The sequence below is a fragment of the Pteropus vampyrus genome, unplaced genomic scaffold (assembly GCF_000151845.1).
Source record: "Pteropus vampyrus isolate Shadow unplaced genomic scaffold, Pvam_2.0 Scaffold416, whole genome shotgun sequence".
NCBI lineage: Eukaryota > Metazoa > Chordata > Mammalia > Chiroptera > Pteropodidae > Pteropus > Pteropus vampyrus.
This window is the reverse complement of record NW_011889197.1, coordinates 825,486-897,574: the sequence shown is the minus strand read 5'-3', so window position 1 is coordinate 897,574 and position 72,089 is coordinate 825,486. Positions and strand designations below refer to the sequence as shown.

At 42.7% G+C, this 72,089-nt stretch overlaps 2 protein-coding genes and 1 pseudogene across 3 annotated transcripts in view; 1 reads left to right on the top strand and 2 right to left on the bottom strand.

Moving 5' to 3' along the window:
* Positions 1-20,324, top strand: part of FLI1 (Fli-1 proto-oncogene, ETS transcription factor) — a 63,462-nt gene extending 43,138 nt beyond the window's left edge. Inside the window, exons 6-9 of the mRNA XM_011380929.2 lie at positions 13,390-13,455; positions 15,097-15,156; positions 17,067-17,114; positions 18,323-20,324. Coding sequence (XP_011379231.2) covers positions 13,390-13,455; positions 15,097-15,156; positions 17,067-17,114; positions 18,323-18,852 — 704 coding nt within the window. The 3' untranslated portion in view covers positions 18,853-20,324. The remainder of the gene's footprint in view (positions 1-13,389; positions 13,456-15,096; positions 15,157-17,066; positions 17,115-18,322) is intronic.
* On the bottom strand, positions 2,424-2,542 carry LOC111731982 (annotated as a pseudogene).
* A 23,975-nt stretch (positions 20,325-44,299) lies between the features above and the next one.
* Positions 44,300-71,253, bottom strand: KCNJ1 (potassium voltage-gated channel subfamily J member 1). Of its 2 annotated transcripts, none has more exons than XM_011380928.1 (2): positions 71,052-71,253; positions 44,300-45,973 (listed from the first exon to the last, which is right to left on the bottom strand). In XM_011380928.1, the coding sequence occupies exon 2, from the start codon at positions 45,950-45,952 to the stop codon at positions 44,834-44,836; it is 1,119 nt and encodes a 372-aa protein (XP_011379230.1). In that variant the 5' UTR covers positions 45,953-45,973; positions 71,052-71,253; the 3' UTR covers positions 44,300-44,833. The 2 variants fall into 2 exon arrangements, with proteins under 2 accessions (XP_011379230.1, XP_023379571.1); XM_023523803.1 differs by lacking the exon at positions 71,052-71,253 and adding an exon at positions 48,495-48,575 and having other exon boundaries at positions 44,306-45,973.
* Between the last annotated feature and the right edge of the window lie 836 nt (positions 71,254-72,089).

The following is a 72,089-nucleotide window of genomic DNA, read 5'->3' as shown; positions in this document are numbered from 1 at the left end:
TTATTTTTTATCAACTCAAACTCCCATGGGCGGCCCTTCAGATCTGGGTCTTCTTGCTATAGGTGTCAATGAGAAAAGAGGCCAAGGACAGAACCAAGTGACAGAAAAGTGGTATTGCAGGGGAAATTGAACTTCTGCTCACTTCAACCTTCCTTCCCTTACCTTTCTTCTCTCCCTCCCCCATAAGGATACGTGCTAAGATTTACTAAGTTTTCACCACATGCCAAGAACTTTTCTATTCTCTTCACACTTATACTTCATAACAGTCTTATTTAGTTGGTACTATTATCATTCCCTTTTCACATATGAGAAAACTAGGGCACAGATAGCTTAAGCCCAAATCACAAAGTTAGTACGAAGCAGAACAGAGTCCATTTCTGCAGTCCCCTCCCCGCCCAAACAGCGACGAAGGTCCACAGTTGCCTCTTTCTATTCCATCCACTGCTCCGTGGAAAAGTCCATTTCTTCCGTAAAGCTGACATCATCCAGTTGTTAAGATGATATGATTAGATTCTTTCCATGGTCCAAAATATCAGGAACCTGACTCAATATACTCAGTTCTTGCATTTCACAAAGCAATTTGGTGATTTCACAGATGTCCTTTTCATTATTATGTTTTATGATTTGTTTAATATTACTTATCTTTTTGATATTACACTTAAGAGAGTAAAGGAAAAGATTTAGAAAAGGAACTGATATACTGAGTAACACTATCAGTAAAGATTGCAAAACTTAATTTTTAAAATGAGGGGAGGTGGATATTTGGTCAGTAAATCTAGTCGTGAAATTTCCCTCAAATTACAACAGGTGAGCAGTCCCTTGCCTCTATAAGCTTTATTGACTCATGCTTCTCAAGGAGGAGAAAGAAAGGTATCAGAATCACCTGGGACCATTTTAAAGACACATGTCAGCATGTTCCAGCCACCTCCATCTATTCTCAATTCATAGGCGCCATTGGTAGCTGAAGGAGCTGAGGAAGAAGTTGGAACTTATCATCTTTGTCCTTAGAATAAGCTCTTTCCATTGCTTCTGAGATCTTCTCTCCCCACACCACCCCCACTACTGAGAGCCAGGGCTTTACTTGAATATTTAATGAAGAAGAAACATCCCTTCGTTACTCTGCATTGGTACCCTTTCTGCCACCATAGTGTTGGCCCTTTCTTGTCCCTGTGCCAGAAGGCATCCAGGCCCCTGGTCCTATACTTGGCTGCTTAGAAGTTCTCACGTGGGCCTTCCTGTCCTCCTTGGGCATGTCTTTTGTCTTTATGTTTATTAAAGCTGTTCTTAGATGCTCCCTGGAGAAATCAAGAATCTATCTGATAGGCACCAACTTGCTCTGCAGCTGTAATGTTGGTGACAGTGAATGCATGAGCCCGGCTACATTTTAATAAGGGAGAATGACTTTAAGTAAACCTCAGACAGGAAGGGGAAAAGGTGCAGAGCTGTGAGAAAGGTATTTGGGAGCAACTTGACCTTTAGAGCACCCATGCAGTCAGATTCAGCCATACAAAGGCTCTTCCCGCCACTGCTAGGGAGGGGCCTCCCATGACCATGAGTGCTCAGTGGGGTGGAGCTCCAACAGTTACACAGTTACACCAATGTCTCAGTGGCATTTTACACTTACTAACTGAGACATTTGGATTATGCATTTCCAATTCATCTCCAGATTCTTGACTGTTACTATTTTAGGCCTCCCATCTCTACCAAGTTTCACTTTGACTCAGACATTTCATCCCATTCCAAAGAGCAAAGCTAAGATTCAAAATGAAATTGGCCTTGGTTGATGTAACTCCATTTCCATTGCCATGTGTCTTCAGTTTTTATAGAAACTAGAAGTGACTCCTGTTGGCTGTTTTGAGGAGTGGAGGTCCCAAAGTACTTTGGAAAGAAAAGGCTAGGTCCATAAGTGCTCCAGATGGCCCACTGGTGGCCACTTCAACAAAAAATATTACAAATACATTCATTTTGTGGAATGAACTGATTGAGAAATTCTACTGGGAGGTTGTTTGGGGGCAGTAGTAGCTGGAAAGTATTTAAAAGAAGCTTATTTAGTTTTATGCTCATAAACCAAATGCTACCTATTCATCTACCTCTCTGTATGAAGAAAAAAGAGCAAAGCTTCTCTCCTGCCAGACAGAGTTGTAGGGGTTTGGAGCATCTTCTAGTGAAAAGTAAAGGCATAGATAGTATCGTTTGCTATTTTAATATAGTTATTCTTTTACAAATGTAACAGTTTACTCTCATTAACGAAGCCCCTATCTAAGCTCATGAAGAATTTCTTCTTTGGGGGGAGAGATAAAGTTTTTGAGGATCTGTAAGCTGAGGGTCAATAAAAAGTTGGGGTTTTTTTTTGCCAGGCAATCCTTGGTTGACCTCACAGATTGCAAGGACCTTATCAGCTTACAATTACTTTTTTTTTTTTATACCTGCAGCACCTGGTCTTCCTAGGTGGTCTCCCATCCAAGTACTAACCAGGCCCTACCCTGCTTAGCTTCCAAGATCAGATGAGATCAGGCTTGTTCAGGGTGGCATGGCCTTAGACAATAAAAAGTTTAACATGCCTCTTTGATAGAGTTCAATTTCTTGTGTCAGGTACACTCTAAAGAGAAAGTGGTAATTAAGTGGGATTATTACATTATCTAAATTCAACACAGGCTTCAAAGCCCAATTCAAATTCCACTCCCTTCAGGATATTTTTCACTTATTCCCAACACTACAATCTCTTCTCTAAACCTTACCACACTCACAAGGTATCCACAGACCTAATTACCTAATTACTACAAGATTACCTTATAGTCTTTAATTGCGAATTTTTTCCTGTATCCTATTCCCAGGCTTATAGATATTCAGTAAGTACCATTGACAATTGATAGAGTCATTGAGGAAGGAAAATCTAGTCTTTCACAATCAAATATCCACTCAATCCTTTTGCTCCACTAAAGAAAGAACCAGAGGAAATTAGCTTTGGTCAAAACAAGAAAGATTAACTTCTCCTCTCCAATAAATTAAAATCTGGAAGAGTATAGCAGCTATAATTCTATAGGATACTTTGGAGTCTATGAAGCATTTTTACATGCACGATCTCAATAATTCTCAACAGAACTCTGTAAGGATTAAACAAGCCGTTTGCTTTTCCAAACTCTTAAATTTTAGAGGAATTATTTTCCCCCAAGTATCTCCCTTTTATTAGATAGATTAACTGAGATTCAGAGACATTAAGTCACTTGCCCAAATTCACACAGCTCATAGCTGGCAGAGATGGGAAGCAAACCAAAGATTTCTAAATCCCAATTCAGTATTCTTTCTATTGCAATGAGCTCTCTTTGCTGTTTGGAACTGATTAAAGAGAAATAATGGAATTCTTTCCCGTGAAAATCTTTGAGAGCCTTTAATAACACCACAAACAACCTTATGCTTGATAAGATTTAGGTACTACTCTTCCAAAGAGATGAAAATCATTCTTGGTATTATTTTGAAAAATATTTAAGCTTAAAATGTCTTTGGCCTGCCTGTAAAATAATTATCAGTCCTGCCCAATATCCTAGAGGAGTTTAGAGAAAGGAAGTTTTTATGCTATGACTCATACTTTCAATATCTATTAAAATTCTTATATGTCTATATATGATTTCTTTTGGGCTTCAGGCCTCCAGTCCTGTGCTAATTTGCATGTCTGGTTTAGATAATGTCTGAGGTAGCTTCCAGTCTGAAAAAGAAGCCTCTGATTCTATTATATAAGTGAGACCACATTCCACCTACCAAGACTTAATAGTTCTTTTTCTTTCACTACTGTGCTCTTGTTGTGTAGATTCAGGACTCAGGTTGGAAGAATTTCATGCTCACCGACCAGGCCACAGAGATGGCCTATTCCTTCAGGACGAACTCACCTGTTCACTCTTCCCACACTGACCCCAGAGAATTGCCCTTTCCTGAAAACCACTTCAGATCCAGATCAAAAGGCAAATCATAGGAAGGGTTTGCATTTTATGTTTCTTGATTTAAATGGCAATTCTAAGTCAGTGTGAGTCTAAGACCACAGATTTGGCAATTAGCCTGATTTTACACATGCGAAAATTGGTGAACTCTTTAATAGACTAGGCTCAGCTCATCTGCTACATTCCCTCACCCGTACATCAAAAAGACACTGTTAAGTTTTTTAGCTGATTTTGTTGTCTTCCAACACAAGGTAATTCTCATTTTAGATAAAGAACTAAATAAAAAGGAATTCACTTACCAGAAGATCATTGAGATCAGTGTAGAGTGATCCAGTCACTTTTCATAAGAAAATCATAGCGTTATAGAGAGCTCTATTTTCATAACATTGGAAAAATCAAGTCTTTGCTCAAATTATTTTCAGTGAGGCCATCCCCAACCCAGTACTGCTTACTCCCCTTCCCGTGTTTTATTTTTCTCCAAAGCATTCATCACCTTGTAATCTACAATGTAGTTTACTGTTTGTTTGAATGTAAGTTCCACTGAGCAAAGATGTTTGTCTAGACATCACTGTACAGTAGTCTCTCCTTATCCACAGAGCATACATCTGAGACCCCAGTGGACACCTGCAACCCCCAAAAGTAATGAACCCTATTTATACTACATTTCTTTCTTATACACACATACATACATGAATACCTATGATAAAGTTTAATTTATGAATTAAGAACAGTAAGAGATTAACAGCAGTAATAAAAAAATAGAACAATTATAACAATATGCTGTAATAAAAGTTATATAAATATGGTCCCTTTCTCTCTCAATATCTTATTTTAACCAATGGCATGGTGTCACTCCTTTCAAGGGATCCCTTGCTGAAGTTTTCATATAGGCTCAGTGCTTTCTGGAGCAACACGTTGTTGTCAGTCAGAACATGTTTTCTGTTCCCGTCTTCCACCCAGAATCTGATGCTTCTTCCATCTTAACTATGCACTTATCACACACTGTGACTATAACTTTTGTAGTTTGAGATGGGACAGCAAATCTAGCAAGAATTTCATCTTCCTTTTTCACAATTTCATGGATTGAGTATTTGTTCTTAATGTAGATCTTAGTGACCCCACCACACAATTTTTCTCTTTCTTATTAAATTGAGAACTTTCACCTTTTCACTTAAAGGAAGCACTTTATAGCTTCTCATTGGCATATTTCAAATTTCCAGCATCACTGCTCCTGCGGTCTGGGGCCGTTACCAAGTAAGATAAGGATGACTTCAACGCAAGTGGTGCGATACCAGGACAGTTGATCTGATAACTCAGAGGGCGACTAAGTGACTGAGGGGCAGGGGGCATCTGCAGCGTCGAGATGCTGGACACAGGGATGAGTCATGTCCTGGCCTGGACAGAGCAGGACAATGCGAGATTTCATCATGCTACGCAGAATGGCACACAATTTAAAATTTATGAATTGTTTTTTTTCCATTTGATATTTTTGGACTGTGGTTAACTGTGGGCAACTGAAACTGCAGAAAGTGAAACCATGGATAAGGGGGCAGCACTGTATTTGTAGCACAGAAAACCGTGTCTGGCACAATAGTAGATATTTAACACAATTTTGTTAAGTGAATGAATGTGTTGCGGGATATGAGATATTGATTAGGTCCAGCAAGTTGGGGGAGAGGAAGAACCCCGGGGTAGGAGAGGGAAACAAAAGTGATAAAGACACAGTCCCTCTCTGCCAAAAGATCATCACCAAGCAAGGGTGATGAGTACACAAAGAAACACATGGGAAGACTAAACAGGACAAGAGCAATAAACAGGAGACTCTCACAAGTGGCCTTTGACCTGCAGAACTTTGGAAGAAAATGATGCAAAAGCTTAATTGTGCACAAGATTGGGACACAAGATTGCATCTTCTATTGCCAGAAACACAGAGCAGTGACCTCACTTTGAAATGTCAGTGGAAGAGGTTCAGACCAGGGCTCACAGCAGAGCGGAGAGGGTTGAACACAGACCACCTCTCATTTATCCTCAAGTCCTGTCACCTAACTGAATTGCTAGGTTTTCTTTTCCCTACCCGGCAGATCTGACCCAAAAGTATGCAATTTAGTTGTGTCTACATGGCCCAACATGGAGGGGAGTTTTGGCAAACATCCAGTTAATCTAGTCAGTATGAATCGCTTTTCCACATAAGGCTGGCTCAGAAATCCCACTTTGAGGCTTTATCAAAATAAAGAGGTCATTTAGACTTCTATGTCACTTAGACACTGAGCGCATAGGAGAAACAAAATAAAAGAGAGGTCCGGGCTCGGCAGGAAGCTTTGCATGACTGTGGCGGGGCTGTGCCTGGCGAATGTGCCACTTGCCTCTCCAAACTTTTCAGACTTAATAACCATCCATTTTTTCAAGCATTTTTCTCATATGTCTTTTTTCCCTTTGCACTTATATTATCTTAAACAGTACCTCCATTATACTCCACACAGCAGGGCCAGTACTGAGCCGAGGCGCTGTTGGATTCCAGGACAAGATCCTTGAGCAAAGGAAATCTGATCCAGGATGTTTTTTTCTATGAGTTCCAAGTTTGAAGCAAGTCTTCCCTAGATATTTCCCCCCTCCTGAGGTCTCAATGGAAGCCTGGATCCTCTGTTGCCCTTTGGAAAATAAGACGCCGCTGAGGCGAAGGCTGGGCTGCCCCCACAGAACAGGTTGAAATGAGGTGAAGACCCAGTTCTGAGCTCCAGGGCTAGCTGGGCAGGGACTTGGGGGAGCTGACAGTCGGGGGAACAAGAAGGGTTCTGGATAACCCTTACGCCTAACGTACCAGCGGACAGTCCGTAGCCCCCACCCCTCACTATCTTTTAGGACAGTGTTCCTCAAACTGGGGTTCAGAATAATCCATTTCTTCTTTTAAAAGAGAGCCACCCTGTATTTCAATTTGAGAATCACTGATCTGGCACAGGAGTGGAATTATCCTCTCTCCCGTATGGCTTCTCTTCCTTCCCAAGGCCTTCCTTAATGAGCTTTTTAACCTCAGTTCATCAAGATAAAATTTTTAGAGGTATGAGCAAGATTAGAAGACTACATGTATATTGTGTATATTTTTAAATTGCCATTTATGAAATGCTTGTTTAATCCTCATGGCAACCCTATAAAGCATTTGTAATTAATCCATTTTAGAGAAGCAGAACCTGAGGTTCAAAATATAGAGTAACCTTTTGACCAAGATCACTCAGCAGAGTAAATGGCAGAGCTGGGATCTGAATCCAGGGCAACCGGATTCCAAATACCATGTTATAACCCCCAAAGTAACCTCAAGGCCCACGAAGGAACCCTACACCTTGCATAACTGTTCATCAGTATGTGCCAGGTGCACTGTTTTTGAAGTGGGAAGCCAGGCCAGCAGGTCAGATATCTGGTGAGGTCTCTGGCAAAGGTTAGGGTGGAGACAGTGGCAAACAAGAAGCTGGTTCTGAGTTGTAGGTTGGGAAGTTTCTAGAAGCAGAGCAGCCTTTCACAGGTGGGGCGCAGTGTCAAAGGCAGCATGGAAGTGAGCCCAGAGGAGAGCAGCCTGAGTTGGATTGGTGGCCTGTAGGCTCCTCCTCAAAGACTGAGCCAGTAGAAGCCAGGACCACAGAGAGAAAAGGGATTTGAGGGGATCATGTAGCCCAATCCTCTGCCAACAACAAGGGTGCTGCGCCACACGTAGTCCTTCCTTGTGAGAGTCTGAGTGACGTCTCTCCCTCCTACTGGGCTTGGCTCTTTCTTAGGAAGTTCGGGGCTCTGGGTTTCAAAGTCCCTTTATTAGAGCTTTTCTCCCATGTCATCCTCGCTCTTTCAAGAAGTGGTCTGGAGCTAAGAGAAACTGCTGCTCTGAGCACGAGCAGCCTTGCCCACTCCTAAGCTGAAAGGTCTGCGTTTAGAAGCTGAGTTTTCCAACGATAAACAGGATTAGATGCTGCCAGCCTACTCAGCAGCAACCAGAAATTCGATGAGAAGTTTCAGGGAAAATACATCTTTTTCCATCAAGTAATTGAGAGTGTGGCCCTATGTCATAGCGAATGAAGAGAAAGGCTCTTGTGTGCTGGTGTCACTGCATCGTTGGCCTCTGGGTGAGGTCATGACAAAGCGGAGAGCTACGTGTTGCCTGGGACACTAGGCCTTCAGACAGGGAACTGTACGCGTCAGAGCAGAAAGAAATGTCTTGCCTGAGACATCTGGCCATATTTCCAAGACTGTTTAAAAGCTTCACACAGAAACTGAGTTAACACTGGGATGTCTACGAGGAGGTCATCTCCAGAAAAAGTTTTCTCCTTCCAGCAGAAACTTTTCAGAAAAAAAATCTCCATGCTCATATTTCTCTACCCAGGGAGGCTCTCCTGGAATCTAAGAGGCCATTTAGTGTCAAATTCGGCCACACTGAGCATCACATAATAGAGATACTATTCAGGCCATTATATACATGAGACAGAATCCTCCACAATGCCTGGCAGTACCCAGATTCTTCACAACAAGGCTCTGGTCTCTGTCTGCTTTGGCAAAAATTGATCTCAGAACTGTCTGAAAACAAACTCCAGGCAAACCCCTTTTGGCGACTCCTCTGGAAAAGAATCACAATAAGATGTGTCATTTTGGTACTCTATAAAGCTAGGGGGCGACAGCCTTCACTGAAGTCAAAAGTGAGTTTGTCAGAATCTGTGCTTTTCTGCTGATGAAGCCATCTGCCACCACACGAAAGTTCTGAGATTGTCAATTTGTCTGCATGTCCCTAACAGTCACATTTTTGCACCCCATGCCCTAAGCTTGTGTTTTCAGAAGTCAGATCTCAGAAAACAAATAATAGGCACCATATTCAGGGCAAGGTGGAGGAGCTCAGTGCATACTCAGGTTGCTTCGCAGACCCACCGGAGAACTCTCCACACGCTGACCAGCAGCCAGGGGTCAGGGAGCTGTGACACAGCCAGGGCTCAGGCCAGGGAGGGATGTCATTTGTGCAGAAATGTGAGTAGCTGGGTTAATTTCCTGAGCCAGGCTTTGTTTTGGTTATAAGTATATTTTTGTTTGCATGTCTGGGACTACAGCTGACCACACTGCCAAATTTTCACTTGCATGACTTCTAGTAGGAAAAAAAAAAAGCTTCATCTCGACAATGACATTAAAAACATATAAAGTAAAATGCAGGCCACTTCAGTAAGTGGCAGCCAGTCCTTGACTTCCCTGTGAGGATAAGTTTTAGCCTCTGCCTTATAACAGGTGAACTGTTGTCCATTATGTTTAGAGGGCACACAGGGTTCATGCAGTCTGCACTCCTCGTCACCCAGACTTAAGTCACCTAGAGACCACTTAGTGAGGAAAAAATCAGGGTAGAGGCCTCAAATTTTCTTCAGCTAGTGAAATAGTGAGCAATAAAAGGAAGCGTGTATGTTTAGCGAGGAGAAAATATTGGCCCAGTCTATTCATTCATTCAACAAATATTTATTGTGTGCTTGCTCTGGGATAGATACTCTTCTAGGTGCTCGATTATATCAGAGAACAGAAGAAAGATCCCTCCCCTTGTAGACCTGACATTCAGCTGGGAGATGCAGACAATAAACAACAATTAATTACTGATTAGATTAAGTGATCAGTGGTAAAATAAGAAGTAGAACAGAGTAAAGAGGTTGAGGGGAGGGGAGGGAGAAGTTGATATGTATTGGGTAGGGCTGACGAACATGTTTCTGGGTCCAAACATTCAGAAGTCAGATCTCAGAAAACAAACAACAGGCACTATATTCAGGGCAAGGCATATGATGCAAATAATAGTATTAATTGCTAACATTTTCCATGGCTGACTCGGTGCTAGGCACTGTGCCAGGCATTTACTTGGATATCTCATTTAATCTGCAAAGCTGCCTGGGTTCTCTGAGTCTCCAAGGCAGTATGCTAGACCTTGGTTCTTGGCTTTGACCTTGTCCATCTTTATGCTTTGTCTTTGTAGTAGGACTTCAGAAATACTGGTTTTATTTAAATCTTACATTTAGTGGATGTCCCCACGAAACCCCAGTGCCCACAGAGTGCTTTTGTAAAATTCCTCAGTAATGGACTTGGTTTGTCCTTCGTGGATACAAGTGCCAGTGGCAGGACTTTCCATGCAAATAGGTGGAGATGAAAAAGCAATGGGAGTGAGACTTGTGGTCTTTGTTGCTCAGATTCCACACACTGCTCCTTAACTGTTGGCTAAAGACACCAGCCTCCGGCATGGCCCTTCGCTATTAACGTCTCTCTTAACTTCATCTTGAGGACACAATTCAGACGGATTGCTACTAGCTTCTCTATCTCTATTGCTTCCTTTTCTCCTACTAGAGGACTTAGGGGCTGGTTGGGACCACAATCATCCTCTCAGTTAGGCTCCCCACCCCCAACCTCTAGGTAGGCCTGTGGGAGAATCATGTCCTAACAGCTTTGCAGGTCCCAAGGCATCGCTGCCCAAATGGAGGCTGCTGAACACTTCCTGATAAGGCATCAACTTCAAACTTAGAGTTACAGACAACGGCAGCCATCAACCACCCTCTGTTGGTTACAGGGAATTCATCCATGCATTCTGTAACTTTTGCACATCTGCTCAGTCTCTGGAGCTAGAATGAAAGAATAGGTGGAAAAGTTGATAAGAAGTCAATGGTAATGATAGCCATAGCCATAGTTTGGGCTAAAAGAGATGGTTCTGAATGCATATAACATAGCTTTCATATAGAATGGAAGCCTTCAATAAACAAATGATTAAGTAGAAATATTGATTAGAAAACTATGAGACAGAGATTTTAACATTACAGCAAGTCAGAAGGCAAGTCAGGACTTCAAATAACACACACCAATTCCTGGAACTTAGCGATTTGTTTTTTTCTTTTTGCATGACTATGTCACCTTCTATTCCACTTTCTGTTCTGTTCCTGCTTGATTCACCTCCTCCAGGCGCTCCAACCCATTCTACACACCACCACAAGCTTCATTCTTCACCACACCCTGCTTTCACAGCATTGCTGCATGCCCAAAACATCTCTGAGCTTCCACTGGCTGTAACCCAAGGTCGTTAAGCTTGCCGAGCTGCCATTACATGGCCTTGAACATGACCTTGAACATGACCTTGGCCCTCTCTTCTAGCCCCCTTTCCCTACCCGCCCCTCTACTTCAGTCATGCAGTTCCCCCATGGTTATCCCCTAGACATCACTTTCACATCTCACCACCCACTTCTTCCTTGTTCCTGTCTGCATTATTCACTCTCTTCTCTCAAAGAAGGTCTTACCCGGGTCATATGGCCCCAGTTATACTCCCCTCTCCCTCCTTAACCTTCAGCAGCCTTAATGTTTCCACCACTTTTTAGTCCATTATCTATATTTCCTCACAATCTTAGTTATCTTCTCATATTTAAATGCAAGGACAGGGAATGCATTTCATATTACTTCAGGTCGACTCAATGGCTCAATGGCCAAGCACATAATACATTGCAGAAGTCACTCTGAAATAAATTATTGGATACCTAACCAGCATCCCCCCACCACATAACAAACTTTGAAGAATTTCGCCTTTCCTTTGACTTATACCAGCATTTTACACACTGCAGACCCCTGCATGACAGCCCAGAAAATGCCCATGAGAGCCTTCAACCTCATTCCAAGCTTGTAAACAAGTCGGGTTTTTGTTTTTGTTTTATGTTGTTTTTAAGCAAGCAGAATAATCTATTTGCAGGAAGAATTGTGGGGGGAAAAAAGTCAAATAAAAATAAAAACAGACGACTTAAATGAGTTGATCTTTGTTTTCCTTATGTCCCCTTCCCTGCTCTTCCTCCCCCATCCCCACCACCCTCACTTTCTGTTTTGCTTTTCATGCCAGTTGCTAAAAACTGTAATTTAAAAACTGCACTGGCTTTTCCAGAGCCAGGAGGAATGTGCATCCGCACGTGGATTTTTCCACAAGAAAATTGTCCCTGTCTTTTGCTTCTTCTTCGCCAGAAACAATGAGAACAATCAGATGAGCCCATCCATCTTTGCAGTTCTTATTCTAATTTGTTTGAGAGGCTCAGAAGGGGTGGAGGGGATGGTTTGTGTTTCACCCTGTCAGGCTGTTGTTTGATGAGGTTTGTGCTCCATTTGTTCGGATGGTTTTCATGGTTTCTTTGTTGTTCATGGAAAGGCTTTGAAAGTCATAATTCTGTATCCTTAAGCTCTTCTGCTATTTCTGCTCAGTGTCTCAACGGGACTCACACCACGAGAAAGGAAAATGGGAAGTTTCTAGCCAGTTAGGGAAGCCATTTCTGAACATGATTATGGAGGCATGTGAATTTTTTTCAAGAAAGAGGTTGGGATCACAAATGTTTGGGTTCAATGGAATAGATTCCATGGCAATTTTGAAGCAAGGTTCTAGTCATGTCCAGGCAGGAGGCATCTGTCTACCCCCTCATTTTTTTTCAAGCCCCTGGCCTTTTTCCTTCTTACTGATCCTCAGTCCTAACCTTCTCCACTCTCAATTGAAAAGCATGAGAGGCCTGGGAGAGCCCAGAATGTGCTCACACCTCCGAGGTATCACCCACAACATCAGTGTGCTGAAGAAAGGGGCTGGAGTCGGCCACCTGAAACATCATGGGCCTGAGCTTTCTTCCCACGGAGTCTCGAATCTGCCCATCTCTTCAGAGCTGCTATAGACATTTTTTTTTTCTTTCCAAATTTGCATTAGTTTATATATGTAGACAACTTCACATATGTTGTCTCATTTGGTCATTACCTCTTAGTCCACTGGAACTGTTTTAATAAAACACCATTGATTCGAGTGGCTTATAAACAACAGAAATTTATTTTCCACATGTCTGGAGGTTGGAAGTCATGGTCGGATTCTGGTAAGGTCCCTCTTCTGGACTGCAGACAGCTGACTTCCTGCTGTGTCTTCACATGGCAGGAAAAGGGAAAGCTGGCTCTACGACCTCTTCTTCTGAGGTCACTAATACCATCCCTCAGGGCTCCACCCTCATGACCCAATTACCTCTCAAAGACCACGCCTCCTGATACCATCGGGTTGGAGATTAGATATAAACATATGAATTTGGGGGAACATAAACATTCAGTTCAAAACATTAGCACGACTCTATAAGGTAGATAAATCATGTAAATTTTTATTTTTATATTAAAGTAGGTTGTCTTATGATTCATCCAAGGTCTCACAACAAATAATGCCAAGGACAGAACTTGACCCGATCCTCAGACTTCAAATTCAAGATTCTTCCGGTTGGTTACTTAGGTTCCGAATCAGAGTGTCCGTGTTCCTTCCACTCACTCCACCCTTGCCCCAGGGAAAGAGCACACTTCTGGAATTTAGTGATGCTTAAGAGCTAATGTTGCATTAACTTTCATTTCTCCTGGTTACTGAAAGGTCATCTTCGTGCAGCCTTTGTGAAAAGCAGGAGGTGCTGATATACAATTTGTTGTTTTTCATTAGATCCTTCTTACGACTCAGTCAGGAGAGGAGGATGGGGCAATAACATGAATTCTGGCCTCAACAAAAGTAAGTAAACGCCACTCTGCCTTTGGGAGGAAAACATTTTTCCAAGGACGGGGTAGAAAACAGGGTCATGGGTTAAAAAAGGATAGGAATGAGGATTTATTTTCCTGTTTTTTTTGAGTAAACATCAAAATTAACTGCCAATTCAGGGCCCATCAGTGATACCCACTCTTTGAAAGAAGGTGTGGGATTTTCGTTCGACATTTTGAGTTTTGTTGCGTTGCCTTTGGTTTTGGAATTATTGAAGTCAGGTTTCTCTGGACAAAGCTCTGTGTGAGTAGAAGGTCACTGGATTTGGATTCTGTCGTTTAAATGATGAAAATGACTCTCTATAACCTTGCTCCTGAAACTGTGGAGGCTTGGTCATTCCAACATCACTATCCCTAATTCATGAAAGGCTAAGATGGAGGATAACCTTATGAGGAGATGGAAGGAGTCTGAGACATCAAATTGAGTTGATGTCTGACCCAAAATCTCCCATTAAGAGAGGAAGGAAAGAGAAGATTCAAACTCCTGAACCAGAATGTGTCAATCTTGCTATCTCCAGGAAGTAAAATACCAAGCACACGAATGGATGGCGAAGGGAATTCTTTCCAGAAAGAGGTTAAGATTACAAATTAATATTCCAGCAATAACCAAGATCCCTTTCAATATATGTGTTAATTACTTGTTTACTATGTGCCCAGCACTGGGCACTCTGGGGTTTACAAAGATGAAACAGGCATGGACCAGCAGGGGAGAGGGATCATGCACACAAATCACTCTTCATCCGGGTGGTACTGAGGAGGCCCTGTGGACCTGGTAGCATTCGAGTTGGCTCTCGAGGAGAGGCAGGATTAGGACTTGCAGAGATGAGGAGAACAGACCCTTCTAGAAGTGGGGGCCAGGAAAAGACATCAAGGTCCACATGTCTGACAGTCAGCGAGGACTCCAGTTTCTAGAATTTAGGATGCTTGAAGGGAAAGAAGTCTGGAAAGGTAAGGAAGGGGGCACGAGGGACACTATATAGACAGATCTTAATTTTTTAGTTAATGAGGAGTCACTAAGGTTGTTGGATGGTGGAGTGAGATGGCTAAACCAGCTACATAACATATAATGGGTCAGTAGGAAGAGAGAAGAGTGGTGAAGATACAGTCAGACCAGGCCTGTGCAAGAAACAATGAACATCTGAAATGGAGAAGCGATGACAAGAATGGAAGATACCATTCCCGTGAGAGATACCATGGCAGGAACTCACGAAACATGGAAACACAGGAAGCAGGGGATGTTCGCCCAAATGTCACCTTCTCATTAATTACCCTTCTAAACTTCCTATTTAAAAAATGAAATCCATAGCCCCAATACCATAAGAAGTGCTATACTGTGTGTTTATTATTATCACTGTCTGCCCCATTAATATGTAAGTTCTACCAGGAGCTGCTGGTTCATTGTGATCTCTAGCACCAAGAATAGTGCCAACACATAGTAGGTTCTAGAGAAATATTTATAAAATAAAATGAATAAATTAGTGAGTAAAGAATGAGTGAATGAATGAATGAATGAGAAAGCAAATTTATCTTCCTTCTGGAGGGTGTTTGACAAGATGTTTCTCTCCTCTCATGGGTAGTGGCCCCACTTACCATATTTCTTTTTCTCTTGCCACAGGTCCCCCCCTTGCGGGAGCACAAACAATGAGTAAGAATAATGAACAACGGCCCCAACCAGGTACCTGTCCATGATGTATAATCCCTCTTCTGCTTTTTATGCAACTGTTGATTCCATGTAGTCAACTGAAGAGGATTTAAACAATATGCTTCATTCGTCATCACTTTTCTCTTCCACAGAGGGTCTGTGTTTGACTCTCAGTAATAGATCCGTGAATCAAGTAACAGGCACTGAAATCACGTAGAGACTTGTTAAATATCAGAGGTGAAAGGAATATTAAAGATGAAATGTTCCAATGCCTCATTTTGTAAAATAAAGAAACTGAAGCCCAGAGGAGTGAAGTGATTTACTAAAAGCCATATAGCTAGTTTATGAGGGCTATAGCCCCACCTTCCCAAGTTGCTCTCCAAGCCTTTTATGTTTCACCAAACCTTACTTTCAGAAATACTCTCATTCTGTGATGGATCTACTTAACAATTTAGGCATGGGAACTTTTAAAGCCATGGAATTGGACATTCTCAGTATTGGAAAGGAGCTTAAAGACATCTAGGTCTATAGCATCCTTCTGTTACATCTCAGTCTTATGATTACCTCACCTCTACCTGAATACTTACAGCAACAGGGAGTTCACTACCTAGCTAGACTTAATTCCACTCTTTGAACCAAAGTCCCCCTCCCTGTAACTTTTCATTCAAGCTTCCTAGTTTACCCTCTGGAGAAATCTTGCTCTTTCATATACCTGAAAATGGCTCTTGTGCCATCTCCCTATGCCAGCCATGGCTTCTTTATGTGACACAGCTGAGATTAAGTTCTGAACAAGCCATTTGCTTAAGGATGGGCTGACACTGTTTTCCATCTCCACTGAAGACAGAGCAATAGAAAATTGACTTACAATTCATCGGGAAAGTTAAGAAAGAACTTGCTGACTATGAAATACAAGCCAGACAGAGAAGATTTGATATAGAGGATTTAAAGAATCCCCAACAACAACAAAATCAGACATGACCTGCCAAAAAAATTTTATTCGTCACACTGTATATGAAAAGAATAGGCCAAATGGCCTTAAAGACTCTTTGAGTTAATTTATGGCTACAAGTAGAATCCCCAGATCATGTTGATTTTTAAAAATTGAAATTATAACTGTAAAATTAGTAAAATTTTAACAAGCAGTTGACAACTTGGCCAAGTTGTAATCCAACTCTCTACCGTGATTTCCTCACCTGAAAAAAAGATGAAAAACCTAACATAAAACCAATATTTCAAAGATTTTTTAATGGCTAAATAATCACATAAGTTTTAAGTAAGCTGAGATATCAATTACAGTCATTTTTTAGTTAAAATACAATTTCTGGTTAGTGTTGACACTTCTAAGCTTAAAAACCACAGAATATTGTTCAAGAAGGGAACCAAGGAATCTAGTAGCCCAACCCACTCACTTGGCAAGTGAGAAAACTGATACCCGGAGACTGTCCAATGAGTTATTTAGTTTATAACAGCTAGGGCTGGAACCCAGGCTACTTGATTTTCAGGCATATATTTTTTATGCTACATCAGAAAAACAGAGATGTGTAAAGTTTTTAGTAACAGAAGGAGCTATTAAAGACCAGTAATTATTAGACCTTCTTTAAGCCCATTTAATAATCCATGTTTACCTTATTCATTGTGCTTAAATATTAGTTCCTTTCCAAACAGTTTCATTACTCTAATGTAATGACAGCATTATCTACAAATTGTAGACACCAAAAGCAAAAGAAATGATGTTGTTACTATTCCCTGTAAATACTGAGATAAACCATAACTGTGATCAAGAGCTTTTGAGGTCTGAAAATAAAAGCAGTCAAGTTGTCTGAAATTAGGCTTTCCTATGATACTGAAATAAAGTATAAACCCTTGGGGTATTCTTATCGTTAATGCTGTTGTTTTTATATTTTTAATAACAGTGAAGCAAATTTTCTTTTGTGTTTCCATAGATCCATATCAGATCCTGGGCCCGACCAGCAGTCGCCTAGCCAACCCCGGTGAGTTGACTTTGGCCTGCCAGGTTTTCTTTCCAGAATGTTCCATTGCTTTGTGAGATCACAGAGACCTCTGTCCTAAGTTGACACACCTGACTAGGAAGTAACGTGTACTTTTTTCCTTGAAACGTTCAACATCTGTTTCTCTCATGTACAAATGAGAGGTCATGGCTTGCTATTCAGTGGCAATAAATGCTCATTAGCTGAGGATGTTTCTGGAAAACGAACATTAGCTCTGAGGTTTGGGTTAGTCGTAAATGGCACATGTAGAAGTTTCAGTAGAAAAAGATGGGCCAGGGAGGTGGAAACAACTCCAGTGAGCTCTCAGTTATCTTCCTCGTGCAAGGTACAAGTGAATAAATATTCCAAAGGCATTTTATTCTTAACTTTCGAATGTGTTGCAGAGCTGTCTGGTCTTATGAAAGAAATGTGTCCCTGAAAGGTTGCAGGTAAAATGAACTTGACAATATGTTTTAAGGGCTTATTATCACAAATAACTCTCAAGTGAGCTCTAAACCAAGAGCGCTGAGCATGTGAGCTGATAAGCCCTGTGCAGGAGTGAGGCCCGCACTTCTTCATCCCATTTTTCAGTGCCTGGCCATTCCTGCCCAGATGGAAAAGAAGCCACCTAGGTCCCTCTCCAGTTGCTTTCCTCTCCGCCCATGTTCTTCTCTGTAGAACTCAAAGCTGAGAGCCAAGCTCTAGGGGCTCAGCCAAGGATCCTTCCAGGTCCTGTCTAGCCTAAAGCCTGTACCACACTTTCTCCCTGTGACCCTGACAGCAGTCCCCTGGCCCGACTCTTTTACTCTAATGGAGACTACTGGGGGGACTTCCTCACTTAGCACAGATTCATAGTGATTCAGGCCTTTATAGAAGAAGAGATTCAGAAGTCTTGCCAAGAAGGATGAGTGTGGCTTGCCCAAAAAATCATAGTTTGGGGCCATCTCGTACCTCATTACCCACAGTGCATTTTACTAGGCCTTGGGGCAAATTATTTTAAGGTCTAACCATGTTTATGATGCCAGTCTCAGTGACAAACAGAAAAGCAAGTCGATAATGAAAAGAAGGGGCTGTACAGTAGACTCTGAATGTAAAAGGAAATATAAAGATTTTCCTATAAAGAGTGAGAGGATCTCGCATTTTGGGAATTAGATTCTGACTTCCCCAGGCTGAAATATTCTGTTTTCTCCGGTTCGTCTCACCGTCTGCAGGAAGCGGGCAGATCCAGCTGTGGCAATTCCTCCTTGAGCTACTCTCCGATAGTGCCAACGCCAGCTGTATCACCTGGGAGGGGACCAACGGGGAGTTCAAAATGACGGACCCCGATGAGGTGGCCAGGCGCTGGGGGGAGCGGAAAAGCAAGCCCAACATGAATTACGACAAGCTGAGCCGGGCCCTCCGATACTACTATGATAAAAACATTATGACCAAAGTGCATGGCAAAAGGTATGCCTACAAATTTGACTTCCATGGCATTGCCCAGGCTCTGCAGCCACATCCAACTGAGTCGTCCATGTACAAGTACCCTTCTGATATCTCCTACATGCCTTCCTACCACGCCCATCAACAAAAGGTGAACTTTGTCCCTCCCCACCCAACCTCCATGCCCGTCACTTCCTCCAGCTTCTTTGGAGCAGCCTCACAATACTGGACCTCCCCCACGGGTGGAATCTACCCCAACCCCAATGTCCCTCGCCATCCTAACACCCACGTGCCCTCACACTTAGGCAGCTACTACTAGAAGCTTAATCATCGGTGGCCTTCTAGCTGAAGCGCCATTCTTCACACTTCCTGGAATACTTTGGACTCGAAAGGACATATTTGGCCTTGAAGAGGAAACAAAACTGGATGTTCTTTCTTGTTGGATAGAACCTTTGTATTTGTTCTTTAAAAAACAATCCTTTTTTTTTTTTTTTTATGTTGATAATTTTTGCTTCCTCTACCTTGAACAAAGAGATGGATAATTCTGTAGGCCAGTAGGCCAGTTTGAATTCTCAATCTCTTATCATTTTATGAGTTGAATATTTAGATTACTGGAATGGTTGTATCATGGTTCTACAAAAGAAACTGTAAATTTTCTCTATCTTTTTATGACCAAAGCAGTTTCTTATCAATACACGGGTCATATCATGGACCTTGGAGGGTTCAGTATGATAAAGAATCATGGACTTAACCAGTTATGCTCTGGTTTGAGACTTAGTGAAAATAGAGGCAGGAAGCTTATAATCTTGTTTTAGGAAGATCAAATTCAGTGGATGGTAACTGGAACATTGGTTGTAAGGCCAGTGAAGTTTTCACCCAACTGGAATTTAAAAGAAAGAACATGTATGTGTATTTAAGAAACCATGGGCATTGCAAAATTTCTCTCAGTGGGTAATATGTACTATGCCGACCATTCTCTCTATAAATAGTCAGGATATGAACTAAGAAATGTTAATGCAAATGCAGACATTCCTGAAGGAAAGAGAATTAAATAACTTTTTTTTTTTAAAAAAATAATGACAGTGAGTCCCAGCACTTAGAAAAGTCTTAGGGATTTCTAAAAACAAACAGATCCGCAAGCGCTGTGCGCTTGTCAGACCATCAGTCCAGAGTCACTCATTCAGAAGGCAACTTACTGTATAAATTATGCAGAGTTATTTTCCTATAGCTCACAGTATTAAAAATAAATAATTAAAAAATTAAAAAGAATAAATAAACGAGTTGACCTCGGTCACAAATGCAATTTTACTATCAAATCAGTGGTTGTTATTTTTTTAAATGTAATTTGTACATCTTTTGTCAATCTGTACATTTGGGCTGTTTGTACGTTTTTATAACTGGTTTTTAAAATGCATAGTGTCACTATTGCTGAAAAGAACATAGGATGTTTAAGTCACTGACTTACTAGAAAGAGATGCACTGGTGCAGTTATTTAACAGACATGCACGAACAAGCAAAGGCAATCCATTTAAATCTTTATGCTTAGAAATGTTTGAAAGTAACCGTACTGCAATCACCACAACTTTGAAAAGAACAATCAAACCTTCCCTTGTGTACATGAGGGATTTTCCTGCCTATATATGCAACATATTTTTTAGATATTAAAATATATATAATTTTGCAGGTAATCGTTGACTTTTTTTAAACTATATTAAGTGTTAAGCTGACAACTGTCAATGAAGACTATGTTGTAAAATAATTTGACTAAATAAATTGTGCCTTTTTCTCTCAGAACTAAGGACATTGTTTTCTTATTTATCCCTTATTAGGTCAAAGGGTTTTCCCAGAAGAAGTTTTCTATTTACCTCTCGCACCATGAAGATTTTTCAAATATACATACTGCATTACAGTAGAAAGTGCAAAATCAATATGGTTTTGATTATTTTTTGTGTTAGGGTTCTCAAGAGGAACAAAATCAGAAACCAGCATTAGATTAGATCGAGATCGAGATCGAGATGATAGAGATAGAGATATGAGAGAGAGAGAGAGAGAGAGAGAGAGAGAGAGAGAAAGAGAGAGATATTGATGATGAGGAATTGACTTAGGTGATTATGGAGGCTGAGAAGTCCCATGGTCTGCTGTCTGCCAGGTGGAGACCCAGGAGAGCCAGGGATATAGTTCTAGTCTAAACCCAAAGGCCAGGAGAGCTGATGGTGTAAATCCCAGACCAAGTGCAGCAGAAGAGGAATGTCCCAGCTCAAGCAGAGGGGTGATTTCCTTCTTCTGTGTTTTTGTTCTATTCAGACTCTCAATGGATTGGTTGATGATGCAGTGGAAAAGGCAATCTACTTCACTAAATCCACCAATTCCAATGCTAACTCCTCTGGAAACACTCACACGTACATACCCAGAAATAATGTTTGATATGGGCACCCTGTGGCCCAGTCAAGTTGGTAGTTAAAATTAACCTTCACATTGTTGATGATGTTTGCAGAGATTTTTTTTAATGTTATTTAAATTTCCCTCCAGCCTAAAAGAGTTTCATAGTATGACAGCCACGGCCATGAATAATCTGTGTCCAAGAACCAGAACCAAGCAGACAGGCCCATCTAGGATAGACCCAGACTTCATTCTGTTGCATCCACCAAGCTTCTCAAACCCAAATGGCTGTCCTCCTGATATTCTGGCAGAGAATAAGATGGCCCAGCTTCCTCTGGTCCCATGCCCGGATTTTATGGTCCATGCAGATTTTTAAGGTCCCAAGGAAGACCCTGATTCAAGTTCCTTCACTGTTAAGTAGTTTGTTTCAGTCCCTCTATTTTATAATGAAAGAGAATGAGGCCTGGAAAGTCCTTGATATTGAGAGGAATTAGACTATAATAGTCCCTAGGTATTACTGAGTACCTTCTAGATAATATGTCTACCTAGATAAAATGTGATGTGCTCCAGAAAGATGGTCTCCAATTTCTTTTTTAATTTGCACCCATCCATTAAAAAATGTGTTAAGCCAATATTCTCAATATATGCACACTGATTTGTGAATCATATATGCAAACTGTTACATTATCATATTTACATTATAAAACAAACACAAAATAGAACATTTTAAAGAGTAATATAAAAATAAATCAAAACTGAAATTCTAATGTTTTCTTCTATTTTCTTTATATTGCATATCTCCTACTGCCAACACTCAACAAGAAAGTTAGTCTTTAGAGGAATCAATGTGTATGTACACATCTGTCAGGGTTTTCTATTGACTTCTAAGAAAGGAGAAAATTAAAACTTGGTATTAGGGGCTCAAGAAAGAGAGAAATCATGAAGGTCAGGTATGTTTAAGAATAGTTTAGCTGAATTCTTTTGGAAGTCTCCATCTCATCCAAGCAATTTTGCCATCAATCTGCAAAGTATTCATTGGGGTAAACGGAGGCACATAAAGGATACTCGGTCCATTGGGAGTTCTCCCTATAAAGAGGGTTTCTTTATATATCCTTGTTCACCTAAAAATAAAAAAGGCCTTTCAAAATGAGAGGAAACAGTTATTGAGATCAATAAAAATAGCTATTCGGGGAACACTGATTCAAGCAGAAGCCCAAATAGTGTTCCAATTAGAAGACAAAGGCAATGGGTGTTTATAAAAAGGGGAAGGGGAAGGGGAAGGGGAATAATTACATCAATGAAAGATATTTCTATTGATGCAGGTAACAAAACAGAGTGATGCTAGTTCTAAGCAATGTTTTTAATTTTCAGTCTAGTAGTCATCAGCCCAATAGTCAGAATAACTGCTTTTTGTTTATCTTTGCAAACAGTTCCTTGGTAAACAAGGTGGGTTAGGCCCACTTTAAAGGTTCTTTTGCCCTGTTTTCACATTCCAAAGATCTGAGACATAAGACCTGCAAGGCAGTTACTCTGGCATGGCAGCTCTGGCTCCATTTTAAAGTGGCTCCGTTTATATTGTTATTTACACCCCATTCGAACACTGACTTACGTTCACCACTTCTACAAAGTCTTGGAACTTTGGCCAAATCTTGCCCCTTGAACTTGTTTCTCAGTGATTTATTACACATTTAGGGAGCTAGTCCACCCCCTAACAGGACCAGGACACCATTTTCTCCTTAAAAGCATTTGTATGGAGGAAGGGCTGGCATTTAGTCCCCTATAATGCCCAGATTTAGGATTTACTAGCTTACTCAAGGGCATCCAGCTGGCTAGTGGCAGAGGACAAACAAGATCTTTGCCCTCCTGGCTTGTAGTTCTGGATTTTCCCCATTCAATCATTCTGCAATGATGCCATGAAGTTTATTTATTCTAACAAACAGAGCGAGCCAAGTAGAGAGAAGCGTGGCACAGCTGTGAGCGGATCTACTGAATTGGTCTTCCCTGCAGTTTAGGATGCTGGCCAACAGCCCTTTTGAGCAGGAGGTCATATTTTTTTAGCGTCAAAGAATATTGTTGACTCCTACGCAAAGGAAGCTATGTTTTCAATACCTCTTGTTGGGCAACATTTTTAATAGTCAATGACTGCCAGAATTTCAATAACACTGAAAATGATTATTATTTTATTCAACCAATAATATCTGCATGCAATTGAACAATGAATATGTACAATGTTTATTTAGTTCATGGGTAATTCATAAAGTATGAACCCTCAGATGGGGTGTGACTAATTTAGGCCAAATGAGAGCAAGAGGTTTTGGAACGCCAGGGCAGAAAGGAACATCTGTCTATCCTAAGCCAAGGTGCTGCCAGGCTAAGGCAATGGTTGTTGAGAGAATAAAACAAAAATAAGAAAAAAGAAAGAAAGAAAGAAAAAAGAAAATGCAGTGCTTTCCGTAAGTCATCTGTGGACTTGATTTCACACTCTAATTCCTTTAACATCCATTCATTAACAATCATCATCTAAACATGTCACCTTAAAAACTATTGAAAAGCTAGCACTTTAGGGAGCAACCCTTGAGACTGGCTGCCCTGCTGTCCGGCCCTGCTCCCTCATCTAGCTGGGGATCTGCCGCCAAGAGGTTCCTCCACCATTAAGAGCAGTGCTGGGCTTGTGTCCAGCACTCTCTCAGGAGAAGGCAGTAAAAGGTACTTAGTATCAATGGGAGAGAGAGGGAGGTAATAAAGAACTTGAATGGGGGGCCAGGAGGTTGGGGTCTGGTGAATAAACAGAGGCTTCAACTTGTATCCAGAAAGAACTTTGTGTTTTGCAAAAAGCTCACTGGACACTTCATCATATGGAAAGCTACTGAAATTGACACTGCACTCCTTCAGCCAGGGAGTCAGCTAAAGGATTATGAAAGGTCGACTGATTTCAAGACTACAAATCCCAGGCTCCCTTGGGGGACGAACACTTCAGAGAGGAAGTGGTTTAGCCAGTCAAATCTCTAGGGTTTCAGCCAATTGAGAAAGGATATGGAGGGAAGCTTTTAAAAGGAATGTCAGCTCACATGCCTGGGGTCTGTCTCCCTCTCACTCTTACTTGGCCTCCTGTCTAATTGTTTCAGTCTGTCTGAGCTGGTAAATTCCTAAGCACATAGTCAATTTACACTTAGCTTAAAAGCTCTAGGGGGAAACAGAAAAAGTTTCCAGTGAGACCACTCACTTACCTACAATTGCTAAACTAACCTTCTAGATTTTAACTGGTTACCTCATGTATTTTCTTAGTGAGCAGAGAAGCGATTTAGGTAGATAAATGAGCGAAGATGTAATGGGTTCAAATTCTGACCCCTCCACCTACCAGGCAACTTCTCTGTACCTATGAACCAGGGAGCTGAAAAATAACTGTCTCCTGCAAGAGTTCCTATGAGGTATTAGATGACACATGTGGAAAATCCTTTATAAATTACTGTATAGGAAGTATATATATAATCACTGCTATCTGCTAGTATTTGCTAGGTTTTTCCAAGAACTTTTATTAAGTCCTTGTTAACTGGTGGGCACTCTGTTTGGAGAGTTGAGTGCAGTGTAGATTTTGTTTTGCGGTCAGAAAGGCATTTTCCAAATAAGTGAAAAGTGGGAGTAATTGGATTTTCCAGAGAGCCATTGCATTTTCCGCAAAGCCGGCCCCACCGTGCTCCTCTTGGGCTTCTGCCCTTCACTGGCTCTGTGTGCACCTAAAGTCCACAGAGCATGCTGCCAAGCTTGAAGGTGCTGCAAGTAAAATAAGATTGTTATGAAGGAATGCTAAAAATGCACTTTGTCAGAAATGCTGGGTTGGGTTTTTCAATCAGCTGAGAAATAGAGGCCGGGAAGTGGGATTTTTTGCTTAGTAAGCTTGGATCCAGATTGTTTGCATAGCCAGAGCAGCCTGTAAGCTCCATGAGAGAAGACACTATTTCGTGTGCTGCGTAGGAGGCAGCACACATTAGTTGGTCAGTAAATAAATGCTAAGTGAATACGTGAAGAACAGGGATGGAGTCACAGAAACCAGGCTCTGAAGCCAAGCATTTCCACTGCCCTAATTTTAGCTTACTATCTCTGAGTTGGAGTTCCCATCTATTAAATGAGGATTATAGTCATAATCATACAAGGTTATCACGAAAGTTATATAAGATACCGTAAGTAAATATGTTTTATATGTCAAAAAAGAACCATGAAAATGCAAGATTGTGTCTTATTTGATAGGCAGGTCCTCTTTATCATTCAAAAGTCTGTACGGATCTCTGTTCTCCTTTGATATCATAAGATAGAATTCAGTCATACTCCTCTATTCTAGTGCATGTTATGAATATATACTTTTAACTTAAAAAATTATAAAAGCTTGATACAGTCGAAACTTACAGAAAAGTTGGAACAGTGGAAAGAACATTTTCTATCGAAATATTTGAGGAGAAGTCGCCAACCTGATGCTCCATCACGACCAAGCAACGATAACATTCTCCTGTGTAATAAGAATCACATATTGCTTTTAGTTATCACATTCTTTTAGTCTGAAACACTCCCAAGGTCTTTCCTTGACTTTCAGGACTTTGGTAACTTTGAATATTAAAAGCCAGTTATTTTGTAGCATGGCTTCTAATTTGGGATTGTCTGGTATTTCTTCATGACTAGGTTTAGGTTAGGCATCCCCGACAGGAACATCAGGAGTGATATAACTTCCTTCTCCTTGAAGCCTGCATGTGGCACACAATTTCAATTTATCTCATCATTAATGAAATTCGTATTGATAATTTGATTAATGTGGTGTCTGCCAGGCTTCTCCATTGTAAAGTAGTTACTCCTTTCTCCTTTGTAATTAATAAGGATCTTGTGAGAAGTTACTTTGAAATTATATATATATATATGTGTGTGTGTGTGTGTGTATATATATATATATATATATATCCCATTTATTATCAAATTTCAATGTATTCATTCATTTATTTATATCTCTAAAGACTATCATGGTTTCCTATCTTATTCAGTGGATAAGATATGTTCTTATCATTATTTATTTTGAGGATTACATTGTCCCACTGGGAGGCCATTCAAGTTGGCTTCTGTGTCCCTTGACACGTTCCCATCAGTCTTTGAGCACTTCCTTGCTTTTCCCACAACAAAATATTTTGGGCTTCCATGACCCAGCCCTGGAGTCAGTCATTTCTCCAAGGATTACTGGTGCTTTTTAGTAGAATATAATATCTAGAAGCCAATATCTGGGAGCTAGGTATGCTTGTTGCTATTGCAGTACTGCTTCTCTCAGGCCCTCTCAGTGGACAGAGCTAGACAACATATGTTTACACACACACGCACACACACACATCACATATACACAGACACTCATATACATACATATGCTGCATTAGTCAGGGTTTCCAGAGAACCAACATGACACATATATGAAAACTTTATTATAGGAATTGACTCAGGCAATTACAGAGACCAAAAAGTCCCACGATCTGCCATCTGCGAGCTGAAGAACCAGGAAAGCCAGTTTTTAATTCAGTCCAAATGAGTCTGAAAGCCTGAGAATGGGAAGCCAATGGTGTATGCCCCAATCTGACTCTGAAAACCCAAGAACCAGAAACGCCAATGTCCAAGGACAGAAGAAGGTAGATGTCTCACCTCAAACAGAGAAAAAAAGGTTACCTTTCGTCCCCTTTTTGTTCTATTCAGGCCCTGAAAGGATTGGATGATGTCCACCCACATTGGTGAGAGCGATCTTTACCAGTCTACTCTTTCAAATACTAATCTCTCCTGGAAGCACCCTCCCAGATACACCCAGATATAATGTTTTACCAGCTATTTGGGGATCCCTGAGCCCGACCAAATCTACACATAAAATTAACCATCATATATATATACATAGAAATTTAGATATGGACAGATTAGATAGATAGATAGATAGATAGATAGATAGATAGATAGATAGATAGATAGATAGAGATAGATTTCTATATCTACGTATATTGAAAAACTGGAGTTTACTCCGATGGATCTATTTCCAGTCTAACACCACAGGCTTTCTCCTTTCTCTATTTGTAATTCTCTTATCTGACAATAAGCAATATGGTTTCCATGAAGCATACTAAATGTACCCACTTAACGATCCTTCTGCATGTAACCAGTCTCCCATCTCTGTTGCACCCACATCCCCAGGTGACATGTTCCTTATTCCTTTCCCTGCTTTGGCTCTCAATTTCCACCTGTCCATCCGCATTCTATGGGCACTCTCCCTACCCTACACTAGGCTGTGCCTAGCGTGTCCTCCTCACCCAGTTCAAGCCCTGATACCCATGAGAGGCTGCCCCCCTTTTCCTCCCTGGGTGTTCTCCTCTTTACTCCGCTTGGGCGCCACCCCCACACTCCAGGACTCTTCATGCGGATGTCATTCTCGTCCTATTTAGGCGCTGATGTCACCACACTCTGATACTGACCTTGCTCTGCTCCACCTATTCAGGAATAAATACTCCAGATGGGGAAGCAGAAGGAAAGGAAGGGAAAGGAAAGAGGGAAAAGAAGAGAAGTGGGAAAAGGGAAGATCCATGAATATACGTTTAAAACTACACAAATCTCACTGATGAGTGTATGTTTGGCTGTAAGTGGACACAAGGGACCACAAGATTCGTTATTTTGTGGGGTTCGCCTGCCTCTGCCTCCCCCCACCACCCCCGCCGCCACACACACACGTACTTTCGTACTTTCTGATATGCAGGATCTGAAGAGCAGTAGAGAAAGGAGAGGAAGGGATGGGAGTTAACCAGAGAGGCCAATGAGCTAGGAGATAGTTGGGAATGGGGGCTAGGTAGAGAAAATGGAAAAAAAAAAAATCTTGTACTAGTATCCAGGGGAGAGATCGGAAGGGAGCAGAGGACAGGATAGGGTTGGTGAGTGTGGAAAAGCAATATTCTGGGATATGCTGCTAGTGTTTTTTGATTGAAGCTGGGGTAGAGAATGGCATGACTTTTGTCATTACCTTTGGTTGTTGGGTGATGCTCAGACACAGCAATTAGAGACGTCAGGATCTACTACATTTAAAGGTCTTTGTCCTCCATTAGACTATAAGGACACGAAGGGCAGGAACTGTGTCTAATTTCTTCTCTTGAATTCCTAGCACCTAACAAGTGCCTGGCTTTAGAAAAGGGTCTGATCCATGCCTGTTGTTTGTCAAACTGTACCCGCTGGGCAGAAATGTCTGAAGTCCAGCTGCTCCGTCACGGTTAACTCCAGAGAGACACAGAGAAAACAAAACATATGAGAGAGACAGTTAAAGTGTAAGCCCAGAGCGCTGCTATAATTTGCAGGTGATTTCTGCTGAGTCAGGGTTTGGGGGCTAATTGGTTTCCCCAGAAGATTTCTTTCTCCACTGATTGTGATAGTTCTCTGAGGCTCTGGCTTTCAGAAATGTTTAATCAGACATCACATGTATTCTAGCAATACTTTCCAGACACTCAGCTTTTCCTGACAAACTTCTCTTTCTTTGTTCTTCCTGTCTTTTCAGGAACTTCTACTTATCTAGTGTTTTTCAGAGTAACTCAAAGTTTTGTCATTAAAAAAAAAATACAGAACATATGACCACCAGAAAACCAATTTGCATCCATTTGAGAACTTTAAAATGTGGAGAATGCAGACTCTATCCATAGGTACTCAATCTATAGGGAAGAAATATGAACCTGCCACTAATTTCTGAAAAGTAAAGTTAGTTGGATTGTAGCTTAAACCTGCCTTTAAAAGAGTGTTCATGATGATTCTCAGTCTTTTCCTTTGACACTGCATCTTTATAAATGTCAGTGATTACCTGATCAGAATCCAAGACACAAAACTCTAATGAGTCTAATTTTTCAAGTGGTTTCAATCCAGCAACCAGATCCTGGGGTTGCTGGTTACACTCACAGCCAACTCTCGAAGGAAGGTTTTAAGCAGATGGGAGTGAAGAGGGCGCAGTAGAGGAAAGCAGGGTTTCCATCCCCACGATGACCATCACGGCCAAGGACACAGTCATCCCTCAGTTGCATGCTTATGAGATTTGCATTCCTAGAAGATGCTAGCCTTTTACCTATGGAGAGGTTTGATTAATTCCAAGAAGGACATGCTGAATAAGGTTTTCAGAAAACTCTGGAAGTGCCATAAAAATCATATTCACATACAATGTACACTTAGGTTAAATCTTACTTTGCAAGAAATATCTAGTTTTCAAGAAATTTTCAGATATTCAGGTTGTTGAGGGTTAATTACAAATGGCCCCACGGCTTTACATTGGCAAATACCCAAAAGACAACAGAAGGGAAATTGGAGTCTAAACTATAGCATGGCCTTGTAACTCACATGCAGTAGGTCTCTGAAGGGAGTTTATTCTACCTTCGACATTTTGGGTAATCACAGCAGATGGACAAATGTCCTTTATGCATGAGGGCCTGCTGGTTTTCCTGAGAGAAACTATGACAAAAAGATAGAGGGACTGGTACTTGTTTTTCCAGGACAATCTTAATGCAAAAAAATATTAGTTTACTCAGAATCATAGCATCTGTAGAAGGTGAAAACTACCCCTCGCTAAATTCTCAACCATTTTGGTCTCTGAGAAAAAAAAAAAAATGAAAAGATTGACCTAAGCATGGAATTTCCTGGTCTTCGTGGATTTACAACCAAAACTCCAGCCATGGATGACCCAGGTCATAAGTGCTAACTGCACAGCAAATTCAATTACTCCAAATTCCAACACACCACCCTTCTTCCTGTCCTTTACCCCTTTCTCATCATAATCTGCCCTAAGCCATCAACACCCACTGGGGTGTCTGAGCCTGAGTGTAATCTCTCGGAAAGCTCAGAGCTAGCAATTAACGCTGAGGATGACTCATCAGAGGGAGAAAGCCATGTTCTTGTTGAAGAGCAGTGACAACAATCAGCCCTAGCCTGGCCCAACCAGCACAGAGACCAAGTACATCAGTCCTGTCTGCTCTCTCCAGCCTTCTCCTAGGACAGAGAAAACAGCATTGAGATCTAAGAAGTAATTTTTCAGGACTTTACCATGGATCTTCTGACACCACAGAGGCCCTTACTAACGAATAAAGAAGGAAAATTCTTGAAGCAGTTTTATTTGCTGAGATTTTGATACCATCGTGCAGACAACATGCCTATCCTTGGTCTGCTCTTCCCTTCCTCTTCCCCTGGCCACATGTGGTTAAAGAACATTATTTAGACAGACGTCATAGAAGGTGGGGTCTTTGGGTGGTAAGTGTCAGGCACTGGCTCAGGCTTTCTCGAGAACTAAGAATTTACTGCGAAACCCTAGAGGGGATGAGGGAGACAGGAATATTGTAGAAATGGACAGACAACCTCGTGGAGCCGGGAACAAGAAAGCTACTAGAGTCCAAAGAATTCAAAGGAGGAGGGAATGCTCCTACCTTCCTGTGACTAAGATACCCTCTTTACATTTTCTCACTTGTCCTTCCACTGCCATGTCCCTCAATTTCCATGTTTCCCAGTAAACATGCCTAGCTCATTATTTGCTAAACTAATTACTGTCACTTCACTCTAAGCACCTCAAGGTTTACTTGAAGTCTATGGATTCGTTGTCCTTGAGTCAGGGCCCAATGGTGGTGGCCAGGAGGGTCAGTTGATATATAGCAGGCTTTTTTCCAAGGTGGGGCTGTGGGGATGGCAGGCACCCGGACTGGTTGGCCTAGGCCGTTCCTACTGCCAGAGTACGGGATGACCCAGTGTAGCACCTCCTGTGAAAGGAAACTCAAGCCCCAGCTTCCAGGCCTTATTTGGTCTCCATGCTTCAAAAATCTTAAATTATGTATGTAAAGTCTAAAAATGCCGTATTACAACAGGATACTACCTTTCCACTGAACAGAGATTAAAACATGGCATTTGGGGAGGAAGGTACCAACGCTGACTAAAGTGTGTTATTCATTTTCATTTGACTCTTACAACAACCCAGCGAGATGAGCATTATCCAGTCTAATTCATAGCTGAGGATTCTGAGGCTCTGAAATTATGTTAAGAGGTGGACTTAGACCTGGGCCTGAGATGTTATGGAGCCATTAGTATCTCCTGACTCTTCTTCTTGACACCTGCCACAGAGGAGACAAACTGGTCCAGAGGGAGAGCTGTTTCTACCTCAGTGGTGAAACACAAAGCCCTTTACAGTTTTCAAAGCATCTTCACGTGTTTTTTCCTGTAACATGCATCACTCTCCTCTTGTTTACTGTTATCTCAACCCATTGGAATGTAAGTTCTATGAGGGCAGCTTTTCCCTGGTTCTGTTCCCACCAGCATTCCCACATCTAGGACCACACCAGCCCAGGTAGGTGCTCAATGTACATTCTTGCACGAATGGTGTCCTGTGAGGTGGGCACGGTTCGATGCCCACTGTCCAGGTGAGGTATGGGAAGCCCTTCTGAGGATCTCTACTTCTGAGTGCACTTGGCTCCGCTTCATCCCAGAATCCTAATTTGACAAGGTAGCTGCTCTGGGAGTTTCTAGAAATCTTCCTCAGCAGCAGCATTTGGCCCATCAGAGAAAGGTTTTTAATTTATTTTGCTTCATTTTCAGAAAGGTTTCTGGAAGCCTTTCCTCACCCTGACCCCATCCCCAGCAAGCAGCCCCACCCCCACCCTTACCCAAGGGCTGAGGTGGTGGGGAGAGAGCCAGGTCCGAGGAGAGCCTTTTCGCCCTGACCACCCAGGTCCGTGAGCCCCCCTTCTTGTCCTCCCCGCACCCCCATCCCACCCCCTCCCCCAGCCCTCTGTGAATCCAGTCCATTTACAATTCCCTTTGAAAAGGTCTCTGTTTGGGTGAGTTCCGTGGGCTCTGCCTAGAGAACGGCAGATTATCTGAAAATAGGTGTTATTGATTACAACCAGGTGGTCTTTGTGGAAAGGGGTCCACTTGAACCAAAATAAATATTTGCCCTCACAAAGAACAAGGCGGTCCCTGTGGCGGGACGGGGGCGTGCTCGCGGCCCCTTCTGGCCCCCCGGCGCGGGCGCGTCGCGGCGCAACCGGATTGTGTTTCCTCAATGGGGACAGACCGCGCAGGGGGTGGCCGGGGGCGCACAAAGGCCCCGCCGGTTCCAACGCCAAAGGCTCGCCGCCCAGGCCGACTGCGGGCTCGAAGCCTGCTCGGGCCTTGCAATTGTATTTTCTTTGGCTTTCTGGCGCGCTCCTTATTATTTATTTCTTTTCCCTCTGTTTTATTTTTATTTTCAAGTTGCCGGCAGGACTGGATGCCGTCCATTCACCCCGCTGCCTTGGAGCAGTGCACGCAGACGGCCGGAGCCGGCTCAGGCTCAGCCCCACCGCCCGCCGCCGGCTCCCGGGGAGGGCTGGGGCGCAGCCGGGGCGCGGGACCTGGGGTGTTGGGGGAATCGGAGGTCTTGGGGCAAAACAGAGTGGGGGAGTGGAGGCAGGGCAGGGGTGGGTTCGGGCGATTGGGTGCTGTGCAAGGGGTGGGTGGGGCCGGGGGAGGGCATCACAGGATACGGGTGTGCCAGGCTGCGCCCCTGCCTGGCTAGGGCAAAACAAATTCAGCTCGACTGGGAGCCCCAACCCAGTCCAGAGTTCACGTGACCTGGCAGTTAAAATGTGGCTTTCTTGAAAAGATGATAGTAATTCAGAGTGAGATTTGGGGCTCAGTTCAAGAGGAAGCTGAAACTTTGACCCTTGCTCAGATCCCCTCTCATTCTCTGTGCAAAGTCTGCCCCTGCCTCCTGCCCAGGGTCGGCACAAATATCCTCTCAGGGGCGCCCCGGGCGTCCCTCTTCCTCTTCCTTCCCCCAGCCTCTGAGAAGTCACAGCTTGCTTGCCCTTCCAGATCCCAAACCTGCCCCTCAACAGCCAGTGGTGGCTAAGTGCGCCGAGGGGTGTCTATGGAGAGAAAGGTGGGGGTCCCTCTTCTCAGTCAGTGTAGGGAGGCCAGAGCGTGGGACCATAACCAATATCCTGAGGCTTTGGGCAGTCACGCCCCCACCTCCCTGCAACCAGAGGGTGTTGTCCAATACCCAAGAGTGGAGTTCTGGAAGCTGAACAAGCTGTGGGACACGGGAAGCAGGAAAAGGCTCATCCAGGGCCATTCTGGAAAGCAGATGGAAGAACTGGAGTCAGAAAGAAAAGAGACTCAGAAATAACCTAAGAAAATAGAAAGTCAAGGTCAGATCACAGGAGGGCAGAGCCACTGAGCTCACAGCAGCAGGAAAGGGATCAAGAAAGAATCCTGCAGCTGTGAAGACCTTGTATTGCAGACCTGGTGCTTCGCCCTGCTTAGGGACAAATTATGATGACACCCTAACCCAGGCATCCTCTTTCTTCCCTGAAAGAGACATTCCTGATAGCTGCTGTTGATCTAGTCATCTATTTGCTGCCAGTGTGCTAAATGTTGTAGAATTTCAAGACAGTGATATCTATTTAAGAAATATCTCTGCTTCTGTCTCTCTTTAACATTGATTTCCCTTCTCCTCCAAATCATGGCAAGAGCTGTCATTCAGTTCCACATGGGATGAGCAGCATGTGGCAGGCCAGTCCCTGGGGAGCTAGGAGGACTTCCCAGTTCGGAAGGGGACTCAGGGGGCCCAGAAGGACACCGGCAGATGCGTCATTTCTCCTATGCGCCTCAGCTTTCCCCTGGGAAGTCACTTCCGCAAGGTAACCTTGGCTACCTTGCCTGTGTTCCCTCCAAGCCCCAGCATCGCCAGTAAGAACCAGCTAGTTAGACGGACCTCCCACACCAGGATCAGGTTGACTCAAGACTTGAGAGCAGGTGTTACCTTGTCAAGGTGGAAATAGGTGAGCAGGCTCAGGCTACAAGCAAAGCAGTCCCTAGACTTTCAAGAAAAAGATAGATTAGTAGTAGATGATTTCTGTTCGCAGCCACGGTCACCAGCCTATGAACACCTCAGGTGACAACCAGAAACAGATTTGTTTTAAGAGCTAAAAATGACCTTTAAAGGCATGTAATTCATTGATTCCACCACTCATTAGGAAAAACAGTGTCTGGTATACGAGTCTTTGGAATCACCTAGATTCCATAAGTCTGCAGAGAGGCCCAGGGCTTCTGCCCTTGACACAGGTGCTCTCTGTGATTTGGACACAGCTTGACCAGGAAGACACCTTCAGTGGCGGGCTAGCAACTGGCTCCTGAGAAGGTTGCAGAAGCTGGGGGCCTGATTTGTAACATTTGCTGATTTCCAGGGTTTAAATATTTCTACCATGGCCAGTGTCAGGTGACCAATGTGAAGACTCTGAACTCAGAGCTGGGAAGAGATGCACCAATGGACTCCTGTCACTCGGACCCTCCCGAGAGGCAACAATGAAGTGACACAGTTCCTTGGGAGCAGAGCCAGGAGACGAACCTGGACTCAGGGCTCTGCCCCCTGTGCCACACCATGCCTCACTGTCCTCTGTTAGCAGAAGTCATGACCCCAGAGTCCAGAGGTGGGCTCTACACACTGGAGCCAGGACCAGGGCCAGGACACAATGAAGAAGCAGAACAAGAAACAAACTTGGGTCCTTCTGTCCTTCTTCTTCACTTTGCGATTGAGTTCTTAAGAATGTGGTATGACTGGGAAAGAATCCAAGTGCCCAACTCCTGGGGCTTTTGTTCTTTAGAGGGAAACTACAAGAGGCAAGAGAATGATTCTGGAAAATGGAGGTAGAGTCTTGGCAAATTCTAGAGGCCAATTAGAAGGCATTTTTACCAGCTGGCTTTGGATGATTCTAATCAAGGCCTCAGAGACACTGTGGCAGCACTGTGATGGGGTGGGTAGCGCAGTGAGCTTATGCTGGGAGAAATGGGACAAAGAGAAGCATCTGGTTCATTTTTTCATGTTTCATTCAGAGCCGACCTAAGAATATAACAGAAATTAAGTTCATGAGAAAACTACACTGAAAAAAAGAAAGAAAGAAAGAAAGAAACAATTGATAAGATCCTTCCAAACTCTGGAAGTTTAGAAATGGTTGCTATTTGGAGACCTTCCCTTACATCGAGTCAGGCTTCGAATTGTTCAGACCTCTGCCAGTTCTTCCTTATTCAGAGCTCTACTTCACAGAATCATAAAATTATAGAATTAATTCAGAGATGAGAACAACCTGAGTCCCAGAGAAGTAATGTAATTTGTCCAAGATTGCACAGCTATTTATTAGTTTAGCAGTTGCTAGAATTCAAATTTCCTAGATCTAGTCCAGGCCTAGATCTTTATCTAGAACCCTAGATACGGTAATGTAACAAAAGCTATCTTTGGTTAAAAATCATTGTAAGAGAAATGCATGGTTATAACAGAAAATCCATAAAATACAGAATATTTAAAAATTGGCAATAAAAGTTATTATAATGCTACCACACAAAGATGACTGGATAACCACTGTGAATCACTTATACTTACTTCCACCGAGACCAGTGATCCTCAGTCTCACTGCATATTAGTGTCACCAGGAAAGCTCGTAAAACTTCCAATGAAGGACTAAAAAATTCCAGTGCACAGGTTGTACCCTCACCCCAAGGAATTAAATCAGGATCTGCACGTATTTGTTTATTTTCCATTTCCCTCTATTAGAAAGTAAGTACATAAAGGTGGGGCCCTTGACTGCCTTTTCCATTGCTGTATCCCCATGCCCTTAACAGTCCCCAGAATGATGGGCCTTCATAGCACATTCGATAAATGAATGAACGAATGGATTTTTTTGTTACATCTTTGTCTTTCATGTATATAAGCATATATATGTGTGTGTATACGTTTTAAAAATATATACTTTAAATTTAAAACAATTTTTAATTAAAAAACAGTTTACTATTTTTGGTTCACACTTCTTTCATTTGATATTTTGAGAACATTGTCTTAAATCGTTACATGGTTTTAAATGTGATTTGTTATGTGTCGTGCTCTCATATCCTGGACTTTGGACATATGTTTCCTCTTCCTGGAGCACCCCCCTCTCTTGATCCTTACTCTCTGTGCACCCCCAGCATTTGATTAACTCTTCTTCATGCCTCAGGTTTCACCTTGACGTCCGTGCCTCAAACAGGCTCTCCTTGGTGTCCCAGTCTAGGTTAGGACCCTTTGCACCCTGTCTACACTTTGATAACTGTGCTTCCTGTCAGTCGCTTCTAGAATATGAGCTCCACAGAGCTCTTAGAATATTTTGTTTTCCAGTATATCTCTGGGACTTTGCTGACTGCCCAAATATTTGTTGAAAGTAGCATAGTACTTCACCCTATTATAGGTCCATACTGCATTAACTCATTTCCCTGTTGTGGAGCACTTGGGTTTTTCATTGTACTACGGATAATCCTGTGGCAATCAGCCTTGTGTATCTCTTTAGGTGAATTAAACTATTAAGGTGTCTGTGGTAAAAATAATCCCATAAAATAGAATCTTGCTTTACAATTAACAAGTGTTTTCACAAGTGATCTCCATAACCTTGTCTGGTTATTGTCCTCATATTACAGATGAGAAAGCTCATACTCGGAGAGGTTAAGTGACTTGCCAAAGTTATAAGAAAGAAAGAGTCAGGATTGGAACCCAGGCCTCCAGGAGACAGAAGTAGGTCTGTTATTGAGGAAAGCCCATGAATTTTGAGACATCATGACTTGTGCTTGCATGGGTGGGTTGTTCCTGTCTCCTAAGGTTCTTATGAGGATTAAATGAGTAAATATATATAAATGTTTTATATATAACTATATACCAGCTTTGCCCTTGCTAGCCTCATATGGACCTTGGGCAAGTATCTTAATCTGAGCCTCAGTCTTCTCATCTGTAAGATAAGGATAATAATATTATTTCAGCATTATTGTAGAGAAAATGTAAAGTACGTGGACTCTAGTAGGCACTTAATAAACGGTAACATCTTTCTCTTTGCCACTCTGATCTCTCTAGGGTTGAAAACCTCGGCAATTAAATCACAATTTAGTTTTCCAAAGCCCTTCAGTTATTTTATCAGCAATGACTGGATGCCCAGATATTTTACGTCTCTCTGTTCAATATTCTGAACATTATAATGGCTATTAAAGAGCTTTCTGGGTATGCCAGAGCCGGCCCTCTTATATCTGTTGGAAGCCAACTTTTCAATCAGGGCACTTTCACTTTTGTGATCTGGAAGTATATGGCGCCACCTCCTGGCCAGAGACACACTGCACTATTATGACAGACTACTTTTGTGAGTTACCCTCCCTTTCACCTTCCTCTCCAGTCAGTTCAGTAATATGTACAACCTGTTTCTACTCTCCTAGTCACCTAGTGGAATGTCTGAAGCACGGGCTGGGTCAGCAAGTGACGCTTTCCAAGGTCCATTAAGACGCACTGGACAAGCCATTTCCTGCTGAGGCCCTTAGTTTCTCCGACATGTAAAATAACAGGGTAGGATTAGGGTTTTCGTAGGTCCTTTTCACTTCTATGCTTCTAGGATTCTGTGCAGAAGCAGTGATGGGAGGAAGGTGAGATATTTTGTCTACGGTTAAGATCAAGGCTGGGAATAGAAAACAAAGGAACAAAGGGAAGATCTAGAGAGTGCGAAATGGTGAGGTTCAGGCAGAATAAACCACAGTGCGGGACAAGGCGCCTGGGTCAAGCTCTACCTCGTTTTGTCTTAGCCCATCATCATCAGAATCATCATCTCAACTTCATCATCACTCAACCTACCATTTATTGGACGCCTATACCAGGCATTTTGCTATATGCATTACATATTATTTCATACTATTGTCCTTACAGTAACACTTTAAGATAGGTATTACAATTATTTACAATTAAAAAAAAAAAAAAGCAGTTCAAAAAGGTTAAGAATTAGTTTTAGTTAACACAGCCAGAGAATGGGAAGCTGAGTTTGACCAAGTCTGTCTGTCTTCGAAGCCCCTGAACTTAACTCTCTCCTCTTCAACTCTCCTCTTTTATTACATTATTTTTTCTCTCACATTTTCAGCAAGGTATATCCTGAAGAGGCAGTCCCAGGTTCAAGTTATGTCTGCCCATCACCCGTGAACTGAGAGAGCCATCAAGATAATTATGGTCTCTAACTGCTATTTTTAATTTAATTGAAACCAACTTGCTGGTGGTCCAAACTGCCCACTAATTAGTAAAGTGCCTGCTTTTCACTTCAGAGATATAGATGAAGTGACTTCTGTGACCATGGAGACAAGCCTCTCACTTTCTTTCCAGACTTCTTGGATGCCAAGTGTAACGTTAGTGCATGTGGCCTTTGTGTCCCCTAAGGAAACAGCCTAGGGATGTGGTGCCTTCTTCGTTCCCTAGATCCCAGTTCTTGGTCCTGGCAAACAAGCCCCTGATTTTGGTTGCCACCCTCCTGGTGACTCCCAGGCATGGGGTTTTTTAGGAGGCCCCAGGAAAGAACACCAAACTAATTAGAAGGAAGATGGTCTGGTCTCTGGCTCCTGCTTAACCACCCCAGAGCTAGGGGACCTGGGCAAGTCATATGATCTCTCTTGAAAAATGGGAATGGTAACACTTTCCCTCACTCCCTAGAGAGCTGGTTTCCACCTCTAATTTCTTAACCAATTCATCCTACACGCCAACACCAGAGATATATTACTAAAATACATGATTAATCATGTCATTGTCTCCTCAATGACTCCAGTGGTTTACTAATAGGGCCAAGATCCCAGCTCAGGTCTGACACCAAACTTCTGACAACTAACCATCTAGTGCCACTTCCCTCTGTATGCTGATGCTATGGCCTCGCAAACCAGTACATCACCTCCCAGAGGCTCCATGCAAATGTACATCCTATTCTCCTGCTAGTCTGTGATGTGTGCCCATTTGGTCACTCACCTTTCTATCTGCTCTCTTCCCTTCTTCCAAATCTTACCCATCCATCAAGCCCAGGTCAGCTGCCATTTCCTCCAAGAAGCTTTCTCCTACTTCTGTCTCCTTCACTGCTTTTCTCTTACTTCATTATAGAATTTTGTTGATATGATTCATTTAGTTAATTTTAATTTTAATACCTGTGCACGAAATTTTGCATACAATGGTGGGTTCTGGACCCTAATCAAAATGTAATTATCCAAAGTGGCCTGGAAATTGAATCCCCCTCTCCCCAAACCAGTACTAGAGTGAGGATTTCTCTTGCGGAAATCTGTTTTGACTTCATTCCAATGAGGTTTGATCTTCAAAGAGCTGCTAGTCTCAAGTAGATTGTCCCCCACTGAGAACCCTGGTTCTCAGAGCCCAACTCCTTGCCTAGCTTGGTAGACAGAGTAAGCCAGCAGGCACTCTGCAAAGGGAGGCTGGCCTTTAGGAATGCAAAACAGACTCATCCACAATCTCTCCGGCCTCTGGAGCAAGACTCCAACAACTATTACAAAAGCACTAGCAAGGGAAAGGAGGGATCCCACAGATGTTGGTATTATCAACAATTATCCTTACATAGTGACCTGCAGGTTATATGGTGAAGTGAACAAACACTGCTGATCAGTGTTTCTAGAATGTTACCTTTTGTGGAAGAATGGGAGGTATAAATATGTGTGTGTGTGTGTGTGTGTGTGTGTGTGTTGCTTATATTTTTCAAAAAGAAACAGCAGTATGACAAAACTAGTAAGAATGTTACCTTTATATAAGAGGAAGGGAATAAAGAGGGCACAGGAATAGAAACGAGTTTCTTCTAAACCCTGTTCCATTATTTTTGAAACCATATAAATTCTTTGCATACTTAATAAAACGGTTAAATAAAAAAAAGAAAAACAATAAAGAAGCTGTAATAATTGGAAATAAAGTGAAACAAATGAACCTCATTCTGTGTCAAGTTGATGCATAATCACACAGAAAAAATAATTACTTCAAATGACTTTAAAACAGTTTATTGACAACACATTCCTAGTAGGATATATTGTAAAGAATTTTTTTTTAATCTCAAATAATTTAAGACTGTAATCAATAGTCTTATTGTTAGCAATAATGTCAATATCATTTTTTTAAAAAACTATTACAAGCATATTGTACAAGGCAAAAAAAAAAAAAATTACATTCTTCACATTCAGCAGTTCTCCAGTTTAGCTCTGGTCTACCAGACTGATTTAAGTCCCTCAGGATCCTTTATCGCAGGGGCAGGACACAGCCGGTCTTCCTCATCCTTGCACCCCAGTGCCTGGCTCATAGTAGTCCCTCTGTGAGCATCTGTTGGGTTGAAATGAAGTTCAAGTCACTAGGATTCAACTCAAATCCCCCAGCTCACTCTATCCAATGTCCAATAGGCCTCTGAGACCTGTCACTTTATTCCTGATGGTCTCCTCCGGTCTTTGTCGCAGACCCACCCAGGACTCTGCTTTCTTGGCCCATGAAGCATCAGAGAGCCAGCTGCTGCTCTGGGCACCAGAGCTCTCCTTTGAGCACCCCCCTACCCCCCACCACGACTTCAAAACCATGCTTCTACTGCATTTTGTCATGTCAATAGTCATTTGCCTTTTACAAAGGGATTTCCACATCTATTATTTCATTTAATCCTCCCTTAACACTATTTTAAAGCAGTTTCACAAGGAAAGAAACTGAGATTCGATGAAGTTAAGTCATTTGTCAAGGCCCCACTGCTGATGAATGATGTAGCTTGGTCAAAAGTTCTTTGGACAGATATGGGTTCAAATCCACTACTAGCCATGTTGACTTGAGAAAATCATTCATTCATTCATTCATTCATCCATTCATTTACTGATTCAAAAACTATTTGTTGACTAGGAAACTGTTTGGTGCGAGGAACACAGAGGTGAATGGAGAATACAGACACTGTTCTCTAGGGATAACAGAGGCTGCACTTACTTCCCCATCTGTCAAAATGGGAATAATGTCTCTTGCTCAAATGAAGGATTACTCAGAAATTGAAATAAAACAACACATATATAATTAGCATATATATTTAGTGTATATGTAGGTAAAGGAAGATGGTTTGTACCAATAGGCTAGGCAGATCTTCAGGACACACATAATACTTCCGAGAGCCGAACGGGCAGCTTATCAAGGGACCTTAGTGCAACACCGCCTTTTCCTCGAACATGTAAATCCAGAAGTGTTTACTAAGCACTGGCCAGGGGCTTTCCCTGTGCTAAGCAGTGTATTTTTTCCCAAAGTGTAAGACACGGCCAGGAACGTGTACCAACTTCCCACGGGTTCCAGGAAAATATTTGACACTCAGGAGAGTGCTCTCAGAGGGCGATGCGCGTTAGGATGTGGACCTGAGTGATTTTAAATTTATGGTCTTTCAAGATAGATAGATCTGAATATAAGTCCCCGCCCCACCATTTGCTAGGTAGTGACCCTGGACATGCTCCTTACCTGAGGTGCTGCAAGTAAAAAAATAGGTATAATAATAGTACCTCATAGGATTGCTGGAAAAAAATTTAATGAGGTCATGGATACAAAATGCTTAAAACAGAACTTGAGACTTAGTAAGAACGCAGTACCTAGCGGCAATAGTAGGTTTCTTCTATAGCACAAGTCTTGGGGGTTCTCGCTTGCCTGAAAGATACATATGTCTTCTAGAACATCCAATGCCGTCAGGGATGTATTGGATGGAAATAGAGGAAGGACCCACCACACCAGTTCCTACCCCTGCAGCCCCAGTGCAAATCTCCCTCTGCAGGGCTCAGCTCCAAGGAGTCCAGCTGGGTGCATCTGGCTGGGGAGATTAAATTATTTTTGAATTCCTAACTGAATGTTCTTTTAATGGAAACTTAATGACAAGCATTGAAATAGATTTCCTCCGTAACCCCTCCTCCCGTGGCGCCCACCCCGCCACCCCCACAAGGCTCTGTGTTGCGCAGTTCCCGATAACCTTTATTCCCTACCCCTGGACTTTTATCTCCCCAGTGACAAACAGCTCTTGCTGGACAGAAAGAGGAAATTCCAGTCATTGTTCTCAAACTTCTGGCTTCCAAAATAAAATGCTCTATCTCCCCTGTCAAGCTTTGATTGACACACACTTCCTGTAATGGCAGACAACGGCCCAGGGGCGGGACCAGGGGATCATTTGCATTCTTTGCCTTAGAGGTTTTCAGAACGTTGGTTCTAAATGGGGGAAGATTCCCCATGCTATTCAGAGAATCACCCTGTTGAGGACCCATCTCCAGTTTTATGAAAAATCTCCGAGGAAGACACCCCCTCAACTGTCTACACAATCCACAAAGGAAGTTCTTTGCTAGCCCGTTACACACCCGTTAGCCATGGAAACAGACACTCTAATTATCTCACTTCTTAGATTTGGCAACTGAGAGAGGATCTTTTCCTTACCCTTTCTCTCTTGAGGAATCAGTTGTTAGTTTCCCAAATCTTAACTCTAAATATTGGAGCTTGGGCCAACCTAAGTCCAGGAAGATAAACCAGGATCAGACTCTCCAAGTCAAAATCCCCTTAGCAACAGAGATAAATTAGGTAATTTGAGGGGAATTAGTAGCAAGGAAAACTTTGAATACGGTAATGCCTCATGAGATGCAGCTTTTCTTGAAAGGAATAAGAAATGCTGAATTCCTTTTTAAGTGGATCAATCAGTAAATGTAATAATGTGGCACACCTGTAGCAATAGCAGTGCCAATGCGGTCAGGTGCCACTGGGGACAATGGTACCGCATTGGAATATAAAAGGTCTGCCTTTAGCACTAACATGAAACTATAGGCAAGTTGGCCTTCTAGAACCTTGTTTTCCATTTATTTTCTTAACTTGCTGAGCTCCTATGCTCTTGGTAACCCCCTCTCTCCAAATGTCCAGGGTTCTTATGCTATTTTGGGACTATCTCCAGCTACCCCTTAGGACTATCAACAGGTACCTGTAGGGCCTCACTTCCCAAAGACTTTTTTGGCTGTCTTTTAATGGCTGCTAGAGGGTCACAGGAATTTACATTAAAAAGGAGATTCCTTGTGGCAGAATGCATTAATCCTAATAAAAGAACACTTGGAAGCAGGCAAGTTTTTCTACCAAATAACACAAAAACAAATGCCAATCACAAAGATTCCAGTTGTTGATCAGCATTCTTAACAATCCAGAGGAACAGACTGTTTCATTTCCAGTAGTCCCCAAGTATTCTACCAATGAGAACAGACCAGAAAGAGCGTGTTCTGATGCAAAGGACCCAAATTCATACATTTTCCTGCCAGTTTATAAAGGAACTACAGGGTCATAAAGCATCGTGACCGAGGACTGTCAGAGAATTCCAGCTCCCTCAACTTTGAGATACCTGATTTTCTTTTAGCTTTCTCAGTAGATTAAATTGCAATGCCAACACATTTATAGGCACAGAATAAATCTCCCATGTGAGCCAGTCGTGTCCACTGTTATGGCCACTAAGCGTGCAACCCTGATCCTATCAGTCTTCCCATTAGTTTTGGTCAGAAGCACCAGGCTGTGTGGATGGGTCTGTACAAACTCAACCCCAGTCCTACCGACAACTGCTGGCAGCTGCCACTCTATGTGTCAAGACTCACACTGGAGCGATTCGATGGAGCTGCACAGGAAGAGGCATGTCTGCAGCCAAGGTTATTTCCTCCTGAGGAAGCTGGAGTCAAGACAACATGTGTGTCCTACTTGCCATCTTCCCACCCCTCCCATTTCTCCCAGGAGAAAGTTCACCCTCAGCAAGAGGATTTTCACCAGTTAATCTGTCACAACAGATGCACAATAACTGACACTTTAGGAGAGTACATGCACAGTTTCAGAGGTTTAATATATTAATCAATGCACTGAAAACATTTTGATTCCTAAGCAGCCTTGGAGTACCATCCTTTGCAGAATACATTCAAAATAACGTAGGTGGGGAACTGAGCAAGATATTCAAGATAAGAACCTTCCCCTAAAGATCAATCCTATGTTAAGCTGGTAACTTTTAGGAAGGTGCTGGCCCTCAGGAAAAGGAAGACCAAACACTTTTCTCAGTGTGGGGCGACATTCCATTCCTTTCTCTTTCACATCTTAGAAACATCATTTCAATACAAACCCCAGGCAGAAAAACACAAGATACTGTTTTTTTCTCAGCAGCATTAGAGGTACCTTCCTTTCTAAACTGACTTTGTCCTCAGTGCCTTCTTGGAAAATCAGGAGATACTCTTTTAACAGACTCATAGCCCCTTATCCCATCTAATAACAAATTGGAAGAAATAGTACTACTATTTTCAAATCAAGTATTCTTTCTTGCAGGAAAGTGTTCATCGAAATGCTGAGGTGGTGATTTAGATTCTGTCTAAACATACCACATGAGATCATTTGGAAGGCAGTGTGTGGATACACCAAAAAGCGGGTTGAGCTCATCACTCCTCTCCACACTGGGTATGGAGTGACAGAGTCCAGGGACTGAGACTTCCCTTGCTGCTCCAGAAACACAGTGTGACACAGACCGAGATGGAAGCTCCAACCACCAGGGCTTGAAAAGGTCAGAGCCTCATAGGTGTTCTCTGTGTAATGGCCTTTTCTTATTGTCTTTGATTGGTTCATCTTCCCCAACTCAGGAGACAATTTTCCTTTGATAAAAGCCAATGTTAAAATAAAAGTGGCTGCTTTCTTATCGGTAAAATCAAAATAGGAATTTGATTTTTCCCTGATCCGATGTAAAGCTTATAATTTCTTCAAGGAGACTTTTAAAAAGATCTTATTTGGCATGTCCATGAGACTTTTGATGATTTTGCCTGTTCCTATCAATGTTACATGATTTCAAATAATCATATTCAAATTCCAAGTGAGCTCCCATGACTTCCATATTCCGATTTCCAATGAATACATTGCATGTTCTAATGCACTTGCCATGTGTCTCAGAGGATGATGGTTATTGAGTTCAGGGGTTTTGTGCTGGTGGGCCTAGAAAGCTTTATCCTACCTTCATACTCCCAAATTGTTGACTGCTTCATATGCTTCTAGTCACTAGGTATCTTCAAAACTTTGCTTTACTTGTGTTGAAAAGCCACTGTTACATTTTAGTGTCATCTGTTTCGTTGACTTCTGACAAGACAAAGTTGGGATTGTCATAGCCTCTCTTCATCTGGGCTCTAGCTTCTCTCTCATTATAAAGGCACATGGCACAGTGAGGGGTATCCACTGCCACTGTCTTACTAAAGTTATTGAAATCCACTCTGTATTTCCTTTCCTTGGTCTTGGATACTATGGGAGCAAAACGGTAACCCCAAAGCACCTCTTCTGGGACATAGGATGTCCGAACTTGGCAGGTAGCACTGGTTGATTCCACTGTGCCATCTAAAAACATCACTAGTTCAAAGTCCTGTTCAGGAAGTGTTTCTGCTGTCATGTGGAAGAAGGGGCTGTTGTGATCAATAACATGGTAAATTGTCAGTGGGGAGATAAAGAATAAATTTTCATTCCCAGCATCAACTACAAAGTTGATATTGATCTGGTCCAAAATAATGGTCTCTCCTTCAGGAGTGACTGTGGTCTTCAGAAGCTTTCCATATATGTGACTGCCAATCAGAAGGCTCTTCCTAAGATTAGCCACTCGGATTAAGAGACAAAGCTTCCCACCTCGTTTACTGATCACTGCGTTCTTGCTGAATGTAATGGTCTTGGCACGTTTTTTGGGTCTGGAGATCTTGGCTAAAATGGCACCACACATGAAAGAATTGATCATAACTCCAAGTATAGACTGAAAGATGAGCAGAAAAATGGCAGTGCCACATTGTTCTGTCACACACCTGAATCCATATCCAATGGTCACTTGCGTTTCCAGAGAAAACAGAAAAGCTGAGGTCAAGCCATTAATGTTCTCCACACAAGGGGTGTGGTTGACAGAAGGATGGAACTCAGGGAGATCTTTATGAATGTAGGCTACAGCATACCACAGAAGACCAAAGAGGAACCAACTCCCCAAGAAGGCTGTGATGAAGATGGTCATCTTGTATCTCCATTTGAGGTCAAGCACAGTCGTCCAAATGTCCACAAAGAATATCATCCTCGACTGTGCACCCACATTGCCAAACTCTATGTTGCACCTTCCGTCTTTGGAAACCAGCCTCGTTCTTTGCCGAGAATGCTCCCAAAAGCGGGTGACAAACCATTTCCGAAGGTGTTTGAACATTCTTTCTGTCAACACCGTGATCTGAAAACACATCAAAGAAAAACAAAGCAAAACAAAATTATGTTTGTAACAGCAGTGACCTAGGCAACTCACGTAAAGAGCTAACTATGTTTGAAAAGACCATTCCAAACAATCTGGGTTAGTGATCATTTGGGCAAGCTGACAAGTTTATTCTGGATGCCATAATATTATTTTCAATAGAAACTTTCCACTAGAAGATTGTATTTCTGAAATATAAAGAGGAAAAATAATTACAAAGAGATAGAAAGGGAAGGAATCTAAGAGAGCATACATTCATTTCCTGACCTTAGTGAGTCGTACACAACTTAAAAAATGTTTGTGATAACCGTTATGATCTGTACTATGATTTATTTGATATTATTCTTTAAATGAGCTCTCCTGTTTTCTTTAATAAATGTAGCCTTATGCTAAGCAAAAAAATATCTGTGAAAGCGGAAGCTTGATGCACTATTTACATTTTCTGTAATATATATAAATAAATATAACAAACAGCTCATCGATATACTACCTAAATCACCTTGTGTACTGTTATTGGTACTTACATATCAAGAGAAATCCTGATCTAATTCACTTCTCTCATTTATTGAACGAAGGAACTGAGACTCAAAAAATTTTAATGACATATCCAAAGTCATGAACCTAACCAGTGGCACGATGACAAAATAGAGGATAAGGTTCCCTGCTTTCAGTCCAGAGGAACCTCAATTACACTGTGTCTCAGTTATAAAATTTTATATTCTGAAGTTAAATTTCCCTGCAATCTTTTAAGACAATTATTAATCAACTTCCTTTAAAAAAAATGAATTGACACTATTTAGAACAGAGTTCCTCAATACTGTTTGTTCGAGTCCTACCATATGATCTCAGAAGTTTTCTCAGTGGATCTACAAGCCTTTTCCTCTTCTCTCTCCATGGAATGCCAAGATTCCCTCCTCCCAGCCACCCCACCAAAAAAAAAAAAAAAAGTAGTATGATGGCACCATCAATATCTCACCCTTCCTTCTCTGCTCCCAAGCTGAAGGACTGGCGAGCTCTAATTTAAATAATACTTTATAAGGGTAGAACCATTTTTTATCTAATCCTCTATCCCAGCTGCTGGCACAGTCTATAGGCACTTAGTATTTATTTAAAAAACATAAATGGAATAATTCAGTGAATGAACTAAGGTCTTCAAAATATTATCTGATCAATGGTTTCTTATTAACGGCATTATTTTGACTTGCATTTGAAAGCAAAAAGGTGAGGGGGTTTTCCCCTAAACATGAAACCCAGGGGTCATAAACATGAGACTACCTCCTCCCCTAGGTGTGCCCACCCCCACTCCAAGGTGTGTTCCCCACAGTTAGCAATGTCTTCGTGGTATTTTTAATTAAATGCAAATATGTTTCTAAAATAGATTTCAAAATCCCCCTTCAAAAAATTTGTTTATGCATACAAACTAGGAAGCGAAACCAACTTAGTGACAAATATTGAACAAAACTGATATTCCACAGTGTCTTGCCCTTGGTCTTAAACCAGGTGAAAACACAAGACGCCAACACTAAGTGGAAGTGGTGAAGAGGAAATCACAGCTGTGGTGATTTGAAATTTTGAGGACAAGTTCTAAAGATATATAAAAAAGAAATGCTACCAGGAGAGAAAATGGCAGTGTACACATTCAGAGGGTCCTGCCCTCATCCCACCCAAACTTCATTGACCTCAAGTCCCCAAAGAGTATTAGGAGATGGTTTGAAGTGAGGCTCATGGGAGGAGAAATAGTCTTCTTCTTTCCCAATATCTCCCCATCCTCTGCACACACATCCTTTAATTTTGCTCACATTCACTGGGACTTTCTCCTTTCTCAGGTTCATGGAAGCTCATACTGTTGAAAAAACTCCTCACAGAGTAGCCCTCACCTAAAATAATAAATTCTAAAGCCAACACTTATCAATCGAATACACATTCTTTGTCATACATGGAAATTCCAGAGATGGCTCCTAACACACCAACTTCTGAGTTTTTCTTTCCCACTCTTCATCTCTTCCAGTCTCTCTTAAATTCATTTCACTTTTTTAAAATTTAATTTTATTATTAGTTTTAAGCATACAGTACATTGGTTAGACATTTATAAAGTTTATAAAATGATCCCTCTAATTTCTCTTTCTCTCCTCTGGCTCTCCATCTAGCCAGTACATTAACGCCAACTGAATTCCCTATGCCATACTCCCCATCCCCATGACCATCTATCAACTACTAACTTGTACTTCTTTATCCCTTCACCCCATTTTCCCAGCCCCCTAAACCCCCTCCCTTCTTGCTGTCATCAAATTGTCCTCTATATTTGTGATCTGTTTTTGAAATTCATTTCACTTTTGAAGATAAAGAATATTTCTATAGAGTGAATGAGTACCCTTGACTTATCTCTTGCATAAGTTTGGGTTTCCATGCCTCCATTACTAATAAAATATTGTCTGTTGGCCTTACAAAGAGCCAAAACAAAACAACCAGCTTACAATGTGTTCCTCTGATGATCTGCACTTACCAAAATTCTAAAAACATATTCTGACCTGAAGCATCAAAGGCTGGGAAAAGCAAAGAACTGGCATTGGGAGTTGGTCTCTGTCTGCAGCTGATTTCTTTTCAACCCAGCTTAGTATATTTGAGTCTTTGGTCAGTGAACTGATGCTAATTTATATTATCTTGAAAACACTTCATTGGATAGTGGAGTTGTGTGGTTTAAACCAAGGCAATTGGTTGTTCTCAGACCAAGCCCCAACCTGGGTATGTATTTTATCTTTTCAAACCTCACATGGCTTGAATACCTTCATGCTAAGACAGGACACACCACCAGCTGAGTCAGTCCCTGGGAAGCAGGCACGAACTGTGTTCCGGCATTTCTCTTCTCTCCTTGACACGCTCTATGGCTCTCTTGCTGTTTTTCCTAAGTCGTGCCTAATAACTTTTCACCAGAAACACTTAGTTTATCATCAATCTCCTACTACTTTCTGAAACACACTGAGATACTGAGATTTCCAAGTGTTCACAAAGATACGGGTGAATATATAGACATAGATAAGTACATATTTGTAAGACAAAAGTATAATCACACCAGGAAGAAACAAGATACCATGTTAATCTCTCTATACAACAGTCTCTATTATGTAAGAAACTGAGGTTTAGAAGCTGCCTTTATTGTTGGATTTATTTTATAAAATCTGGCATTTACAGAAGGTACTTTTCACATGTACTGGATTAGCCAATGCTGTTGATTGATTTACTCAAAACATGAAAAGAATTATACCTAAAGAATGCAAGATTACAGGATAAATTCATACTCTGACCAAACCCATCGTTCACACAGCAGACTCATTAATTGCAGCACATATCCTATTTTGTCAAGACAATGGCGTTTAATCCAACCACAGACAGAGCCAATATGTATTTTTTGAACTACTGAGTGATTTGAGGTTAGCCTTTGTATCTGGGTTATGTAACATGCACAGTTTTTAGGTTATTTTCTATTGAAATCAGTAAATCTTAATAGCAAGCAAAGGGCTGTATATTAGCTAATATTTACCAAAGTAGTCCTTCTTCAATGATGGTAGAGAAGAAATTCAAATTTCCATGAAAATGTTTTCATGAAACTGCTTTGTTTCAGAAGAGTCAATTGAATCAACAAACATTTCTTGAGGACCTACCATAGTGAGGTGGAATGGGATTATGGGACATGGTCTTTGCCTTCTTAATCAATATGATCTAGCAAATACTCTATTGAACATCTACTATGTACCAGATGCTAGGCTAGGAAACCAAAGAGCAGTCCCTGCTTTCAAGTTGCTTCCAGGTAAGTAATTCAGTAATTACAGTGCAGCAGGTTTGCTGCTTTGGAAGGGTTGAGAACAGTTTTAAAGTGGCCACCAAAGAGGATCCCCAACAGGCTGGGTGTTAAGCTTATACTCTTCAACACACCTTTGTTAAGGAGCTAAAACAAGTGCACCTAACTCAGAGGACTTCCTGTTTTCTGTGAAAGTGGTCTCAAGCTATAGGACGAGAGCCATTCAGCAGGATTTGCAAACACTCAGAGCCCTTTTGACCACCCAGTTCTCTACCTACCCCTCTCATATCCGAAACCTGTTGTAGACAGAAGGCTTGTTTCCCTTTTGTACGGTAATTCTGAGAGAAGTTATTTCTGATGTCTTCAGCACTATCAGGCGGCTCACCTAGGACCAGCGTGGGTTCTTAAACAGAACTCTGCAAAGCCAGTGGGAACTGGCCTCAGGGGCATGGAAAGGGTGTCTGAACCTCAAGACTCTTCCAGACTAGATTGGGGAATGCACCTTAGGAACACCCCACCCCACCTTTCCTCAGGGTGAATGTCCGCACAGGCCCTCTCCATGGTGAAACCCTAAGTCCGCGTGTGTCCAGCGTGGGAATGCTGTACAGGCCTTCTCGGGTGCCTGACTCCTTCCAGAGAAGAGAGTTTGGGAACACAAGCCGGGGAATTACAAGGTCTACAGATGTTAGTGCTCTCATAAGGCTCACTGTGTCCTACAGGCAACTCTGGAGCCAGCTGTTCCAGGAGCATTGTCTGAATAACTACGGAGATGTGCCATGCACAGGCCCAGGAGAGGACGGGAGGCTTGGCCCAGGATTTTGATGACACAGATCATAACCACAGGCAGTGTGGCAGAGCAGAAGGAAATCAAGTTTTGTTAAGCACGGTTATGGATCTGACCCCCAGTTCTGTTACTTAATGGCCAGGTGACTTGAGCAAGCCACTTAACCATACTGAGACTCAGTTGCCTCACCTGTGAAATGGTTATAAAAATATATTTTTAAAATTGTAGTATGTTTTAAATGTAATTGCCCATATAAAGTTCCTAAAACACAGTAATTATGCAACAAATAGTAACAATTGCTGTTATTAGTTCATAAATTGAAACTTGGGCAACAGTTTAACCAGGTATCACTGACCCAGGCCATTTAGGGTCTAATATGCAGAAGTCAAATGGGCTGTGTTGGAGATGACAGGCAAATGAAAGAAAAAGTTTCTAGAAGAGAGTGACCAAGGTTCTGACAATTTATCAGCATCTATGAACTGTGCTGGCATCAGAGCCCATCTCCCAAGGTGAAATATAAGACCTGAGAATGGCAAACATGTACATCTGTAAAGGATTTGTCTATAATAAGGGCAGAGGCCTTACCTTAGAGAGGTGAGAACAGGAAATAGGGTGAGAATTACCGTTGGCAAGGCTGAACAGAGGTGGGTACCCAGGGACAATGCTGTTCTTCTCTCACCATAGACTAACTAGATTTGATGGAATCATTGACAATATGCATATGCCCATCCAAAAGGAGAAGAGCAGCCCTGACATCAGGAAGCTGGCCTGGCACTCACAGCTAGGTGCTGTCCTGTTGAACACAATTTCACAGAACAACAACATCAGACAAAGCTACTCCATCACCATGTCTGAACACAGACAAAAACATGAACATTGTCCACATCACCAAATATGACAAAAATATCCCCCTATCCTGGCTATGATGAGTGGCACTGCTTCCTCAAAATTAACAGCTATAGTCTCCCACCAGTCTTCTCTTTTTCTAAATAAGATTTACTAATACACTCAATCATAGAAATCTCCCCTCTTCCTGACGTCTAACTCAGAGCAAAGTTTTGCTTCCTTAAATATTCCCCAAATCACCTAAAACCGTCCAAATCCTGTTTAAGCACTTTCTAATACTCCCAGTGAGGCTCCCCATGGTTCCTCATGGTGTGCATTCTCACTAGTTACAAAAAAGCCCACTTGTTCAGCTACAGAGGTGCTCCTGGTGCTCTTTGCCTGGAAGGCATTGACACCACAAAGGACCTGAGGGCACACAAAAGAAGAGGTGTAAGTAAGGTCGCAAAATCATTATGCAAGCCAGTTGGTTTGTATTGCCAATTCAATTCTATTCCTTCTGAAAGTCACTGACATATGTACATTTTGTACATATGTTCGCCTTTGTATCAGGATGTGAAGAATCAAGGAAACAACCAAATTTAAATACAAAAAAAAAATCATTTAAATGAGTTAAAATTTTAAGTTCGGGTCTTACATTTTATCTAGCTAACTTGTTTACCAAGGGTGCTCGTCATTCTGAGATAATTTTACTCCCACCACAAAGACTTGTATCTCTTCATAGCACCTAGAATGGGCCTCATTGGGAAGTATCAGGAGGTTTGATGCTCCCACTAGTCCAGCTAGCCTGGGAGTGAGAGAAGGTGGACCCAAACAAGGTGTCTGCAGTGTCTTACCAGCCTTCCGTGGCAGTGTGCATTTGCTGTGGAGTCAGAAACTTATGCTTTGGAAGTTGACACTTGCTCTGTGTGTATTTTCATTGCTGTTTCCTTATTGTTCTTTATAATTGTTTCTCAGCATATTTTGGAAGTGCTATCATGTCTCAGCTATACAAACAAGGACCAAGAGGAGGCACTTAATCTCCACCTGGTTTGGTTTTGAAGAGAGAACAACACATCCCTGGAAGCCGTGATGAGTGGTGACAGCAGAGTGAGAGAGCCCTCTAGGACAAGAGAAACTTATAGACACAGAGTTGGATCTATTGGCTTCTATTCTAGATACTTTCCAAGAAATTTTCTCTTCTAAACTTCAGGAGTTCTGCACTGTCCGAAGAGAAAGTATTGCTTTATTGGGTGTGAGTGAACTGAGCCAGAGTTAACAGGATAAAGGCAAAAGTGAAGACTCACAGCTCAAAATAAATGAGGAGAAAGACCACGGCTGAGAAAAGTATGGAGCCTGTGAAATGACAATGAAGATGGCCATGAAGAGTTTCAATTTCTTGCTCCCAGCTCCAAGAGATAGTTGCAGTCTGTGTGAACAGCGCCCCCTAGAGCACAGTACAAAGAGTGTCTCCTGAAGATGTGAAATTACCCAGCCTCCAGGAAGCCTACAGTGTGGTCCAGGCACAAGTACAAAATCTCTAACATGCGTTAACATATTTAATTCTCACAATAGCCCTTAAAGGTAGATAACCGAGATTCAGAGAAGTCATGTAATTTGCCAAAAGTCACAAAGCAGAAAGCCAAAAGAGTGAAAGATCTAGAAAAATCTATATCTGCCTGACTGAAAAGCTCTTGTTTTTATCCCTATGGCAGACTCAAAATAGTTCAACAACGTAGAGGGAAGGCAAGCAGTTATTCAGAGCCTACTTTCTACGCACCAGGAATGAGGGCTTGCCATACATTTTCTTACTCAATGGAGAGATTATGTAAGAGAGTAAGAGTGGGCAAGAGATCAGACCTCTTTTAGATACTGAACATGAAAGGAGAGTGAGGGTCTAGTGGAGAGGGGACAGGTTTCCAGGGACAAGGAAGATCATGAGCAAAAGCATCAAAAAAAAAAAAAAAGAGAGAGAGAGAAGCTTGGTATGTGGGAGGGTGGGGGTTTCCATGGAGAGGGTATAAGATTAACTGTATTAGAACCAAGGTTGCATGTTGGAGGAGATGGTCACAGGCCCTGATGTCATGAAAAGGGCCTCCTAATGCCAGGCTAAGTTCAGAAATGGTCATGATGCTGAAGTAATTAGGAAGCGACTGTAGAGGCAGTTGAAGATGTTGGTCTATTGAGCACTGTGCTTACTTTGGAAGCTGCTAGAGGTCATCCTGGCTTGAGCTCAATGTAGGCTATGGCCTGAAGTTATGGGAATTACTTCTTCCATGGGAGGCATTTATAGATATCTATGGGTTACTGCATCTTCTACAGTCAGAGGTTTGTTGTGATAATAATAGCTACTGTGGCAGGATGGAGAGCTCCCCTACCCGCTCCATGTGCCAGTGATGATGAGCTGAACCCTGTGTACTCATTGCTCTAGCAGACAGCAAAGCATCCTGGCGTGGAGTCAGTCAGTTCAGCAATATTAATTGAGTGTCAAGGCCATGCCTAGGCAACATACCAGGGCTACAGATAGGGGAAGACACACAGGCCCAGCTCTGCCTCATACCAATTATAGAAACTTGAGCAAGTAGCTCACCATTTCTAAGCCTACCTTGCATGCTGTTTCCCCTGCTGGTAACACCTGGCCCTCTACTCTCCCCTCCAGGCTGACTTCTTGGTTTCAACTTAAATGTCATTTCTCAGAAAGAAACTTAAAGGTCAGTTTCTCAAAGAGAGAGGAGTTCCTGACCACCCTCTTCTACATTTAAGTCAAGTTTATTCCCCTAGAATATTTTATTGTACTCTTTAGTTTTTATTTGTAGTATTTACAGTGATTTCAATTTATAAACTTACTTTTGTGCTAGTCTGGGGGCTGAGACCCTACCTGTCTCCTCCAATGCTATATCTCCCGTGCCCACCTAGCTCATTGCCAGGTACAGAGTAGATACTCAATAAATATTTGTCAAAGAAATAAGTAAATACAGTAAAATGTGAACACCCCAAAATGCTGTGGAGAGGGTAATGGAGCCTCACACCATTCTCCAACAGTGGGACTTGGTGTCCGAGCACTCGTGTGGGGCGGATGATTGGGTACAGAAGGACACTTTGCCTAAGTGGCCTCGTGGCCTCAGCCTCCTCATAACCTAACTCTTTCTTGGAGCCTGTGTCATCCTCTGGCTCATTTGCTGAGAAGTCACTATGAACATCAAGCCACTTGCCTCTGTCTGAAGAGGTGCAGGAGACGATTTTCAAAGTTTCATGTATGAGTGACACCTGGAGTGGCCAACAGGAGCTGCTGGGTTTGGAATTCCCTTTGTTTGGCTTGGAATGGACCAAGCTGTTTTTGTCAGGACTCAGATTAAGTTGAAAGGACAGCAGGGAAGATACCTAGTAAAACACTACAAATGTGATTACTGTCCGGAGAGGGAGGACAGGTCCCCACAGAATACTGTGATATTTCAATCAGTCTGTCCTAGAAACAGATAGGACCCCTTGATGTAGGAAAGTATTCTTAGAAGAATGAATTCTGCCTTCAGTGGATTCTGACTTTAACGCAGGTTCACAGACCTCTGTGTGCATTCAGGCGAGACCTCCTCGGAGTTACTATCTTAACTGGTGAATTCTAGTTTCTGATGAACTATGAGTGTAAATTAAATTACCACAGTGACCCAAAGGCTTTTCTAGTCACATGGTCTTTATTCTCATTAATATTTGAAAATAACTGCATTACATTGAAAATATCACTGGATATGTCTAGATATATAATCTTATACTGAAAACAAAATATGATGTTCTCAAAAGATGGTATGTGGACAGAGATTTCTTGTATACAGTAAGTCATATTACATTAAAACGTTAGATATTTAAAGGAATATTTTACTAAATTATTTTATAAAGTGAAACATAACTTTTGCAAATAAAATAATTATCTTCTCACTTGTTTATTTTTTAAAAGTATATGTGTTAGGGGAGTAAGTTTGTTTTTTTCTGAAAATTGGACACATCTGCAATGAAACAATTCTGAAATCTCGTCTGTTGAGCCACCCACCTCAAATGGCACTGGAGTTTAATAAAAAATGTAAATGTTTACAGAAAGTTGTATTTATTATGTGTGCAGAAAGCTGGTATTAGTTTGATCCTTCTAGTTCTCTGTGGCTTAGGTTGTTATTACATCAATTCAGTCTTTCCAGCCCAGAAACGAATGAATTCCATGTGGACTGGAGGCCCTGAATATACTTTTTCCTGTGTGTCTGCAACAAGTACACTTTGTTTTTAAGAAAACATATAGAATTCCAAACCTTGGCAACTTGTGAAGTAGTGGACTCATTCAGCTAATGCCTTGAATACCAGCATTGGGGAACTAGGGAATTGCGTTGGTATAGCCCAGCTCCAGTAGATGTGTAAAGAGGTAGGCATGGAACACCAGCTTCTTCAGTTCAGAGAGGATTCTGGATGACTTTTGGTCCCACATTCTAGCTTATGTTTCAAGTTTCCCTGTTGCAGCCCCAGCAAGTGGCCTACCAGGTAGGATTTAAGAAATGGGTATGTGGGGTTTAAGTCTGGAGTTAGCCACTAAGCCTCTAACTAAATAACCTCTCGGTATCCACTTCCTCATCTGAAAAACAGGGACATTCATTTATATCCTACAGATGGATAGAAAGAGATTAGACAACACTTGGTCATGGAAAGTGATCAAGGTTTTAACACCTTCAGTAATACCACCTTTGGCTCTGATTTCTCCTTCAAAGTCCAGCCATGCATTGAATGAAAGATCCAATCATGCCATTGTCTGTGATGCCTTTAATTCTAGGCTTCTCTGCACCAGCGTCCAGGCAGCAGTAGCATCCTGCTTCCCAGAAAGGTCCTGGGAAGGGCAAGCTCTGGGATAAACCATGGGGCCGTAGATTAGCTGGAGAACCAGCATTCCTGTTGGTTCTATTGCTCTGCCCTGGGGAGCTTCTGAGAGTCAATCATTACCAGCTTTGGCATGGGCTGTGTCAGCCATCACAGTTGCATTAATGGGGCAGCACATCACCCACCCTCCCATGTCCAAGCGCTTTCTGGGAAAGCCCTGGAGGCAGAGGGAAGCAGAACCAGCAGCCTTAGTAACCTGGTTGTTCTATGCCATAGAGCCGCCCTTGGACTCAAACTGGATTTTTCTCTTGAAGGGGCATTTCTTGTCACCGAGAAGAAGGCAGCCCAGGAAGCCCTCTAAGAATACAGACACTGCTGCAGAGATGTCCCACTCAGCTCCTCACAAGGATGATGAGCTACTCCAGCAATTGTCTTGAGCTGCTCTTGACCAATTATCATGTCTGCCACTGAAATGAAGAGGGCAAACAGAGCAAGGGGGCATCTCCCAGACCTTAGAGCCATGCCAGGACAGGGAAACGTGGGACCGCACTGAGACCCAGCTCCCGAGAGAGACCAGTGGAGCCTACAGCAGACCCGCTGATGCACTTTTTCTTATTCCTTTTGTTTCTTTTTACTCAATGGTGTGTGTATAATGACCTGGAAAAAGTGAAGTTAAATTTCCTTTTATTTCCTCTTATTTGCCCTTCTATCATAATCAAATTGAAAGAAGATTTTCCAACTCAAAAACGTTACTTGACCTCTCTGAGCTGCAGTTTTTCATAATGAAATTGATGATTATAATGCCTATCTGTTATGAGGATTACATAGAAAATACACATATTTACACACACACAAAAACTTATACACAAATGTTTATAGCAGCATTAGCCATATAGTAATAGTCAAATCGTAGAGGCTTGGGGGAAGAGGGAAATGGGGAATGACTGCTAGTGGGTACAGGTGTTTCTTTTCAAGGTGATGAAAATATTCTAATATTGAGCATGGTGATGGTTGTGCAGCTTTGTGAATATACTAAAAAACATTATTGTGCATTTAAGTGGGTGAATTATATGGCATGGATATTATATCTCAATAAAGCTGGTACAGAAAAAATACACATGCAAAGTGCCTTTTGCATAGAAGGGACTCAGCAAACTCCTCTCCTGTCTCATCCTCATCCCTCTTCTTCATTTCTGAGTCCTCATTCTTTGCTCTTCTCTTTCTACTTCCTCCTCCCGCACCAGCCTGAAGCACAACCTTAGGCCCTTGTGGACCCTCAGTTGAACTTGGCGCCTCTCCCCTGTAGCAAATAGCCACTGTGATTCTGGAGGCACCATCACCAAAATTATTTTCTTGGCCACAGAAGCCCGGGGGGTACAGAAAGCATTTTTCTGCTTATCCTCAGTCTTAAACAGAAGTGCTGCCAGGATATAAAGAGACAGCTCTTCTCCTGCCATCTATGGGAGAAATTCTTCTTTCCCACCTGTCCAGCTGGCAATCAGGTAGAGCAAGTGAGCAGAGCATGGACACCTCCCGCCCATCCACCCTCACCTGAGCTACACAACTGAGAACTGTGTATATTATAACCCTGAGCTGGCAGCTCCAGGGTAAAGCCCTATTTCAGCTCCACCCACTCACCTCTCACACCTCTCGGAGTCAGGAGTTCGGGATGAAACCATGTGCTTGGGAGCCAAGTCCATAGTTCTCCAAAGCATGGCAGGCCCACAGACTCATGGTCCGTCTGACCAGATGTGGGAATTTACGTGGCCTTGGCACCCCACTGCTTCACTTCAGCCCCAGCCCCATGGCACCCTCCCACACTCATTCATCCTCTCTCATGCTCTCATGGGAGCTCAATTTTATTCTCTCCCTCTCTCCTCTCCTCAGCACATTTGTTTAATTTTTATTTTTTTCAATATTTTGTTTCTTGCCCATAGCTCTTGTTCTATTCCTAGAGTCAGTGACATTGATCATCCAATTCTAGTTGAAACAAGCCTCTCTGGAGTCTCCACAATACCTTGCAGATAAGCCAGAATTCCATGGGACCATTGTAAACCTCTCCTTGCCCCATGCTCCGTCATACCATTCCTTCCTTTTGCCCCACACACAAAGGAGAGAGAAGGGGACACGAACCATGATTGGGACGGGGTGGGCAGGTCTTTACTGCTTCCTTGGATGACATCTGGGCAGAGTCCATATTCAGGATCCTCAAGGGATGAAATAAAACCACCTACTCTGTATTCCCAGAGGTTGGCCCCTTTCTCAAAGGCAGAGCTGGGTGTCCCTTGTGTGCCTCCTGCAAAAGGGCCACCATCAAGGAGCAAGAAAGAATGTACCAGGCTACCCCCTTTCTATTTCCAGTTGCCTCCTTAAAAAAATCCTCCCCTGGATTAACATAAATCATATTGACTGTGTGATGACACACTGTCAGGACCAGACCTTGATCTTACTAAGCATCATAAATAACTAATGATTTGGGGGGCCAGAACTAAAGTGTAGCCCTGTCTATTATGAGCACTAATTCCTCTAAAAGGAAACGAGGCCAGTCTACCTGGAGAATGTGTGCAGGCGCCCCGGAGTCTCCAGCCTTGAAACACGTGGTCCAGAGTCTGACTTGAATTCCAGCTCTGCTGCTGACTGGTGCGTGACTGAGCCGACTGCCTGTGTTTCTACAGAGCTACTTCCCCAATGTAATCGATTAACCTGGAAAATAGAAAAGTAAGTCACTAAGAAAAGCTAAAGAGCGATAAAGACCCTGGAGCTCATTGTGAGTTTTTTCTCTTCCTTCCTCCCTCCCTCCCTCTCTCCCTCCCTCCCTCCCTCCCTCTCTCCCTCTCTCTCTCTCTCTCTCTTTCTCTTTCTTTCTTGAATGTGTCTGTCTTGCTGTTCTGCCCAGACCTAAATTGTCACTTTTCTTGTTCTTCCATACTCCCAATAACTGTACCCATTTTCAGGGATGGGTTTTCCCCACATCATTTTAGGTCTAGCACGTTCCATCGTGTTAAAGCTCCCTGAGCTGCACCGGGCCATATAGAGAAGAGAAAATGGAAGGAAGACCTCAAGAAATTGCAAAGAGATGGACAACTGACCTTTAGCACTGACCAAAATGCTGACTCCCTGGCACCTGGAGGGTGTGAGGTCTGCGCTGTGGGAAACACTGACTGAGAACATCTCCGCTAAAGGCCAGTGGGTGGGGTTGGCAAAGCAAAGGTGGGGTTTAACAAGTGTCCTGAAGGTAGAGAAGGGGTAGGCTATAAAGTGGTATAGACCTGGCTTTAAACTCAACTCTTTCCACTTATTGGCAGGATAAATGACTTTGCTTATCTGAACCTGAGTATTCTTCATCGAAATGAAGATAAGAATACTTGTTTCACAAAGCTGAGGTGGGATCCAGTGTCAGAACAGCCAGCAGAGGGTCCAGCAGAGGGAAACCTCAACTATGTCAGCCTCCTTCCTTGCTTAGCAAGGCTGAGAGGCCCTGATGAAGAGACAGCCAAAGGATGAGTCGGCATTTGAGGAATAATTTTGACTCCTCGATCGGGATTTGAGGAGGCAGCTGGCTCGCCCACCAGACCCAAGGACAACCTCAGCGGTTCCTTCATGAGCTGCAGAGGAAAGGCAGGGAAGGGCGTGCAGTCCTGCAAGGGTAGGCGCTAGGCCTCGGAAAGGATTCTCTGCCTTCTTATCCCTGTTCTCTCTGGTTCATCAAGAAGCTCTTCCCTTCAGAACCTCTAGGAGAGAGAGGGCAGCAGGCTCCGGTCTGTTTTAAAGGAGACCTGCAAGGGGCATTTTTCCATACATGAAACCCAGAGAGAGAAGTCTTTGTTTATCTGACTGCTTGGGAAAAATTAACAAAGGGGGAGAAAAACTGATAGGAAAGAAAAAGATTGCTCTTAAAAAGATGAGATTAGATTAGACCACAAAGATCCAATTGTGCCAGACCAATTGAATTTCCTCTGAGGTTAGCATGACCAGCCTTCCAGATCCAGAGGAAGTTGGAGCGCAGGGTTTGGTGACTGACACCCAGCATGATCTTTTCTCTAAAAGTTGGTAGCAGGGTTCAGGTCCCATGACCACTGGGCAGATGTGAGAGGTGCACCCCCTACCCGCTGCATACTGGGGCAGCACAGCCAGGTCGAAATTCCTACTCTGAACAATTTTTCCCAACACCTTCTTCTTCTCCTTCTTAGCACTTAATACAACTTATTTAATATTTATTTTATTTAATTCAGGCCATCCTCAGCTCTGTAAGTGCCACGACCGCCCACTACTTTAAGCAAAATCTAGATTCAGTCTTATTATTTTCTTTCTCTCACCCCCACATCCAATCCATTAGCAAATCTTGTCATCCGTTTCTACAAAATAAATTCAGAACCTATCTGTCCCCTTTGCTCTATCTCCACTGCTGCCACCTTTGCCCAGAGCACCAGAATTATTGCTTCGGTGAAAGAAGTCACTTGCGTGTTGATCTCTGTGCTGTCTCTCTCTCCTCCCTATGAACATCTTGCAAATCGGATCATGTTGCTACCTTGCTTAGTCTCTCTCAGCTTCTCCCTCGCTCTTGTGACCTCAGTGCCTTACAGAATCTGAGCTCTGCCACACTCCCCAGCTCCACCTCATTTCACTGTGTTTCCGCCAACTCACACTTGCCGTTCCTTCCCTTGGGACTGCCCTGCTTGGGTCTCCCTATGGCTGGCTTCTTCAGGTCACTCAGGACTCAACTCCTACGTCACCTCCTCTCAAGGCCTTTCAGCAATCAATCTGAGGTGGCACCCACTTCCTCAGTCAACTCCGCCACTCCATTCTGTTTTAGCTTCTTCCCAGCTCTTTGTCAGATGTCATTTTAGTGTTTGTTTACCTATTTACTATGTGTTTGCTTCATGCCTATCTTTCTTCTACTAGAATATACACTCCAGGTAAGCAGCTCTCTTGTTTCCCCCTGAATCCTTGGCACCTAGATTCACTGTGGAAACTCTACAAATATTTTTTGAATAAGTGAAAGTCCACATCTTCCCCTGGCTGCAAGTGCCACAAGTGTGGGGACTTGGTCTGATCTGCCCACAACTTTATAACAAATACCATGCCTTGGGCCTCAATAGTCTCTCTAGAGAGGAGAGAGTAGAGAGAGAGATAGAGAGACAGAGAGACAGAGAGACAGAGAGACAGAGAGAGAAAGAGAGACAGAGACAGAGAGAGAGAGAGACAGAGAGAATTGCAACTGAACACATGTTTTACTTGCTCACCTCACGAACAACCAAATAGATGTCCAACAATGGTATGAAAACTACATGTGGTGAGTTCATAAATGCCAACAACACTGACAGGTGAGAAGGAGGTAGCACATTATGTCTGTAAGCATGGTAAGCATTTGTGAGCATTTTTTCCCTCTTTTTTTTTTTTTTAAGTTAAGCTTAGATATTTTGCAATGTGTAGTGGCACATATATCTCAGATATTTCCAACTGAGAAATGTATATAAGAAATATATGTGCTTCTGACCATTCATTTAGCATTTATTTGCTTGGTCAAGGGGTTTTAAAGCTTTGAAAGCGCAAAAGCAGCTGAACCATGTGCCGAGCTCAGAGAAACTGAAGGAAAAGTGGACGAAATAGAGAGAGCAAATGGAATGCAAGACTGAGTGAGGTTCTGGGGTGGTGAGGCCTACAGAGAGCAGCTGGAAGTGAAGAGACGAGGAAGTGCACACTACTGACCAAGCAGGAGTCCCCGGAGAAAGCCCCACTCTGTGTGGAAGCATGCAATGCGGTGGTGAGCCCTGAAATGAAAGATATAGGAGAACAGCGATTGAATACGTCAACTACATACCACCAGATTTTATTGACAATTAGCCACTATTAGAATGGCCTATGGCTAACACTGGCTACAGTTAGTGTTTGTTGAATGAATGAATTGATGAATGATTGAAAAATGGGAAGAGGGTATATCTGTCGGTGTTATTTGAAGATGAAAGGAGACAAGAAGGAAAAAAGGAACTGGCAATTAACGAATGTTCCACAAAATTTTCTTGAATTTCATTAGCTTAAGGATGGTTTTTCCTCTAAAGCATGGATCGACTATAATGAATATTTATGGATTTTGCTGTGTTCCAGGCACTCTCCATGTGCAAACTCAATGGATACGACTCCTCCGTGACAGAGACATCATTATTATTCCCTGTGTATAGAGGGGAAAACCAGAGATCAGAGAAGCCAAGTTATTGATCCAAGTTCATTGATCCAAGAGCTAGAAAGTTAGACTGCAGTAATTTCAACTGGTATGAAATTTGTCCACCTTCAGTTTAATTATTGTAAGAAACTCATTAAAATGCATCCCTACCAAGGTGACTTTCTTTGGCACAGATGGAAAGTTGGCAATATATTCTCTAAAAGGTCCTCATATCAGCCAGGCAGATCACCTCCCATACATGGTTGGAGACACATGGCAGGGTTTGATTTTACTTTACAAGACTGGGACTGAAAGGTTGAAATTACTGTAAGGGGAAAGGAAGAGACACTGTCTTCCCTGTGCCAGAAACTGTGGTAAGGGTTTTGTGGAAAAGATTACATTTAGTCCTCACAGTGATCCCGTGAAGTAAGTATAATGATCTCCGTTTTCCAAGGGAGGGAACTGAGGCTTAGAGAGGTTAAACAGCTTGTATGAGGCAGAGCTGGGATGGGAACTCAAGACTTACTGGGTCCTTCTAACACAAATCCCTAAAGATTTGGCCCACAGATGAGTGAGTTCTGATCTAAGGTAGGGAAGGAAAGGCAGGAAGTCCTAGGGAAAAGACAGGCCTCCCCAATTCTGTTTTCTTCTTTATTTTCTTCCTTGTTGTCCTTCTGTCAATAAATATTTATTGAGAGTTTGTCACATGCTGGGCTCTGTGCTAGGAGCTGGGGATTCAGCATTAGAAGATTGATATTCAGGGAGGTGGAGAGAGCTAGACAGATAATAAAAAGAAACCAAATAAACAGTAATTATAGATTGTGATAAGGGCTAAGAAAGCCACAGTAACTAGGGTGACCTTGAAAAGTATCAGTAAGTAGAAGGACACTGGGTACCAAATATCATGGGAGTAGCAATGTCAAGATAAGAGAGGACAGGTACTCACGCAGGCAGGGGAGGGGCAAGCTCAGACTCCGCCTCCTCACAAGCTTGCTGGGTGGTGGTCTCCCTCCCCACTTGCAGCAGCACCCACTGGCACCTGCTGAGGGCACTGCTCAGAGTTGTGGGATTTCAGACAGACTTAGGAAACCTGGAGAGCTCAGGAAGGAGGCCTGCCCCTACCCCAGGATGGGCACAGATCAAGCTGCAGTTTTCCCCCCTGTCAAATTGTAATACCGGCATCTGTTTCTCAGGGCCGTCATACAAATCAAACGATGTAGTATTTGGGAGTATTCCGGTGGATGAGTGACAAACTATATAAAAGTGAGTTGGAATTGTAGCAAGAGGGAATTCAATTAGACATAAGAAAGAACTTTTTAACTGAAAGGATGATATGTTGCTATAGCTGGTTTCTAGCGAGGAATTTACCTATGTTGACAACTTAAAATAGAAGCAACGTCTGCCTTAAATAAGTGCCTGACACCCACAGGCTTCATAGTGTGGGATGAATAAATGTAGAAATGAAAGAATTTTTAAACATAGGCATGACTTGCAGAAGAGACAGCTTAAGGAACTCAAGAAGTCTCTTTGCTATTACTAGGTCAAGAATTCCAGACGTTTCTCTCTGAAGAAAAGTGAAGGTACCACTCGTTGGAATATTGAAAATTAGCCCACTGCTGCTGCAAGGGTGGGTCTTTGTGGCCCACATCAGCTTGACCAAGGGGCCTGGAGACATAACAGCCTAGAGGTTCTCACTGCAGGTGAGGAGCTGGCAGGATGCAAGAAGAACAAAAAAGAAAAAAAATTTGTCTGGAGTTGCTCAGAGAAGTGAGAGGCAGGGTGGCTCTGAAACCCAGGTGTGAAGTAGAGGATCAGATGATCAGATGACCCAGTTGTCCCCGGACCAGCTTCTGTGCCAGGGCCCTCTCGCAGCCCCTCCCCTGGTACAGTAACTTCCCTCTCTGGAACATGGGGGCCATGTTGCTGGGGCCTGCCTGGGAGCAGTTTGAAAAGCAAAAACAAGCCATGCACAATGTCGAGGATGACTCTGGGGCTGGGACAGTCAACCGTGCGAGGTAAAAACAGTATCCTTCTGTTGGGTGTTCTGCCTTCTCTTTATCACCAGTCACAGGAAGGGCCTAGCAATGGCTCAGCAAGCATCTGGTCTCTAGTCACCAAAGAAAAATACATGGTGTCTGCTGTATCTGCATTTAGAAATTAGCCTGCCTGTGGTCTGGCTGTTAGAGTCCCTGGGGCCCCCTCATCCACATGGCTAAGCAGGCACAGACAGGAGCCACTGTTCTGCCAGCTTTCACATAGGCCCTTCCCTGTAGCAAGGCACCAGCTGAGGGAATTAAAGAGGACTGCTTCCTGAAGCAGACTCAGCTTGTACCTGAGGACGAATAATCAGGGACCTGGGTAGGAGGTGAGGTCAGCTGAGATGGCACCCTGTAGAGAAGTGTGCTGGAGCATTTAAAACAGAACAAGAGACATGCTGGAGAGAGGGGGCAAGAGGTTTGAGCAGCAGGGCAAAGGCGGCGGGGAGGGGCAGCCTGGGGTTTGCTATTGGCTGCCTGAGGTTTAGAGCACCTCTGGGGTCTCTGGGGCCTCAGGCAGAAAGGAAGCTGCAGGCTTATTTATAGGGCAGACCCAAGCAGCCTGAAAATAGGCTTAACCAGGGGAGGTAGCCAGAAGTGGCTGTCCCTGGTCCCAGCTTAAACTGTGTGTCGTAGAAACATCTCTGTTCCTTTGAGCCACTACAGAGAGTGGGGTCGCTGGGGACTCACTCCATAGTACAAGAACACAAGACCAAGAGTGCAGGGCTCATGATAAGCCTCTTCCAGAACCCTGGAACAGAAAGAGGATTCCCAGAACACCCAGCCATGCCCATGGAGGCTGGAGGCCTTAATGCACCTTTCAGAGAGATGGACACCAGTTCAGTGTCCATATAAGGAACGTGGCCAGCAGCTTATTTTCATTTCCCTCTGAAATCTATCCCTGCCTGTCAACACCTATACAGACTAAGCTTCTTCCTGATATCCAACCCAAATCCTTAGGCTGAGATTTGATTCTACTGTCATTCTGTCTTCAGTAAGTAACAGAAAACCAGCCCCTTCATATATTAGAAAGCAATTCTGGCCCACAACCCTCAACCGACCTTCTCAAATGATGGCCTGTTTCCCAGACTCATTTCACTGTCCATATAGTCGGACCGTGGGAAGGAATTGGCCCGCGTCATACCCTGAGCATCGGCTCTCCCTAGTCACGTCCCAGGTGCCAGCCTAGACTGGGCCATTACCCGTCCCCTCTTCACACCCCTTCCCTCACTGCCACAAGATACTTAAAGAAACATCTTTGCCTGTGGAGGCCCAAGCCTGCAAACACCACCATAGGCCATAAAACACACGGCCGAAGGGATGTATGTTTTAATGAGAAGGGGAATAAAATCCAAATCCTATACACATTTTTCTTCACTCGCCAGCTACCTTCTTTCCCCAGTGGACTTCATTTTGTCTGTACCTTAACAGTGATGAATATCTGCACTGGCTGGGAAAGGAAACCTTGAATTCTCACAGACAACAGATTTGGGCAAAGGATTCTCACACCTGGTCCAGGTAAGCATTCTGAGTTAGGATTTCTCAGAACTCTCTTTCTCCTCTCCATCTAAAGAAATGGAGTCGTTGGGAGAAAATATGAGCTTTATCTCCTCAACCACTCTATCCCACCAGGGATGCCCAAGAAACAGACTGGATTGGAGAGACCCATCAGGTAGAACGTGTCTGTCACGCATACCTATACTCCCAGTGGAAAATTCTGCAGTGTAGGGACTGTGTCTTCACACTTGAGCACAGCTTGGTTTCCCCTTAGAGGTTTTGTAAGTGACCCTCTGACCATTCCTGTGACTTATCTCTGAATCCGACCCAAGTCCTCTCTCCTATATGCATAATTCATCATTGGTCCACCTCCCCGACGGCATCAGAATACCCCGATCCCTGCAATGGTCGAATGCACCTTCCAGCACAAAACTGGGACCACTCTTATCTCTTCAAACATCACTGGTCCTGGACTCCAAGGGGCCAAATTTCAAAGCGCCTTTTCCTGTGGGAAGCTAACAACAGTTATTCACAGTTTCCCAGTTCTGTGAACTCTTCAAGGACAAATGACAGATCTGGATAGAGCCAGAAAGCTCCCAAGAATTTAATCAAGAGCAGCGAAGCGTGAGTCTTCCCCCTAGGAGTAGTCACCTGAGAGAGGTGGTTGTTCTAACTGCAGAGACAGTATTAACCTGTTGCTTTCAACTGTGCTGTGTTGCATATTTAAATCTGCTCACTGGGGATATGGTGCTACATTGATATACCCTGGTTGACACAATTCCCGAATCCAAGCCAGAAAACATTGGTGTTTGTGCAATTGAAAGCGAAGGAAGGCCAAGAACGTTGGGAAATTCTAAAAGAATTGAAATTTCAGGCTTGTATCTCAAAATGTATTCAAAAAGAATCATCTCTTAGAATGCAAAATTTACATGGCTTGATAACTAGAGGCCATAGCATGAGGCACATACACAAAACTGGAGACAGACTGTTGCATACTGGGGAACAGATTTAAGAAAATACCAGGATTCTCTGAGTGAGAAAGTTATTGAGCCAAAGTGATGCTGGGTAAATTCAAGTTTATATTTTTCTTTTTTGAGGGGGAGATTTCGCACTCCTTTCCACCTCAGTTTCCCTGTTTGTACAATGGGTAAACTGGACTTGATGAGCCCATAGAATGTTTACTTAAAATTAGTCTCAGGACTGTTTTTTGATGGGAAGATATTGGGTTGAGTTTTATATTAACAGCAAGAGCCCTTAGGGTTTTCCAGAAGCAACTACTTGGGGTACAACCTCTTTGGATTCCCAATAGTCTTGAAGTTGCCCATTGTTTGCATTATTCTTGGTTTCTTTCTACTATTCTTCAAACAGAACTAGGGAGTTTCATGTGCATAGGTATCACTCCCTTGGTTTGCTCGTGGATTATGACAAGGCAATGGCCAGGATGGCGACATTCATTCTCTGAACATCTTCCATAACAAACACAGCAAGGATGCTTAGGATCATTCCGTCTGAAGCAGAGAACAAACTCCAGTGAGCCTAAGGTTATTTGTTGTTTATGGTTTTGACTTTTCTAGGTGCATTCCCTCCTACATATCTCCATTCTAATTTTTCCTTCATCCTTTTAATTTGCTTGAAAGCATTTGTTTTGTTTTTCAAATTTCCAAAAACCTCTGCTTGTTTAAGATTTATGAGCTATATGATCAAGCTAACCACTTTTGGCTATTTAGAGCAGAGCTAATATTATTCACGAAATTATATATGTGTGTGTGTGTGTGTGTGTGTGTGTGTGTGTGTGTGTGTGTGTGTGTGTGTATTGAGGAGACAGAACAGATTGGAAGGTCTAAGGCTTTTTCTCTTCACTTTGGGCTTTACCTTAAGTCACCACAGTTGTGTACTTTTTTTTCTCAACCTATAAAATCTGAATCATCTTAGTGGCCCTGAGATATATGTAGACGGTAACTTTAGGCTTTCCCTCAACCCCCTTCTCAAGATGAACATTGTTCGCACCTCTAAAAAATGCCCTACTGATGTGGGGAAAAGAGAAAGTGGTAAACAGAAATCTTTCAAACTAATTACAATAGACAACTATACTCAATTAATTATTGGTCAAACATTGCTTTCTGTGCCAATAGTGACTTGAACTAACAACAAAATGCATATTCTGACATTTTGTTTTTCTTGGGCCTTACAGCAACTAATCTGGAACTACTCTTGAGTTCTTGTTAGAACCCTAGGAGTTAATTCAGCTCTAGGAAGAAAAGTCCTCGGTTGCCTTAAAGTGGCTAGCCTGAAGTAAGTCAGTCAGGAGTTAAACCCAAAAGTGCTGACTTTTCCAGATATTCTGAACTGTGTGATCTCACTTAATATTTTAAGGTCTCTTACCCCACCTGCCAAGTGGAAGAAAGAGGAATGTATGGAGGACGCTGGAGTCAGCTGAAGGTGAATCTGAGTACTAGCTTGCCACTTTCTACCTAGTGACTTGGCTCAGCTTCCTCAACCCAGAGCTCCAATAGGGTGCTTGAAGGGATGTCAAGTGTACCAAGACACTGATGCCCTTAGTCTCATCTAAGGGCTAGGCACTCAGGAGGGGCAGGGAGGGGTGGGGACAGTTTCATTCTGCTGAAAATGCTCCTCCCCAGATATGCATGCATTTCAAAAGAGCAGAAGAGCTAGGTAAAGCAACCGTGGGCTTTGTTTCTGAGGAGGAGGTGACTGAAAAACCAGTCCCCTGCCCCACACAGTCCCCGACTCCCCATAACATTTGGGGGCCATCAACTGATCTCGCTGTGGCCAAGAGGCCGTGATGGATGTGTGTATTAGGGAGGGGTGTGTTATCACTTGGACTTTGGAGAAGTTTCCTGAATGAGGTCAACTCTCCAGTTCATATTTCTGAGCCACACTTTGTCCCAGTAATCAGTCTGCCAGTAGATCTTATGTGTTCTGCCTCTTAGCAATCTCCTAACTAGCTTTCCCAGCAATGGTCTTACCCACCTCAATTCACCTTGTATTTTGCAGATGAAGCAATCTTTTAATATGATCTTACATAATTTCCCACCGCTCAAACTCCTTAGCATCGCACATGATGTCCTTCATCACATGGGCTCACTCTGCAGCTCATCTCATCTTTTTTCACCCCTCCTCATACCACTGACTTCCAGCCATACCAGCTTGGTATTCCCTGTATATGCCACACTCTCTCATTCCTTCGTATTTTTGTAAATGTCATGTCCTTGTTCTGGAATGCCCTTCCTCCTGCTGCCATCCTGTCTACCCAAGGAGTTTAGGATCATACTTCCATGAGGTCTTCTGTAGGCAAAGTAAGATCTCCTTCCTGTGCACGCAATGATTATATTATGACTACATTGCCGTGAAACTGTTTCTATTCATCACAGGATTTATCCTGCTAGAGTGTCAGAGCTTGCTTCTATGTACATACTCCCTAAACTGTAACCATCAGGTGTTATTCTGTAAGTACCCAGGACCTAGCACAGTTCCCAAAACATTATAGGTGCTCATTATTAGCTTGCTGAAAGGCAAATGAAGAAAAAAAACCTGTATATATAATAATAGCATTAATGAGAAGGACAATAATAAAGAGAAGAAAAATAATAGTCATCATCAGCACCTTAAATGGTAGAATCAGGTGGAGTGAAATTTGGGTCAAATTCAGGATTAAACTGCTGAGACATATAAGCAATCCAGTGAGAACTCTGAGAAGGAGTTAAGAAATCTTCAATCCATAGAGGCCACAAGACAGGAAAAAGGCAAGCATGAGAGTTAAAGTGAAATCCTTGGGAAGCCACTGAGCTGTGAAAAGGTCCAGTGTAGAATTGTAACCTAGTGCAGAAAAATGAATTGCTGAGGAAAGGAGAGGGACATGCATGAGAAATGTGAGTCTCAGCTCTGCAGAGCAAAGCATGCTTAGCCATGACACATATTATATTTTTTTTGTTTTACATTCAGAGAAAACTCAAAGCCGCCAACAGCACCAAGGTTCGAAGAACCATTCACAAGTGTCCCATTTACTGTGCGTCCTCGGGATGTCAGTCCTGCACCTCGACTGACTTGCTGTGTTTTCTTACATAAAAGAAAAGCCATGTTCATGCCTTAAGTATCAGAAAGAAAAGAAGAAGAGAAGAGCTCTGCTGATGGTTCATACCTTCCTGGATACCCCTATCTCATTGTTTTTAGGAAAATCGAGTTGACTTAGTGAGGCTACATTTTCACAGAACGAGGTAGTGTAAGGCAATCCAAGCCAGGCTCGTGACTGAAGGACACCCGGTGCCAGGCTGGGTAAGTCCTTGTCCACCACGGCATCCTTACCACAGTCATTATGTTTTGCTCCATCTTGTGTGCCTCACTGAAGGAAAAAATAAACCCACATTTTTCCCTTGAGCTTGCCAATTGCAGTAAACAATTGCATGACTATACACAATCTATAAGGCAGAGATGTTTGGAGAAGGGGGCTCCATGCCCATTCATTCTTAGGCTCGTATAAAGCAGAACAATGAATAGTGCCACTCATTGACACAGAGTATTTGTCACAGCAGTATTTAGGGAGCTGAGCAAGTGTTGAGAAATCCAAATGCATTCACTAGGAATAATGCAACATTTCAAAAAAGAAAGGAAAGGCATTTTGATGAAGGTAAGCGAAATGTCTTGCTAACAACAACTTTCGCCCGGATAAGCCTTCAAGCCTTTTCCATACTAGACCTCACTAGCACATTTATCTTCTACCTAAATGATGGAAAAGGCCTGAGAGAGGTTCTGCTATTATGCAAGGTCTTATAGCAACTGAAGATGCTATCAGAGGCAGAAGCCTTACACACTTGTCTACAACCAAGAAGAGAACCCTGGCACCAGGTGTGAGGCGACCACAGGTTTTAACTGCCCTCCAGCTCGGAAATGGCTGAAGGAGGGCAAGTGGAGGCTGACAACTCCTAATCCACATGTGACCAGAAGATCAAGAGCATCAAATGAGTAAGTTAAAACCACACCTTTTTCCCCTGGGGAGTGAAGGACTATTTAGATTTGAGGTGGAGGAATAGGGCTAACTTTCTACCAGAATTGACTCCTTTTTCTCTACACAGGGTCAATATGACATTTCTCCCCCTTACCTCATGGATTGCCAGAGCGAACACTGAGACAAAAACTCAATTTCTTGATCCCCAAGAAAGCAGTCAGATTCTTGATGTGAGTGAGTCCTTGTACCTTTGGTCCAAGAGATTGGGTGTCCCAGGTGAGGGTGCCTGAGGACCTGTCGGCTTTTATGAGTCTGTGGGTCGGCTCAGATCGGCTGCCTGCTCATCTGTATGCAACAGTTCTCAAAGAACATAGTTTACTTTAGAACCAGATCCAACTAGAGTAGGTGTGGCAGTAAAACAGGCTAGATACGCCAGAGGTGTTGAGCTGCCAGGGCTAATTAAGAAAGATTTGTATATGGAGCCATGGCTTGGAACCAGAAGGCCAGTTTTTTCAGGCTGACAGTGTCTCAGTCAAACGGGTGAGGTTGAGCACATGCGCACCTAGGCTAGATGCTACCATGTGGGGATACCGGGGGGCCCTAAGGAACCACTCCAAAATTTCTCTTGTTCAGTGACTCACTCAGTGGCCATAGAAGGTCAGGCTGACCTGACTGTCCCTTGGCCACTCATGTCTCTTGCTGGTCCCAGCACAATGTAGGGCTTTATAACTGAGACTTTATAGCAAAGTGGACTGGGAACGAAGCCTTGCTCCACCAACTATGTCACTTGGGGAGAAGTTCTTAGCCATTTGCCCTCAGAACTCCAGGATGAGATAATACATGCAATGCACTTGACACACACTTGGTATTGAGGAAAATACTCATGAAAATCAACATACCCCAAGTATCAGCTTTCTTTCCTCCTTCCCACCCCAATCCCCTGGTGCTATCTCCCTCTCACTTACACTGAGAGAGAGATGCTCTCATCTCACACCGTTCTGAGTTGCTGTCTTTTCAGTGTCTTGCCCTGTGATGGTGTGCTCCATGCACCATCACTGGTCACCACCAGAGCATCAGAAAACAGTCTTCCTCATAAGCTGTTGTTCTGTTTTCATAGAGTAGTGTAGAGTAAATATGCATAGGCCACATATCCCTTCATTGTCTGTCCCCTTCTCCACTGAACATGACAAAA

Excerpts from the sequence above, each read along its gene's own strand:
- KCNJ1 (XM_011380928.1), bottom strand. The coding sequence starts at position 45,952 with ATGTTCAAACACCTTCGGAAATGGTTTGTCACCCGCTTTTGGGAGCAT.